The sequence below is a fragment of the Oncorhynchus kisutch genome, linkage group LG13 (assembly GCF_002021735.2).
Source record: "Oncorhynchus kisutch isolate 150728-3 linkage group LG13, Okis_V2, whole genome shotgun sequence".
Lineage (NCBI taxonomy): Eukaryota > Metazoa > Chordata > Actinopteri > Salmoniformes > Salmonidae > Oncorhynchus > Oncorhynchus kisutch.
This window is the reverse complement of record NC_034186.2, coordinates 48,557,482-48,629,570: the sequence shown is the minus strand read 5'-3', so window position 1 is coordinate 48,629,570 and position 72,089 is coordinate 48,557,482. Positions and strand designations below refer to the sequence as shown.

The window sequence follows — 72,089 nt, the reverse complement described above, 5'->3', positions numbered from 1 at the left end:
GCGGAGACCTGACGTTCGCGATCTCCTCCTATCTACAAGCGGGGCCAATAACAATACGCTTTATTGTCATCGGAATTGAACCAACCAATATGAGTGCTTGAACATTAAATACACATTTCTTTAGAGGCAAGTGGAAACATGACCAACCAACCTACCCAGTTGTCTCAGATCTGCTGACTGGTATAATATACAATATACTATCCTAAATATATGCTGACAAAAGCACATATCACTGCATACTAAACAGGTCGCGGAGGGATCTACAATTTTGGGGTGACTGTAAGAATGTCCGTTCTGGTGACTTTTTATACTGACCAAAGATATAAATGCAGCATGCAACAATTTCAATGATTTTACTGAGAATCCTAAATATTTACTATCCTATATTTATGATAGTATATTGTATATTGTCTGTATCTATGGATTTCACATGCCTTGGAATACATATATGCATATATGCATATAGGCTTTGCGAAGTTGCCGGATATTTGCGGAAACAGAAATACTTTGTCGTACACGTCGATCCAGAGCATCCTAAACATTCTCAATGGGTGACATGTCTGGTGAGTTTGCAGGCCATGGCAGAAGTGGGACATTTTCAGCTTCCAGGAATTGTGTACAGATCCATGCGACACCGGATTTTTTTATATTTTTTTTATTTGACCTTTATTTAACTAGGCAAGTCAGTTAAGAACAAATTCTTATTTTCAATGACGGCCTAGGAACAGTGGGTTAACTGCCTGTTCAGGGGCAGAACGAGAGATTTGTACCTTGTCAGCTCGGGGGTTTGAACTTGCAACCTTCCGGTTACTAGTCCAACGCTCTAACCACTAGGCTACCCTGCCGCCCCAATCATGAATCATGAGGTGATGGCGGCAGGAAGAATGGGACAATTCAAAATGCCAACAATAAAATGCAATTGTGTTCATTGCCCATAGCTTATACCTGCCCATACTGTACCATAACCCCACTGACACCATGGAGCGCTCTGTTCACAATGTTGACATCAGCAAACCACTCGCCCACACAACGCCATACACGTGATTTGCGTTTGCGAGGCTGGTTGCCAAATTCTCTAAAACAACATTTATGGTAGAGAAATAAACATTTATTTCTCTGGCAACAGCTCTGGTGGATACTACTGCAGTCAGCATGCCAATTGCATGCTCCCTCAAAACTTGAGACATCTGTGGCATTGTGTTGTGTGACAAAACTGCACATTTTAGAGTGGTCTTTTATTGTCCCCAGCACAAGGTAAGGAATTTGTTATTTTTACCTTTATTTAACTAGGCAAGTCAGTTAAGAACAAATTCTTGTTTTCAATGACGGCCTACCCCGGCCAAACCCGGACTACCCTGGGCCAATTGTGCGCGCGCCCTATGGGACTCCCAATCACCTCAGGTTATGGTACAGCCTGGAATCGAACCAAGTTCTGTAGCGATGCCTCTAGCAGTGAGATGCAGTGCCTTAGACCGAACGATCATGCTATTTAATCAGCTTCTTGTTATGCCACACCTGTCAGGTGGATGGATTATCTTGGCAAAGGAGAAATGCTCACGCATAGGGATGTAAACAAATTTGTGCACAACATTTTAAGAGAAGTAAGCTTTTTGTGAGAATGGAACATATCTGTGATCTGTTATTCCAGCTCATGAAAGGACCAACACGTCACATGTTGTGTTTATATTTTAGTTCAGTGTAAAATGATATCCTACTGCAAAATGTATGAAAATAAATTGTTGCTGAAGTCTAAAATATATTTTCCCCCTCCAGATATGAGTCTAATATAATGTATTGGTCTATATTATCAGGCAGGTGTGCTATTTAGCAATATTTATTATCTAATATTAATAAATTGTTATTTAAATTATTATTTATTATGTAGTCCACCTGATGCAGCATAGTGGCTATAACCCCACTGGGCTAATCATGTGCTAGATCACAATCTCTAAGTTCTAAACATCTTATCGCTAGTTATAGCAACATATTGATGACTTAAATGTCCTCAAAATAGAACGTTCTACTGGCACTCAGCCAATCAAGGATCATGCATTGTGAATAATGTAGGCCTACCTGTTATACCTGACCCGTGTTACATTTAACCCCGGTCTTCCCTATGCATTCAATGCCATTGGCTTTGCCACTGTCATGCCCCTGCTAAAATCTCTAGTTCTAAAATGGTACATTTTTACTTTCTTGGATTTGAGAAATAAGTGTAGCCTAGTAACACTAGAAAGCTCAATGACCCTCCTCTTTTAACAGTGGCCATCGAAACTGCTTTCAAAGGTGTGTTGTAGGCTACAATAACTGGGCATGTGTATTTCTCTCCATGCACGGCACACGCAATTTGATAGTGCCTCAAGAGGAATATTATTTTCTCACAGAATGCAAAAGACTGAGCAATTGAATAGGTAAACTATTGTATTATGTGGTTGTCTGATTTTGCTCTTGCTTAATGTTGGCTGTGGAAAATGAACATGGACAACAATGTTTTAATTAGATAATTCAAATAGGCTAATGAAAGGTGTGTGTGCGTGTGTGCATGCATGGTGTATATGAGGTTTTCAGAAATGCCTAAATGATTAGATAAATAGCAATTAACTTCTTCGTCTCTTCAGATTGTATCATTTACAAAAATGTTTAAATATGTTTGTTTTTTTTAAAGCTTGGCTTATTACGTCTCTGATTATGTGGTTATCCCACTTAAGATGAATATACTAACTATATGTCGGTCTGGATAAGAGCGTCTGCTATATTACTAAAATGTCAAATGTGGTGGGTGGGAGATGGGTGTGTGTGTTCTGCATGCTTTGTTCTCTTGACATGTCGTATCTTGTCCCATTCTACCCTTCTCCAGCTCAGTACAATCCTCTTGGTATTGTTGTGGGAGAATGTTCCTACACAGCTTAAATTGCAGTTGACATTTAAAATGAAAATCTAACCAAGGTGGTAAAATACAGGAAATACTGGAATTGGGTTTATGGTCAGATAGAGGTTAAGGTTCCGACTTGTAGCCAAACATAATCCCAAAATGTTTTCCTACTCAGTTGAATTCTCGACATCTGGATAAGAATTTCCAGTGTCTTTGGTGTCCGTTCCAGGTTCTCTCACATTCATCAGATAAGGTGAAATGAATGGGAAACAAAATAGTGAGGGAGTCAATGATTCCCTTCTTAGCGAGGTTCCTAGGTGTTGGGGAAAGGTCATTACAGTACAGATGTGGGACCTTAATTAGGAAATGTTCTATCCTGTAACAATGGGAAATGTCAATTATTGTGTGGATTATAATTAATGGACATTTTTGTAGGGGTTGATCCATTTTTTGTTAGGGAAAAAACATTTTCTGCAACAAAAGGGTGATCAAATTAAGATCCTACACCTACGCCCACATTTGAGAGTGTTTGTGTTTGTTTTGTGCCATATAGACATAGTGTTGATGAGCAACTAAAAGACAGCGCTAGCATGGCTACAGAGTACCACTGCGGAGTGAAGGCTAGCGCTAAACAGTGGGCCTCAGCCAAAGCAGTGGTCTACGAATGCAACACTACCTTCGGTAAATGAAGTGTTCTCCGTTCTACATTGCGCCAAAGCACAAGGTATGGTGAACTGCAGCACATACTGTACACGCTAATTGTATAGTAGACAAGCAAAAACAAAAATGCACACAAACACACACACACACTACCCATACACAGCCACACCACACACAATGCACAATTGCCTTGAAATAAAGAAGCAATGTTTACATCATAAAATGATCTCATATTTCCTTGCATCCACACCCTCTGCCACTCTCTCTCTGCCGATAGTTTATGATGGTAAGATTACAATGTTATTTAAAGTGCAATGTTCTTAACTCATTATCTACTGTGTCTTTGGGAGTAAACCGATCATCTGACAAGAAAGGGTGGGGCTAGTAAAGAGGGAGACCCTCAAGTGAACTTGTTCATAATTTTGATTTCCAAACTCAGGCCGGGATTCATTCCAACATAGATAACATACACCTGCACAGAGCTCAAGACTTGTAAATGCAATTTCCCAGACATTTATGGGGATTGAGTTGGTTACACTCAGGGGCTCCCGAGTCAAGCAGTGGTCTGAGACACTGCATCTCAGTGCTAGAGGCATCACTACAGACCCTGGTTTGATTCCAGGCTGTACCACAACCGGCTGTGATGGGAGTCCCATAGGGCGGCACACAATTGGCCCAGCGTTGTCTGGGGTAGCCCGTCATTGTAAATAAGAATTTGTTGTTAACTGACTTGCCTAGTTAAATATAAAACAAATACAAATATACACTGCACATGTAGACTCAAGCAGAAATCACCTTTAAAAGTAAATTGCAGCGCACATTAATCTGAGTTTGTTTGAATCCCAGCCTAAATATGATTTCATAAATCTTAACTGTGATGAGCTTTGAGGGCACTGTGGTGTTGAACACTGAGATGTAGTCAATGAATAGCATTCTCACAAATGTGTTCCTTTTGTCCAGGTGGGAAAGGGCAGTGTTGAGTGCAATAGGGATTGCATCATCTGTGGATCTGTTAATGTATTTTTTATATATTTCAAAATCTTGTTTTGAATATTTACAAAAATTAAACCTCCATGGGTTTCTTTCCTCTCCTTCCTCCATGAATTAAACTCAGCATACATGGGTCAGTTAGACCACTCTACCAAGGTACATATCATACTCATCTTTAAGTGAAACCTTAAAGACTGTCTGAAGTAACTTTTATAAAGTTTTCTCACGTTGCAGGCATCTTCTTTTACTCTGCCATGGCTGATAAATTTGGCCAATTTCTTCAACTTCTTTCCTTCTGTGTTTCTAACTAGTTATTCAAAGTTAATCCATACCAAACGCCCTGTCCAAACCAAAAAACATTATCTTTAAATGCCCACACCAGTAGAAATCCACTATTTCAAGCTGAAAGACAATTGCGAAAGTTAGTTATGGGGGTGATCATGGGGCTGGAGATTGGAGGTGTCCGGTGAGCGAAAGGCAGGTTGAGTTTGCCAGGGTTAGAATAGTAAAGAAAATTGAGTATGCCGAAGCAGTGAAGAGAGTGGTAGAAGACGATGGGTACAGGGTAAGGGATCTTGAGAGGATTCCTGTGAGTAGGCAGAGATCAAGAGAGCGTGATGGGAAGAATATGTGCTTCACTAAAGTGGATTTTTAGCATTTATAGCCATGGTTGTTAATTGTACTGCAGAAATGGATCGAAAGTCACAGAAAATAGGGGTTGTGGTGGCAGCGGCAGAGAAGTACATTGGATTGCCCGAATTTACTGCAGAACAGCTGCAGGGAGTGTTGAGTGGTAGTGTAATGTCCTCTCACACCGTTGGTCTGGAATAGGACTAGACAGGGTTAAGTAGTGGAATGGGTGGTGTTTTTACTTTATAGAGGGCTAATAGGGGTTATGGCAATTTCCTTTTCCCTAAGTTTGTATTATTGTATCAAGGAATATAATGTAGGTAGGCCGTGAATTGCCTCACACACCATTACAGTAGGTGGTGATGTATACACCTAAAAGTTGGATGTGATCCGCCAACCAAATCCCAAAGAAGAAAAAGTGTTAGAGGTTGGAAGTTGAGCGGAGATTGGACTCCTATGCAAGTTTCCATGTATTGTCTATTTGGGTGTTTGCTGTGATCGCACTGAACCAGTGTCTGCGGGATGAGTGAGGAAGTGGGTGGCTGCGCTGGCGACAAACTGGGGCTGTGGAGCAGAGTGGTCTTAGAGCAGAAAACTGAGAGAGGCATTGGTACAAAGCAAATCTAGAAAGATACATGATTCTTCCTATGTTCCCCTACCCTTCTCTCTCTGGGCCATTTTGCCTATTGACGTCAGGTTGACGTCAGGTTTCCCTGCCGTCTGTCTCGTTCTCGTTTAACACCGAAGGCGGGGGCCATTAGTGATGTCTCCAAGCAGTCTCAGACCGGGCGCATTCCAGGACAGGGAGATGTTTATTTTATTTTGTGGGGATATGGTTCTTATCAGGCACTAGAAATTCGAGAACCCGTCCTCACCCTTTCCATGTTGTCTTGTCTGTCTTTCCTCCTCCCTATTTGTCCCATAGCAGTAGAGTCCATTTGAGGGGTTGGCAGAGTAGAGCAGGGCCAAGGGTGGGTTCCATCTTGTTTGCAGCACCAGAGCGAGATTGCAGCGCCTTCCCTTAGAATAATTATCTTGTTGCAGTGGCATGTTAGAATAATTCACAGTGTACAGTGGAATTAGATTTGTGGTGCCTTTCACCATATTGTTGCTGTGCCATTTCAGAATAATGCAGTGTGTCACTTTTGCATGTTCAATATTTGTGACTCACCACCTGGACTTGGTTTCATGTAGTAACATTTGAATTTCTGTTTTTTGCACTGGATAAAAGTAGAGACTGAGAGCTACAAAATGGTACATCATATACTGAATTTAAGAAAACAATGGGAAAGTAATTCTGCTTTGAAAGTTGAAACTTGTAAACTCACTTTTGAGAAAACCGTCTTTCAATGTTTTGGTACTACTTTGGAGAGCCCTTCTTTGTGTACACCCATTCAACATTGTTCACACCCTCTTTTAAGCCTTAGCCCCACCCATCTCTTTAAGGGTTGATTTGTGCGTTCTGTACCAACTATTCAATGGGTGCTGAGCATTCAAAAATGGCACACTTAAGTCGAGTGTCTTTTATTAAGAAATATAGCTAGATAGCTAAACAATAGCTAAACAATGAATCCCAACACATGACGTAACGTTAGTTAGCGAACCAGCCATCCAACGTTAGCTAGCTTGCTAACAGTACACTTCAACTTGAAATGAAAATACTTTAACAAAATACTCCATTCTAATTTTGACATGACGTGTAGCTAGATAGCTAAACAATGGACCACAATCAACTCATGCTGTTATTACCCTGCATGAATCTGCAGGTAGCTAACCACCCAGGGTCTAAGGCAATAACTAGTCAAGCAAATCAAATCAAATTTTATTTGTCACATACACATGGTTAGCAGATGTTAATGCGAATGTAGCGAAATGCTTGTGCTTCTAGTTCCGACCATGCAGTAATATCTAACAAGAAATCTAACAATTTCACAACAACTACCTTATACACACAAGTGTAAAGGAATGAATAAGAATATGTACATAAATATATATGAATGAGCGATGGCCGAACGGCATAGGCAAGATGCAGTAGATGGTATAGATTACAGTATACATATGAGATGAGTAATGTAGGGTATGCAAACATATAAAGTGGCATTGTTTAAAGTGGCGAGTGATACATTTATTGCATAAATGTTTAATTATTAAAGTGACTAGAGATGTTGGCAACAACCACTCAATGTTAGTGATGGCTGTTCAACAGTCTGATGGCCTTGAGATAGAAGCTGTTTTTCAGACTCTTGGTCCCCGCCTTGATGGACCTGTACTGACCTCACCTTCTGGATGATAGTGGGGTGAACAGGCAGTGCCTCGGGTGGTTGTTGTCAATGATGATCTTTATGTCCTTCCTGTGACATCGGGTGGTGTTTGTGTCCAGGAGGGCAGGTAGTTTGCCCCCGTTGATGCGTTGTGCAGACCTCACTACCCTCTGGAGAGCCTTGCGGTTGTGGGTGGAGCAGTTGCCGTACCAGGCGGTGATACAGCCCGACAGGATGCTCTCGATTGTGCATCTGTAAAAGTTTGTGAGTGTTTTTGGTGACAAGTCGAATTTCACCAGCCTCCTGAGGTTGAAGAAGCGCTGCTGCACCTTCTTTACCATGCTGTCTGTGTAGGTGGACCATTTCAGTTTGTCCATGATGTGTACGCTGAGGAACTTAAACTTTACACATTCTCCACTACTGTCCCGTCGATGTGGATAGGGGGATGCTCCCTCTGCTGTTTCCTGAAGTCCACGATCATCTCCTTTGTTTTGTTGACATTGTGTGAGGTTATTTTCATGACACACACCCCGAGGGCCCTCACCTCCTCCCTGTAGGCCATCTCGTCGTTGTTGGTAATCAAGCCTGCCACTGTAGTGTCGTCTACCATCCTCTTATCCCTGAGTGATAATAATCATTACATTTTAATGTAAGTATTTAGATTTTAGCTTCTATATCAAAATATTCTATTTAAAGTAAGGGAAATCAACACAAAAAAAACCACTTCAAACATTTCAAACCCTTCATTCTGGATTGTACAACCCACTTAGTATGGCAATACTATAATCATAATAAAGGTTCAACTTTATTAATGGGAGTGAGTATCAAAAATACACAACGGATCTGTAGATTCAGAGGTGAATAAATCCATATTTCTTTCCACACTTGGGTTTCATTGACCTAACTGTCCCTGGGACATCCACCTAGTCAAAATATAATACCCTGTTGTTTCATTAAAAATTCTGCTAAGACCTTCAAAAGGTTGGCGCTGGCTCATCAGCTCAGTGTTCCACTTAATGTAAACAGGTTAAGCGTTTAGAGAACCTTACTCTAAACGTGTTAAAAGAAAACAACCTTCAACCAATACTGACTTACAGCATGTTAATAATATTTCACAGGGAAGAGAAAGAGAACACGCTATAACAGTTTCACACCAAACTTGCTAAGAATGAGATTGTTGCAAGGTTAGCTCAAGCTACAATCTAGTGTCTCGCCTCACGTTTTTTAGGGCATAGCTCTGTCACTAGAAGCCTTGTCTTTCCAAATTATAATTGTGGTGTCAGGACAACAACCTTTCAAGAGGAAAAGGAGGGGCGAACACGCCCCCATTCACATTGACAGGGCTGTAGTGGAGCGGGTCGAGTGTTTCAAGTTTCTTGCTGTCCACATCAACAACAAGCTATTATGGTCAAAACGCATCAAGACAGTCATGGAGAAGGCATGACAATGCCTTTTCCCCCTCAGGAAACTGAAAAGATTTGGTATGGGTCACCAGATCCTCAAAAGGTTCAACAGCTGCACCATCGAGAGCATCCTGACCGGTTGCATGACCGCCTGGTATGGCAATTGCTTGGCATCCTACCATAAGATGTTACATAGGACAGAGCGTATGGCCCTGTACATCACTGGGGCCAAGCTTCCTGCCATCCAGGACCTATATACTAGGCTGTGTCCGAGGAAGACCCCAAATCTTTTCAAAGACTCTAGACACCCAAGTCATAAACTGTTCTCTGTGCTACCGCATGGTAAGCAGTACCAGAGTGCCAAGTCTAGGTCTACAAGTCTCCTTAACAGCTTCTACCCCCAAGCCTCAAGACTGCTGAACAATTAATCAAATGGCCATCCAGACTATTTGCATTGACAGCCCCCTTTGTTTTTACACTGCTGCTACTCACTGTTTATTATCTATGCATAGTAACTTTACCCCTACCTAAATGTACAAATTACTTTGACTAACCTGTACATTTACTCGGTACCCCCTGTATATATTTTTATTTTATTTTATTTTTTACTTTAGTTTATTTAGTAAATATTTTCTTAACTCTATTTTCTTAAAACTGAATTGCTGGTTTAGGGCTTGAAAGTAAGCATTTCAGTAAGGTCTACACCTGTTGTATTTGGTACATGTGACAAATAAAGTTTGATTTGATTTGATCTTGATCAAAATCTTGATCTTGATCTAGTTAGTTAAGAACAAATTATTATTTACAATGACAGCCTAGGAATAGTGGGTTAACTGCCTTGTTCAGGGGCAGAACGACAGATTTTTACCTTGTCAGCTTGGGGATCGATCAAGCAATCTTTCGGTTATTAGTCCAATGCTCTAACCACTAGGCCACACAAATGCAGTGGTTCGCGCTGTCAATTTTGCGCTAATGCTACCATCTATCCACAGTTTTTGGTTTGGGTAGGTTATAATAGTCACAGTGGGAACAACATCCCCTATACACTTCCCGATGAACTCAGGCACCGTGTCCGAGTATACATCAATGTTATTCTTAGAGGCAACCCGGAACATGTCACAGTCTGCATGATCAAACCAATATTGAAGCATAGATTCCGATTGGCCAGACCAGCATGGAATAGACCTTAGCACGGGTACTTCTTCTTAGAGTTTCTGCCGATAGGAAGAGAGGAGCAGAATGGAGTCGTGATCTGATTTGCCAAAGGGAGGGCGGGGGAGGGCCTTGTCGCCATTCAGGAAGAGAGAGAAACAATGTTTGAGTTTTTTGATGTGCGAGCATTACAAGCAATGTGTTGATAGAACTTCGGTAGCGTTTTCCTCAAATTTACTTTGTTAAAGTCCCAAGCTACAATAAATGCAGCTTCTGGATATATGGTTTCCAGTTTTCACAAGTCCACTGTAGTTCCTTGAGGGCCGTTGTGGTATCGGCTTGAGGGGGAATATACATGGCTGTGACTAAAACCGTAGAGAATTCTGTTGGAGGTAATACGGTCGCCATTTGATTGTGAGGTATTCTAGGTCAGGTGAACAAAAGTACTTGAGTTCCTGTACATTATCACAATCACACCATGAGTAAGATAATCATGAAACATACACCACCACCTTTCTTCTTCCAGAAGAGTTCTTCATTCCTGTCTGTATGGACGGGGACAGTATATCCGGAGAGAGCCATGATTCCGTGAAACAGAGTGTGTTACATTCCCTGATGTCTTTCTGGAACTAGATCCTCGCACTGAACTGGTCTACATTATTGTCCAGGGACTGAACGTTAGCAGTAATATACTCAGAAGTGGTGGATGGTGTGCACGCCTCCTGAGTCAGAGAAGTCCACTCTGAATACCTCTTCTCTGCCGGATTCATCTTGGAGCAGCCTCTGGGATAAATTAAATTGCCTTGTTCGGGGTACGAACAAAGGATCCGATAAGGAAAGTCGTATTTCTGGTCGGAATGCTGATGCGTTACCGCCTCTCTGATACCCAAAACTTATTTACGGCTGTATGTAACAAAACCAAAAATGTTCTGGGCTAGTAAATGTAACAAAATAACACACACAAAAACAAAATACTGCTAAATTGTTTAGGCGCTAGAAGCAGAGCTTCCATGTCTGTCGGCGCCATGTTCTGAAATGAAGGGAATTGTCACGCCCTGGCCTTAGTTATCTTTGTTTTCTTTATTATTTTGGTTAGGTCAGGGTGTGACATGGGGGGATTTATGGGTTTTGTCTGGTCTAAGGGTTTTTGTATAGGGCTGTTTCCTTTCTAGGTAGTTTGCAGGTGTATGGTTGCCTAGATTGGTTCTCAATTAGAGGCAGCTTTCTATCATTGTCTCTGATTGGGAACCATATTTAGGCAGCCATATTCTGTGGGTACTTGGTGGGTGTTTGTCTTCTGTCTTTGTGTCTATGCACCAGATAGGACTGTTTTCGGTTTTCACATTTGTTGTTTTGTATTTTGTAAGTGTTCTCGCTCATCGTCTATATTGAACATGTTGACCACTAACAACACTGCATTTTGGTCCTCCTCTCCTTCAACGGAAGAAAACTGTTACAGCAATAATAATTCCTTATTTGTAATTCAACATTGTGTCTTGATTTTGTGTGTGCAGTAGGAAAAGGAAGGGATGGTAGAGAAGGCAAAAATATTAGGATTACATAAAAATTCTAACCCATCTCCCAACCCAATGTGATGGTTTTATGTCTGAACCCAGCAATATAGTCTAATTTGCCCAGCAGTTGGGTAAAGGGCTCACCCAATGCACTGGGTAAGAAGCAAAACCCAAACCCACTGGGTTGAATTAACCCAATGCTGAGTTTGTCCAATATTGATCCAGCGCTGGGTTGTCGAAATTACCCAAATTGGGTTATTTTTAACCCAGCATTTTTTGGGAGTAACAATTTATTTTGGAAAAATAATGTGAATTGCCATATTAAGCAAAACTCAATTTCTACCTTTTTTTTGTTTTCTGATTGTTTCCAGTGCATGCATACATTCAACAAGCTTTGGACGAAGGACTTCCAACTTCCAAAGTTCACTCAAAAAGGCAATGGTTCTGAAATGGGTTGGATTTAGTTATTGTTGTTAATTATTACTATTTTGTTAATGAACTTTTAAACTTCCATTGGTAAATATATTCCTCAGTTATCACTTATCTCATGTAAATAATTATGTAGTTATCCCTTTAAACATCCGAAGGTCAACATCCCAATAGTGTTCACATTTCTCTCATGTAAATGTTGCAGCTACATTAAAATACTTTTTAATTTATTTGGGATATATGCAATCTTTGCTATTTATAATAACCATGCTGATGATTTCAAGTTGTATTGGATTGATTTTTCTCTTAAAGACTTTGAATACATGTTGTTTAGTATATTTACTACTTTTTAGTATGTTTAGTTTTTTCTCTATGAAGTAAGTTCATTTAAAGTTATGTGATTTGGTTTATGTCGATACATCTGAATGTTGTTTAACACACAGTAACCAAAACCTGATATCATTTGCATATTCATACTGCGTTTGAACCAAACAGAATGTTCGCTACAAATTTCCCACAATTGTTGGCCAGAACATCACAAGTTGCCGCATATTTACCACAACAGTTTGCAACAAAACTAATTTGCCTGTGAAAATATGAGCTTTCCGCAAATTTGTGGTAAATTGGCCAAAGACTTACCACAACTGTTAGCCAGCAGCCAGTTTTTTCAGTAAGGGTTCATCACTCCTAACTTATACTGAACAAAAATATACAGTGCCTTGCGAAAGTATTCGGCCCCCTTGAACTTTGCGACCTTTTGCCACATTTCAGGCTTCAAACATAAAGATATAAAACTGTATTTTTTGTGAAGAATCAACAACAAGTGTGACACAATCATGAAGTGGAACGACATTTATTGGTTATTTCAAACGTTTTTAACAAATCAAAAACTGAAAAATTGGGCGTGCAAAATTATTCAGCCCCCTTAAGTTAATACTTTGTAGCGCCACCTTTTGCTGCGATTACAGCTGTAAGTCGCTTGGGGTATGTCTCTATCAGTTTTGCACATCGAGAGACTGACATTTTTTCCCATTCCTCCTTGCAAAACAGCTCGAGCTCAGTGAGGTTGGATGGAGAGCATTTGTGAACAGCAGTTTTCAGTTCTTTCCACAGATTCTCGATTGGATTCAGGTCTGGACTTTGACTTGGCCATTCTAACACCTGGATATGTTTATTTTTGAACCATTCCATTGTAGATTTTGCTTTATGTTTTGGATCATTGTCTTGTTGGAAGACAAATCTCCGTCCCAGTCTCAGGTCTTTTGCAGACTCCATCCATCAGGTTTTCTTCCAGAATGGTCCTGTATTTGGCTCCATCTTCCCATAAATTTTAACCATCTTCCCTGTCCCTGCTGAAGAAAAGCAGGCCCAAACCATGATGCTGCCACCACCATGTTTGACAGTGGGGATGATGTGTTCAGGGTGATGAGCTGTGTTGCGTTTACGCCAAACATAACGTTTTGCATTGTTGCCAAAAAGTTCAATTTTGGTTTCATCTGACCAGAGCACCTTCTTCCACATGTTTGGTGTGTCTCCCAGGTGGCTTGTGGCAAACTTTAAACAACACTTCTTATGGATATCTTTAAGAAATGGCTTTCTTCTTGCCACTCTTCCATAAAGGCCAGATTGGTGCAATATACGACTGATTGTTGTCCTATGGACAGAGTCTCCCACCTCAGCTGTAGATCTCTGCAGTTCATCCAGAGTGATCATGGGCCTCTTGGCTGCATTTCTGATCAGTCTTCTCCTTGTATGAGCTGAAAGTTTAGAGGGACGGCCAGGTCTTGGTAGATTTGCAGTGGTCTGATACTCCTTCCATTTCAATATTATCGCTTGCACAGTGCTCCTTGGGATGTTTAAAGCTTGGGAAATCTTTTTGTATCCATATCCGGCTTGAAACTTCTTCACAACAGTATCTCGGACCTGCCTGGTGTGTTCCTTGTTCTTCATGATGCTCTCTGCGCTTTTAACGGACCTCTGAGACTATCACAGTGCAGGTGCATTTATACGGAGACTTGATTACACACAAGTGGATTGTATTTATCATCATTAGTCATTTAGGTCAACATTGGATCATTCAGAGATCCTCACTGAACTTCTGGAGAGAGTTTGCTGTTTTTGATTTGTTAAAAAAGTTTGAAATATCCAATAAATGTCGTTCCACGTCATGATTGTGTCCCACTTGTTGTTGATTCTTCACAAAAATACAGTTTTATATCTTTATGTTTGAAGCCTGAAATGTGGCAAAAGGTCGCAAAGTTCAAGGGGGCCGAATACTTTCGCAAGGCACTGTAAATGCAACATGTAAAGTGTTTCATGAGCTGAAATAAATGATCGCAGAAAAGTTCCATATGCACAAAATGCTTATTTCTCTCAAATGTTGTGCACAAATTTGTTAACATCCCTTTTAGTGAGCATTTCTCTTTTGCCAAGACAATCCATCCACCTGACAGGTGTGGCATATCAAGATGCTGATTAAACAGCATTATCATTACACAGATGCACATTGCACTGAAATGTGAAAGGCCATTCTAAAATGTGCAGTTTTGTCACACAACTCAATCCTACAGATGTCTCAAGTTATGACGGAGCGTGGATTTGGCATGCTGACTGCAGGAATGTCCACCAGAGCTGTTGCCAGGGAATTGAATGTTAATTTCTCTACCATAAGCCGCCTCCAACATAATTTTAGAGAATTTGGTAGTACCTCCAACCGGCCTCACAACTGCAGTCCAATCAATCAATCAACCATCAGCAGATGTCACAAAGTGCTATAAAGAAATCCAGCCTAAAATCCCAAACAGCAAGCAATACAGATGTAGAAGCAAGGTGGCTAGGAAAATCTCACTAGAAAGGCCGGAACCTAGGAATAAACCTACAGGGGAACCTGGCTCTGAGGGGTGGCCATTCCTCTTCTGGCTGTGCCTGGTGGAGATTAAAAGAGTACATGGCCATTAAAGCCAGATTGTTCTTCAAGATGTTCAAATGTTCATAGATGACCAGCAGGGTCAAATAATAATCACAGTGGTTCTAGGAGGTGACAGGTTAGTACCTCAGGAGTAAATTACTCTTTATTAAAGACTTAAAGGTCGAGACCGAGTCTGCGTCTCTCACATGGATAGGCAGACAATTCCATAAACATGGTGCTCTATAGGTGAAAGTCCTGCCTCCAGCTGTTTGCTTAGAAATTCTAGGCACACCATGGAGGCCTGCGTCTTGTGACCATAGCGTACGTGTAGGTAGGTACGGCAGGACCAAATCGTAGAGATAGCATTACATGGGCTTGCTCCTACCTGTGTAGGTTAGCAGTAAAACCTTAACAGGAAGCCAGTGTAGAGAGGCTAGCACTGGAGTTCTAGTCAAGATTTTAGCAGCCGTTTTAGGCACTAAAATGTAGTGCTTTATCCAGGTAGCCAGAGAGTAGAACATTGCAGTCTATTTTAGAAGTGACAAAAGCATGGATTAGCTTTTCTGCATCATTTTTGGTGTAATGAGTCACTCAGAAAGCGGATGATTGACGAATTTCTGCACAAACTGTCAGAAACTGTCTCGGGAAAGCTCATCTGCGTGCTGGTCGTCTTCACTACGGTCTTGATCTGACTGCGGTTCGGCATCGTAAGTGAATTATGCTCGCTTCGAGGCAAGGAGCACTAAAGCATGCATGAGAGCACCAGCTGTTCCAGACGACGTGGTAGTTTACATACAAGCCATTAACCAACAATGCAGTTTTAAGAACATACCTAAAAAAGAAAGAGATTTAAATAACAAATAATTAAAGAGCAGCAGTAAAATAACAATAGCGGGGCTATATACAGGGGGTACCGGTGTCGCAAATAGTCTGGGTAGCGATTTGATTAGATATTCAGGAGTCTTATGGCCTGGGGGTAGAAACTGTTTAGAAGCCTTTTGGCGCTCGGTACCACTTGCGGTAGCTGAGAGAACAGTCTATGTCTAGGGTGCCTGGAGACTTTGATCATTTTTCAGCGGTGCATGCTTAGGTCCCTCCTGTACTCCCTGTTCACCCACGACTGTGTGACCAAACATGACTCCAACACCATCATTAAGTTTGATGATGACAACAGTGGTAGGCCTGATCACCGACAGCCATGCTTTTTTGTATTGTATTTGGATCCCCATTAGCTGTTGTAAAAGCGGCAGCTACTCTTTCTGGGGTCCACACAAATGAATCTATATGTTTTGTTCATGACAGTTTACAATCTAAGGAAACGCCAAGTAATTTAGTCTCCTCAACATGTACAACAGCCACACCATTCATTGCCAAATTCAGCTGAAGCCAACCATATTGTCGTGGAAATGTCCTCTATTTACCAAATCATGAGAGCAAACCACACACAAGTCAGAGTTAGTTATCACATTGTCCATCTTTAATTATATGAGCTCTATCACAACCCTGTGACTCTCAGATAAATTCAGTGTCTATCAATGAATTCTCTGAGAGTCCCTTACACATTGCAACTGAGATCCTTTATAGCAAAAGACACACATAGCCAGACAGCATTGGCATAATTTATTGTTCAGCTTTGTCTCCTAAACTATGTTCTTTTCTCAAACTCAGAACCATAAACCAATCCTCCATATCAACAGGCATATATCAAATCCATCCTATCTTGACAAGATCACAGAGACACATTTACTGGCACACAGACATTGTGGAGCCAAGAGATACACGCTTGACCTCTCCCCTCTCTCCGGCCCAAGCAACTTAGTCTTGACAGAGACCAGATGACTGCAAACCCCGCCACAGTATTATACAAACACTTTCTGATGAGAAGTAACTTACAAACATATGATGAATATTAAACATCTTACCTATGTTACCAACTAGTTCTGATTTTTCCCCAACAATATACAATATTGTTCAGGACCAGTTTATTACTGGCCACCCATTCCAAAACAGACTGTAACTATTTGTTAAGGGTTTCAGTGACTTCATTAGCTGTGATTGCGGATGCGTATATGGTTGACTCATCAGCATACAGTTGAAGTCGGAAGTTTTACATACACTTAGGTTGGAGTCATTAAAATTTGTTTTTCAACCACTCCACAAATTTCTTGTAAACAAACTATAATTTTGGCAATTAAACACTGGAATGGTAGGATGTGCAGAGGATGAATGTGCAAGTTGAGATACTGGGGTGCAAAGGAGAGAGATAAATAAATAAATAAAAACAGTATGGGGATGAGGTAGATTGGATGGGCTATTTACAGATGAGCTATATACAGGTGCAGTGATATCTGTGAGCTGCTCTGACAGCTGGGGCTTAAAGCTAGTGAGGGAGGTAAGAGTCTCCAGCTTCAGAGATTTTTGCAGTTCGTTCCAGTCATTGGCAGTAGATAACTTCATTTGACTCAACTGGAAGTGTACCTGTGGATGTATTTCAAGGTCTACCTTCAAACTCAGTGCCTCTTTGCTTGACATTATGGGAAAATCAAAATAAATCAGCCAAGACCTCAGAGAAAAATTGGAGACCTCCACAAGTCTGGTTCATCCTTGGGAACAATTTCCAAACGCTTGAAAGTACCACGTTCATCTGTATAAACAATAGTACACAAGTATAAACACCATGGGACCATGCAGCCGTCATACCACTCAGGAAGAAGACGCGTTCTGTCTCCTAGAGATGAACATACTTTGGTGCGAAAAGTGCAAATCAATCCCAGAACAACACCAAAGGACCTTACAAAGATGCTGGAAGAAACAGGTACAAAAGTATCTATATACACAGTAAACCGAGTCCTATATCGACATAACCTAAAAGGCCGTTTAGCAAGGAAGAAGCCACTGCTCCAAACCGCCATAAAAAAAGCCAGATTACGGTTTGCAACTGCACATGGGGACAAAGATCGTATATTTTTTTTTTGTAACAGTATTTTTATTGGAATTTCACAATTTTCACCCATATAACAACAGATACAACAACAGAGACAAAGCACACAGAACAAAAACAAGAAAAAGAGCACCCACTTACACATATCTACGCACATATATATACACATACATACATACATACACATACATACACACACATACATATACCCATGCATATACACACACATACGCATACATACGCGCACGCACACACACACACCCATACATACGTACCCCATTTTCCTCTTCCCGCTCGGTGCTTCTCTCACCATCATTGCGTCTCTCAATATATACATTTTAAACAAACTTACAAACAGAAATTAAACAAAAAAGCTCAGTTTAAACCAAGAGGTTAGGTTCCACACATGGAACGTACAGTGTAGTTCTGAAATACATAGATCCCCGCCATTCTAAGAGAATTCTTGCAGCATAATAGCTGATACCTCAGGTTCTAGGTAATTTAGATAAGGTTCCCATACTTTGTAGAACTGGTCTGTTTTAGAATGCAATGTACATGTCAGATATTCAAGAGGCACCCATTCAAATAGTATCTTATGCCAATCTTTAATAGAAGGAACCTTATCACTAATCCACTGTAAAAGGATGATTTTCCTCGCTGCGAAGGTAAGGATGTTGTAAAGCCTCCTTTTACCCACAGAAGTAACATGCCTACTAGGGAGACCTAACAGTAAAGAATCTGGGTCCAATTCTAGATGAACCGCTAGGATCTTTTCAATTTCGTGCAGAACACCAGACCAGTATCTTTGTACTGTACAGTATCTTTGACTGTGCTCCAGGGTGCAGTACATCTTCCAGGTGTGGAAGGCCGAGGAGGGCGTCATCTCTTTTACACTGCTTCCAGAACGCCATCCCCTTGGAGGCGGAGGCATACACGTGCGAGGCCTGCATGGTGGACGCCATAGGTGAGTGGCCATTTTATTACATTTGGGGTCCATTTCAATAGTCTAAAGTGGCTTTCTCTCCTTATCTCTTAGCCTTCATTTTTACTGATACAGGCCACAAACAAATTAACATGAAGGATGGCTTTCGGGAGTATTATTTAACATGTGTAGTTCTAACTGTCAGTGCAGATGGAGAAAGGGGAGACAAGGAGAAGAAACCGGTTTAGACTACTGAGATGCAGCCTGGTTGTACTTTCGTGTTTTAAGATAGAAGTCTTGTGATAATCACCAAAAGCATGCAGATAATATCCCAAGTACATTGCAATTTAAGTGTTTAATCTCTCATTTATCATTAAAAAAAAATCTAATTTAGAGGTATTTTAATCATCAACTGTTTTTTAAATTATATTCTCTCATTTCATTTCCAATATCAGTGGGTAACATAATCCAACATATGGCTAAAAATCAAGACCCCCTATAACGAAAGGAACTAAAACGAAATAAAGACAGTTTTAACGAAAAAGTCTCATTGCAGGGTTGAAGATGCTGACCAACCAGAAGTGAAAGGAAAGTACAGGGTGATGATCATGTGGCAGGTGAAGAGGAAGTGGAGCTGGCCGAGGGGGAAAGGCAGCTCAGGCCTCCAGGGCAGGACAGTAGTGACCCCCAGAGGTGAGAGTTGGGTACTGCATCTTAAAACATGCAACAGAAAATGACTAATATGTTTGCTTATTGGACAAGGTCAAGACAGCACATCCCCGTTTAATTTAGTTTGGGATTGTTTTATTTTGTTTCGTGACTAGTGAACATGACCATGCAGACAAGAAGGGAGAGACTCATTATAGAATATGTCTATGGAGAGATGGCACTGTCAGCTAATCTGTCGCTTTATGGCAGGGATTTGACAGGCTTTTGTTCCAGTCCAGCTTTAATACACTTGTTTATGCAAAAATGTGTCTAAATTGAAGACTGTGTGAGTTTATTGAAGTGTGTTAGTGCTGGGTTGGAACAATAGTCTGCTAACACTGGGTTTGTCCTCCATTACTGGGCGATGATATGGATGATGATAATCTGTTAGGCCGACACACTCAACATAAATGGTAGTAGTGTCTGATGACAGACTGGGATACAACGACTAATGAAGAACTCTGTACCGATACGCAGATTTTTCGCCACATCAAATCAAGATTTCGCAGGTGCTCACATCTTTAACATTTCGGAAGGCGAGGGGACATTTGGCCCATAGACTTAACCAAAACCGTCTGAGAGTTTCTGTTTATAGTTGTGGAGACTTTGCTAGTCTTTAGTATCTTTTCAAACAGGTCTCCCCCAGAACTTAATTGAGCATCTGGCTCAATACGCAATATTTTCACTGGAAGGCCAAAAAGATCATCAAGGGCATCAACCAACCGAGCCACGGCCTGTTCACCCCGCTATCATCCAGATCTCAAGGTCATCAGAATGTTAAATAGCCATCACCCAGTTACTCAACCCTAGCCCTTAGAGGCTGCTGCCCTATGTACACTAGTCACTTTATTAATGTTTACATACTGTATTTTAGTCATTGCTCATCCTAATATTTATATGTTTCTTAATTCCATTATTTTACTTTTAGATTTGTGTGTATTGTTGTGAATTGTTACATACTACTGCACTGTTGGAGCATGGAACACAAACATTTCTCTACACCCGCAATAACATCTGCTTAATATGTGTATGTAACCAGTAACATTTGATTTGATATTTTCATTGTGGGTGTGCTAGATTTGGATGAAAATAATGATTCTGACAACTAATAATAATTCTTATGATTAAACAGGTTAAATGCTTGAGATTCAGCCTATGACTGCAGTAGATAGAACATAGCGGGCATACCCAATAGGACCATATTCTGCATTGAGTTGTTCTTATCGTTTTAATGGAAAAAATGGCAGTGTAAATGTTTTTTTTTTTATCCTTTGTTCCATCCAGTCATAATTGTTATTATTATTGTTATTATCAGGCATTTGTCTAACTACCCCAAACCAAAATGTCACCAAGCCATCCAGATATGGGTAAATATGTGGAAGAAATTGTATATTTTCTAAAGATGAATGAAAAACACTAATCTTGAATAGATAAGTATTCAAACCCCTGATTCAATACATGTTATAATCACCTTTGGCAGCAGTTACAGCTGTTTGGGTAAGTGTAAGAGCTTTGCACACCTAAATTGGACAATATTTGCCCATTCTTTTTTTATTTTTTTTACTTTTCAAGCTCTGTTAAGTAGGTTGTTGATCATTGCTACACAGCCACTTTCAAGTCGTGCCATAGATTTTTAAGCAGATTTAAGTCAAAATTTCAACTGGGCCACTGAGGAACATTCAATGTTATCTTGGTAAGCAACTCCAGTGTATATTTGGCCTTGAGGTTTAGGTTATTGTCCTGCTGAAATGTGAATTTGTCTCCCAGTGTCTGTTGGAAAGCAGACTGAACCAGGTTTTCCTCTAGGATTTTGCCTATGCTTAGCTCTATTCAGTTTCTTTTTATCCACCCCAAAATATCCATAGTCCTTGCCGATGACGAGCGTATCCATAATGATGCAGCCACTACCATGCTTGAAAATATGAAGAATGATACTCAGTGATGGGTTGGATTTTGACCAAACATAATGCTTTGGAGCAAAAGTTCATTTCTTTGCCACATTTCTTTTGAGTATAACTTATTTGCCTTATTGCAAACATGATGCATATTCTGTACATTTTACTCCGTCATTTAGTTAGTCTTGTGGCAACATCTGGTTTTCAGGGTACAGTATTTTCATCCGAACTTCAGTTTCCCATGTAAAATGGAAGTGGGAACTCAGCTCAAGCGTCTTTCAACACCTGCTACATTAGGTTAAATGCCAGGAGCCTTGTGGATTTGACAGCTTTAACACAGTTCCACCTCCAACAGTTGAAACATCAGCTATGCAGATGTCGGCTAAAGAGGATTTGATTGAATTTGGCCCATAGGATCTCCATTAGAGGTCGACCGATTAATCGGAATGGCCGATTAATTGGGGCCGATTTAAAGTTTTCATTACAATCGGAAATCGGTATTTTTGGACACTGATATGGACGTTTAAAAAAAAAAAATGTACACCTTTATTTAATCTTTATTTAACTAGGCAAGTCAGTTAAGAACACATTCAATGACGTCCTAGGAACAGTGGGTTAACTGCCTCGTTCAGGGGCAGAATGACAGATTTTGCCTTGTCAACTCGGGGATTCAATCTTGCAACCTTACAGTTAACTAGTCCAACGCTCTAACCACCTGATTACATTGCACTCCACGAGGAGACTGCCTGTTACGTGAATGCAGTAAGCCAAGGTAAGTTGCTAGCTGGCATTAAACATATCTTATAAAAAACAATCAATCAATCAATCATAATCAATAGTTAACTACACATGGTTGATGATATTACTAGTTTATCTAGCGTGTCCTGCGTTGCATGTAATCGATGCGGTGCGTATCGTTGCTCCAATGTGTACCTAACCATAAACATCAATGCCTTTCTTAAAATCAATACACAGAAGTATATATTTTTAAACCTGCATATTTAGCTAAAAGAAATCCAGGTTAGCAGGCAATATTAACCAGGCAGAGTCAAGTGTATATGCAACAGTTTGGGCCACCTAATTTGCCAGAATTTTAAGTAATTATGACATAACATTGAAGGTTGTGCAATGTAACAGGAATATTTAGACTAATGGATGCCACCCGTTAGATAAAATACGGAACGGTTCCGTATTTCACTGAAAGAATAAACTTCTTGTTTTCGAGATGATAGTTTCCGGATTCGACCATATTAATGACCTATTTCTGTGTGTTATCATGTTATAAATTAAGTCTATGATTTGATAGAGCAGTCTGACTGAACGATGGTAGGCAGCAGCAGGCTCGTAAGCATTCATTCAAACAGCACAGTCGTGCGTTTTGCCAGCAGCTCTTCGCAAGCACAGCGCTGTTTATTACTTCAAGCCTATCAACTCCCGAGATTAGGCTGGTGTAACCGATGTGAAATGGCTAGCTAGTTAGTGGGGTGCGCGCTAATAGCGTTTCAAACGTCACTTGCTCTGAGACTTGGAGTAGTTATTCCTCTTGCTCTGCATAAATAAATAAAAAGTGTTCTTATCAGGGCGTGTTTTTTTTTACCCTCGCAGGTTTCGTCTCCTTCAGACATGAGCTCGTTGTCAGAGCAGATGTTGAGCACGTTAACCAGCATCTCTGTCACTGTTGCTTCGAGGGTGGCTGTTGTCGTTGTGTTCTTGGTTCAAGCCCAGGTAGGAGCGAGGAGAGGGACGGAAGCTATACTGTTACACTGGCAATACTAAAGTGCCTATAAGAACATCCAATAGTCAAAGGTTATTGAAATACAAATGGTATAGAGAAATAGTCCTATAATTCCAATAATAACTACAACCTAAAACTTCTTACCTGGGAATATTGAAGACTCATGTTAAAAGGAACCACCAGCTTTCATATGTTCTCATGTTCTGAGCAAGGAACTTAAACGTTAGCTTTCTTACATGGCACATATTGCACTTTTACTTTCTTTCCAACACTTTGTTTTTGCATTATTTAAGCCAAATTGAACATGTTTCATTATTTATTTGAGGCCAAATTGATTTTATTGATGTATAATATTAAGTTAAAATAAGTGTTCATTCAGTATTGTTGTAATTGTCATCATTACAAATAAAATAAAAAACATTAAAATCGTCCGATTAATCGGTATCGGCTTTTTTTGGTCCTCCAATATCCGGTATCGGTATCAGGGTTAAAATCATAATCGGTCGACCTCTAATCTCTATGGCAGAAACAGACAGCACACTGGGGCCAACCGTAAGCAATTGAGGGTGATCTATTGTACTATTCACAAGTGGTTGGTTTCACCTTAATTGGGGAGGACGGGCTCGTGGTAATGGCTGGAGCGAAATGACTGGAATGGTATCAAATAAATCAAACACATGGTTTCTATGTGTTTGATGCCATTCCATTCTCTCCAGTCCAGCCATTATTATGAGTCGCCCTCCCTTCAGCAGCCTCCACTGGTACTATTACACATGGAAACATTCAAACTTTTGTCATGTGTTCTATCTTTAGACAAATAAAAGCATAATGGGTCACAAATTCCTCTGTGATTATATCATTCAAGTGTTATTTCATGGAAAATACTGCAATGACCAGAGAAATGTATAATGTATGAGAACACTTTATAACAAATCATAAATGTATAAAATTAACTTCTAGTCAAATTCCAGGCACACTATTAACCATTTGGAATTCGTATGACATGCCTTCCTCTGTTTTCACTGTATATTTTAGTGTATACATTTATTATATAATGCCTACTAAATACCGTAATCACTAAGGGTGGGTTAGGATGCACTTACTGTTTCTCCAAGACAATTCGTGGGGCTATTGCCTTCAGGACATATTCTGTCCTCGATCTGTCAAACTAGACAAACTTATAATTTTACAGTAGGCGCATGTGAGCTAAATATGACAGTCCCCCATATCGTGAAGGAGTAAGGGGCTAAAAAGTGTCTTCAGATTTTCAGTTAAAGTTATGTAAACTATTGAGGAAAATTCACATCTTTAAACCTTGGTAATAACTGTCTATGGTATATTTAGCTATTATTTGTCTCATTGAGATTAAAGATATATATTTAGCAAAAGAGACCTATAATATCTGCATTTCAAAATCCTTATCCTCAGTCAAAGAAAATGTACTCACAGAATCATATGGATGGTTGGATATATACATTTTATTCCCCCTTCTCCCATAGCCACATAAGAAAGCTCCAACAAGCATGATCAAGATTTTATATGATGCTATGTCTACTTACATTCTCCATACAAGCCTGTGGGGGAAATACATAATATATATACACAATAATCAGCAAATCCGGACGATATCCCCTCTGACGTTTGGTTGGCGTGGAAATCGGGGACACAGTAGCATTCATTGTTCAGCGAGCTTTCCCACTTAGTTAAACCCACCGACAGCAATGAATGTTGATTGTGACCTTTGCTGTGGTTAGAGGCTGGAGGATTGGTTTCTGTGTGTGTGTATGTTTAGGAGGGGGGTAGATGCAGAGGGGTGGAGAGGCAGATAGGACCATAGTGTTCATCTTCCTTCTTCCTCTGGTCACATTGAGAGTTGGGCTGGCCACAGGGTACACTCAACGGTCGATGGTTTTTGTCAATTTAACTCAAACTCACCGACAGCGTTGAATGTTCACTGGGGAAAACAGGGCCTGATGGTGAGTCGGGCTGACAGTCGGGCTGACAGTTTGCTGCTTCGAGATGAGGAAAGATGAGGAGAGCAATAGGCAGGGCTGGATTACCGAATGGAGGTCGGGGGCCACCACCCAGATAGCAAAATGTGTAGAATTGCAGAAAATTAGCTATAAAACTTCAAAACTTTCTCTCAGCCTCATGGCAAAATATGAACAATAGCATGAGATGAGCTATAAAAACAGAAAAACTAAAATGTTCTCTTGTGTAGAGAAATGTGTAGAATACTATTGCAAAACAGCTTTTTCTTCAACACATAATATGTGTTGAAATGCAGTTTCTCAAAAGAGACCCGCCTGGAGGTCGGTGCCCCGGGCCCCAAAGGCAGTTAGTCCGGCCATGGCAATGAGCAGCTGGGCCTCTCTATTGCTCCCTCTCCATCCCTCTTTTATTCTCCCTATTTCTCGCTCATCCCTCTTATTCTCTCTCTCCATCCCTCCTTTATTATCTCGCCCACATGTATTCTCCCCCTCTCTCCATACCTCTATTCTCTCCCATCCCTCTTTTATTCTCACTCTTCATCACTCTTTTATTCTCCCGCTCATTCTTGTTTTATTCACTCTCTCTCTTCCCTCTTTTATTCTCTCTGTCCCTCTTTTATTCTCTCTCCGTCCCTCTTTTATTCTCCATCCCTCTTTTAATTCTCTCTCTCATCCCTCTTTTATTCTCTCTCTCTCTCTCTCTCAGAGCTAGAAGGACACCACAAAGACATGGCCATTGTCCCTCATGTCTTAAAGTCACTTTTCAGACGCCTCCATTTACCTGTTGTTATAAGAGGATGGCTATTTAACTTTGAGTGTTTTATTACACTTAAAAGACTGAAACCATCTCATATTGCTCACCCACGTGAAATATATGTAGAGAGACTGAACGCTTGGAAATTAATGCAGACATCTTCTCTGCTTCCTCTTGGTCTCGTCCTCTGGCATAGATGAGAAAGCAATGGAGAGAAAGAAAGGGAGGCATTAAGAATTCAAATATGCACTTTGGTTGGGTTAATAAACCTAAACCTATTAACATGTCAATTTCCAATAAAGCCCCATTTGTTTCACAGACCGTTCAATGTCCTGATTGCCAATTGTATACTGAGTGGCACCCCCTTTCCCTATAATGTATAGTGTACAAAACATTATGAACGCCTTCTCTTTCCATGACATAGACTGACCAGGTGAATCCAGGCCGAAAGCTGTGATCCCTTATTGATGTCACTTGTTAAATCCACTTCAAATCAGAGTAGATGAAGGGGAGGAGACCTGGTTAAAGAAGGATTTTTTAAAGCCTTGATGCAATTGAGACAAGGATTGTGTGTGTGCAATTACGAAGGGTGAATAGGCAAGACAAAAGATTTAAGTACCTTTGAACGGGGTATGGTAAGTAGGTGCCAGGTGCACCAGTTTGTGTCAAGAACTACAATGCTGCTGGGACATCCAGCCAACTTGATACAACTGTGGGAAGCATTGGAGTCAAAATGGGTCAAAATCCCTGTGGAATGCTTTCGACACATTGAGGTGTCCATGCCCCAACGAATTGAGGCTGTTTTGAGGGCAAAGGGAAAGTGGGGGTGGAGGGTATTATAATACAATACAATGTTCTAATATAATATTTTTTGTCCTAATATAATTATTCAAAGCATTTCACACGTTATCATTTTGCTCCTAGTTTAACCTTCAGTTCAGCGGCTTATTTGTCTTAGACACATTTAATGCAAGGTCATGTACTTTTTGTTCAACTGTACGCGGAGCAGGAAAACACATTTGTTTTCACTCTCGGTAGCGGTTGAGGCTTTAGTCATCTTTTAGTCATCTTGAAAGTCCTGACTCATTTGAGTCTTGGTAAACAGCGCACCGTGAGAGCGCTAGGGGTGGTTTCTATCGGCATGTAGTCTATCGGCATGTGTTGCTAGCTACCTCAACTGAGAGACCTTAGCATCAACACAACCTGCTGAGTCATGCTAATTGATAGCATCTGAAGTTTCACTATGATGTGGGGACCTTTCAAAGGCAAGACAGTCATCTGCATTTGTGACCACGCCAAAAATCGATGCATGCACTCTCATGGAATGTGTGTGGTGCTTTTTCAATAATTAAAGTGAGTAATACTAAAATGTGTTCAGTCATTTAATTGAATCTAAATGTAATAATGAAGGATGTTTTTTTCTCACGGGTGGACAAAGTGAACAGGAGACTATCTATATGTTGACCCTTCTTCATTAGCTAAATTCTCTTGTCTATTCCGTACTGCAAAAAAATGTACTAATTCCTAACCAGGCCTTTATTAGCTTGCTCCGGAAACATGACCAAAAGTACAGCCAGTCCTTGCTCGAGGGCCACATCAAACTCCCTGATCCCTGGCCCCTTATTAAGCCATTGGATTGACATTGTGCGAATTGACAGAAGCGGATCAGCAGAGGTAATGGCAGTGTACTCCAAGGTGTTCTACGTCCAGAGGACAAGCATGACTCAGACTGGTTTGGTCAAGAGTCAGAGAGAAAGAGATGGACCCTGAGCTGACGTCCAAGCCCAAATCGGAGTGACGGGGCTGGGCATGACTGCCGACGGGCCGGAGGAGGAAGTGGAAGTCTACAGTATATGGGGCTAGGGGGGAGACAAGCTGGTCACTCAGACAAGCTGGTCTTAATGGTATGAGCAGCTCTGACATTTGACCACTTCATTGTTGTAAGACGATGGTCGGTTGGAGACCACTGTGAACGTGCGACTCAATGTAAAGGCTTTGTGTTAAAGTGATTTCCCCAATAGTCAAAGCATACAGAACAAGGTTGTACATAACCTTCTCTACAAATGTCTCCATTGCTGAAATGGAGACGATTTGATCTATTTTTGGATGAATGAGAAAGAGAAGACATAGCCAAATTACAACCACATGTATTGGGACCCATATCTAAAAACAACAAAATCTAGTGACAAATCGTTTGGCGCAATCAAATTACGTAAAAATAACAATGGAGCTGTCTGCACATTGCTATCATAGCAGTGTGTGAATTTTAGACTATTTTACAACTCAGAGAGCTCCTTTCAGACATGAGGGGGTGCAGCGATGACACAAGGAATATTTTGTGACAACTGGTTAGGGACAGCCAGGCAACACAATACAATACAATACAGGACAGACTGGTTTCCTCGCAGGGCAGCAGGCTACTGGGTCATGTTCATTAGGGAAGCGATTGGACAACAAAAATGTGAGTTTCTAATTGGACAAGTCCAGGTAGTCCCTCTCAGTTTCAGGCTGTTTTCATCCATTTGGTGCCAAATGAACATGACCCTTTTGGTGTTACTGACTGGTTGGGCAGTAGGCACACTTCATACACTGTAGTTATGGGAACTTGTAATCTTTTGGTGTAATTAGTTACATGTAACTACACTAGTAAGGAATTTAACAGAGCATTTGGTAAGTAAATTTTTTATTAGGCTACACTATAATAAAACATTTTCATAGACCTCATCTGCAGTAGTTACATTCTGGCTACCAAAGTAGTTATATGTTGTATCTACATAATGGCATTAGGGTAAAGTAATGTATTGCAGACAGGTTGTCTATCTAAGGAGGAAATTCCTTCCTGTTTTTTTGTTAGATTTACAAGCTGCCAGTAGGTACAGACTGGTTAGCTCAGCCCGTCTGCAGCTCTCTCACACACACTATGTGATCTGTTTACCTCCATCTTAATGCTCACCTGCATCTCACCTTTGGGTGTGTTTGTGTGATCTTCTGGCTTCTTCTGTCTCTTCACAGCTGAATGGTCTCTCGAGTTGTTCTGTGACCTGCTGTCATGCACGCACGGACACACACACAGAAAGAAAAATATAAAATACAAGGTTACTATTTTGACATTTGAAAAAATATTTTTTTTCTGGATCAAAAAAAGGGGCTTAAAGTGGGTGGGCGTGCCTTACCCGTTGGCGCAGCAGAATTTAAGGAAATTATAGAGGACCCCATCTTGGCGGTGTAGAGAAATGTAAAACATTTTAGGCCAATTTCCTGCAATTCTACACATTTCACTATGGGAGTGGAGATATTTCTTTGCTGTTTTAAAGCAAATTTCCTGCAATTCTACACACTTTGCTATGGAGCAGAAAGAAAATATTGCAGTTTTAGAGCTGCAACTCTATTAATTTTGCCATGGCTAATGCAGTATTCTTCTGCTTAAATGTAATAACAAAATAAATATGAATAAAATACTTATTTTTTTATTCTCCCTGACTGTCTAGCTTTTATTTTGGTGATTGTTAGTTCTCAAAGATTATATATATATATTTTTAAATAGGTCCATTATATTTTCTACATATTTTCTATCTGATTTTAGTCATTTAAGTTTAAACTGAAAGCATTTCTGCGGTACACAAAAAATTATTAATAATAAAAAAGTTTTGGACCAGCCCAAGGATTTCAATTGCATAAAAATCCCTGAAAAATACTTGGAGACATTTGAAGAACAATGATAAGAGCACAGGCAAAATATACTACAACAAAGCCACACACACTCCCTCTCGCTGCACTCAAACACACACACACACCCTCCATGTAACAGGCTGGGTTTGATGGGGTTGATTACAGTAATTGTGTGTTTGTGTGTGTGTGTGGGATCCTGTGGCAGGAAGGCCATTATGGAGTGGTGAGGACACACACACACACACACGAGAGGACAGGCTGTGACACCTGTATTGACGCCCAGCCACTGAGCACTGAACAAACCACAGACTCGCTCAAACCAAAGCCCTACTCAGACAAAACCAAAATGGCAGCAGTTTCCCTGCACCAGGCCTCATGTGAATAGCACACAAAGAAAGCAATCCTCCATTTGGGCACTGGGCTTGCTAATCTGCTGCTACTGCTAACTAGAAAGACCGGCAGACCTGTAGCCTAGCAGACTGTATGCATATTTTGGGCTCTCTCAAAACACGGGTGAGCTCACACAAATTAACACACACACACACCGTTAAGCTGGGGGATGGGGGGAGTGGCTCAGGCAGTTAGTCTCACTGTGGTAACTGAGAAGAAGAGGTTCACAAACGCCTATATTATGTATCTCATACCATGTATTTCATAGAGTGCCTTTATGGCTACACATTTACCCATCTACACATTAAAGCCATTGCTCATCCATTGTTCAAAAGGCACTATACTTTCAGTATAATGTGCAACAAGACAGTGGCAAACAAATGTTCCCTTATTCACTCCTAAATTGTCATGACACTGAAGAAGGCTTATGCCGAAACCTTTGTCTATCTACCTACCCCTGAATGAAATATATACTAAAAATACATTTAAAAAATAAACCTTTAATCTCCTTTTTGAGTATGGACCAGCTAAACAATTTTGGAATTCTATTACATTTTGGTCGACACACCTGTTCTGAGCGTAGTGGTCACACAAACTTTCATAGTCCCTTATTCATCCCTACAATAAGGAATTGGCCTGTTCAACTCAAAAGTTAGTAGGGGTTGCCCTTATTCCCTCGTCTATTGCCCCCTATTTAATCCTTTGTTACAGACCTATTCACATAATCGATTCATTCTTTGACAAAAGCCAATATAAAATATGACAAAATGTTTAGTGTTTCACACATAAGTTTGGATAATAGGGCAGTTTTCTGTTCTTTCAAACCACATGATGTTTCTCTACACAACAACTATGCACACTGATCCTTTGGTTATGTGGACTGGGTGGACGTTGGAGCCAGCCATTAGATTGACCACAGATGATAAGAACATGTCAGGCCAGCTAGGCCACATCTCCACTCCTGGTCAGCCCATTGACGTGCATCTCAGTGAGAGAGATCTGTGTTGCGCTCTTTATTTAGGGCATGCAACCGAAAATGGGCAAGTCTAGGTAATTCCTCCTTAATTCAGTCAGTTTTTTTTCTTCATAAGATGTCTAATGAATACAACCATGAGGTAGTACATTTGGGTCCCACCTGACTCTACAGGACAGGCCAAGTGTTTGTGTGTGTGTGTCAGTGGAGGCTGGTAGGAGGAGCTATAGGAGGACGGGCTCATTGTAATAGTTGGAATGGAGTTTGATACCATTCCATTTATTCCTTTACAATGAGCCTATAGCTCCTCCCACCAGCCTCCACTGTGTGTGTGTGTGTGTGTGTGTGTGTGTGTGTGTGTGTGTGTGTGTGTGTGTGTGTGTGTGTGTGTGTGTGTGTGTGTGTGTGTGTGTGTGTGTGTGTGTGTGTGTGTGTGTGTGTGTGTGTGTGTGTGTGTGTGTGTGTGAGAGAGAGAGATGACAGAAAGAGAGAGAGAGAGCAGAGATGGAAAACCTGAAAGAGATACAAAGCCAGATACAGAAACCGAGAGAAAGAGACAGATGGATGGAAACAGAAATCCAGAGACAGACTGAGATAGAAATGGAGAGAGGGAAGAGAGAGGACTGAGAGAGGGAGAGAATGCCAGATAGAGAGAGAAAGAAAGATAGATGGATAGTTAAATAGTGAATAATAACCACAATCACTCCAGTATACCTTACATTGGCTGATGAAAACATCAATAGTCATCCATTAGCCGTGCCGTCCTCTCTCTCTCTCTGCTCTCATTCTGAAGGTCTTAATACTGTGTGTGTGTGTGTGTCTGTCTGTGTTCACACAATGCTCATCTAACCAGCTAACAGGGTCCATACACCAAATTCCAGTGATTTCTGAATTTGCAACAAGACTTATAGGACACATATACAGTTCAAGTTTTCATAGTCAATGTCGAAGCTAAACAAAAAAAGAAACGTCCCTTTTTCAGGATGCTGTCTTTCAAAAAGAATTCGTAAAAATCCAAATAACTTTGCAGATCTTCATTGTAAAGGGTTTAAACACTGTTTCCCATGCTTGTTCAATGAACCATAAACAATTAATGAACATGCACCCGTGGAATGGTCATTAAGACACTAACAACTTACAGACAGTAGGCAATTAAGATCGCAGTTACAAAAACTTAGGACACTAAAGAGGCCTTTCTACTGACTCTGAAAAACACCAAAAGAAAGATGCCCAGGGTCCCTGCTCATTGGGGTGATCGTGCCTTAAGGCATGCTGCAAGGAGGTATGAGGACTGCAGGTGTGGAAAGGGCAATCATTTGCAATGTCCGTACTGAGAGATGACTAAGACAGTGCTACAGGGAAACTGGACGGACAGCTGATCGTCCTCGCAGTGGCAGTCCACGTGTAATAACACCTGCACAGGATCGGTACAGCCGAACATCACACCTGTGGGACTAGTATAGGATGGCAACAAAAACTGCCCGAGTTACACCACAAATGCAAAATCCCTCCATCAGACTGCTCAGACTGTCCGCAATAGGCTGAGGCAGGTCCTCACCAGACATCACCAACAACAACGTCACCTATGTGCACAAACCCACCGTCGCTGGACCAGACAGGACAGGCAAAAAGTGCTCTTCGCTGACGAGTCGTGGTTTTGTCTCACAGAGGGTGATGGTCGGATTTGCGTTTATCGTTGACGGAATGAGCGTTACACCGAGGCCTGTACTCTGGAGGGGGATGTTTGGAGATGGAGGATCCGTCATGGTCTGGGGCGGTGTGTCACAGCATCATCGGACTGAGCTTGTTGTCATTGCAGGCAATCTCAATGCTGTGCGTTACAATGAAGACATCCTCCACCCTCACATGGTACCCTTCCTGCAGGCTCATCCTGACATGACCCTCCAGCATGACAATGCCACCAGCCATACTGTTGGATCGGAGGATGAGGGCTAGGGCCATTCCCCACAGAAATGTCCGGGAACTTACAGGTGCCTTGGTGGAAAAGTGGGGTAGCATCTCACAGCAAGAACTGGCAAATCTGGTGCAATCCATGAGGAGGATATGCCCTGCGGTACCTAATGCTGCTGGTGGCCACACCAGATACTGACTGTTAATTTTGATTTTAACCCCCCCCCCCTCCCGTTTGTTCAGGGACACATTATTCAATTTCTGTTAGTCACATGTCTATGGAACTTGTTCAGTTTATGTCTCAGTTGTTGAATCTTATGTTCATACAAATATTTACGTTACATTTTCAGAAAATAAACGCAGTTGACAGTGAGAGGATGCTGAGTTTATCAGTATCTTTTAGTATTTTCCATTAGCAATGCAATTGTATCATGATTCTAGAAGCTGGTTGAAGGGAGCCTAGGCCGGTGTAGAGTGAAGTTTCTCCCAAACGCTGATCTTGAGTTAGTTTGGCATTTTCCCCACTGATGGTTAAGGTTAGTATTAGGGGAGGGAAAGCTGATCATAGAACTGTACCTATAGGAAACATCCAAGACACCAACAGCATCTCACACACACACTCAGAATGATCAGCATGAGCCTACTACCAGACACTAAGACAGAAACCAACCCTAATTATCCTGCAGCAGACCTATGACAAAAGGTATACTCTCCATAATTGGACAGTACAATTGTAGATATGAATTAACTCTCTCTCTCTCTCTCTCTCTCTCTCTCTCTGTGTTAAAAAAACAAAAACATCAGGGTCTTAGGGTTTCATTAGTCAGACAGAGAAGATGCACAGGCCAGTATGAGGGGAGCAACACAAAGTTCTTACTGCAAAGTACATGCATTCACTAATATACAACAGTAGCCCTTTATACTCGTACCTGTATATGGGTGGAAAATTGCAGATTTGGGCACTGATAAGCGCCTAAAATGGAACACAATGGCTGTACAGTAGCATGTTCTAAATGACATCAGAGCTCAGGCTCTGCGATTCACAGCGCCGTATGGGTTTTGACTGACAGCCATTCTTGAACTTCAGCACCGCACGCCACAAGAAGTTCCCCTCATTCCACCCGATAATTGGGCAACATTTGCAAATTGTTTGTTTTGTGAGAGAGAGAAATTCTGGAAATTAAGAGGACTCTATGTATTTTTGAAAGATGAGACGTTGAGGATTATAATAAATACCAATTTAATGTCATACAAGCAAGCCAAACACCCGTGAGTCCAAAATGTGCACTTCACATTCCCCTATCATAAAACTCATGTCATATTCAGCGACAACATTAATGATCACTATGTTTGATGTACAGTTACAAGAAGATATGGCATCATATCCTGGGTTGAAATAAGCACCTGAAACAAGGAGATAAACTCAATAATACTACTGTGTCACTAACTAACTAGTCACACACACACAGATACAAACAGACGCACACACACACACAACGTTGTTAGAGTTAGACAAAGAGAACCCCCAAAAAATAAACATGATTTACGAACTATTGGGTATGTCTCATTGCAAGGAGTCATATCTGTTATTATTGTACATAATAAATACTGAGATTCCTCTGGCCAGTCGGCCCACAGTAGAACCCAGGGGCCTTTTCAGCCTGTTTAGATAGAAATGTATTGTGTAGAATGGATATGATTGTCTGTCATGTAGAATAGGGAATCGTGTCAGCTCTATTCATAAGGAACTGTGTCAGCTCTATTCATGACATTTCTAGGCTTGCTGAATAGATCCCAGCTGCAGCTGGGAGCACTCAGTCCCTTCCTTCCCTGCCTGCCATAGCGCAAATACCAGCCAGGCCAACCGGTCACCACTGTGGCCCCCAAGATTTTCCCCTGGTTAAATATCCAGATGTACTTTTTAATGCACCCCAGTTACTAAATTTCCCATATGCTGGTTATAATACTAACTGTAGAATGTCTTTCCTCCTTAATGTAGACCATAGAGGGTAAAGAACAGCCTATTGTATAACTATGCCATATCCAAAATAGACGTGGTGGAATAAATTAGCAAAACCTCTTTCAATCGTTTTTTAAAATAAAATGTACAAAACGGAAGGACTAAAAATGTCCATTCCAAAAGTGATGTGCTAAATATGGATTTGATGGTGAAATACAGCACCTTAACTATTTAAATGGATCTACATTCACAGAGAAGGAACAATGATTGACCTCGATTGTTAATACCTCGCTTTGATGTTAAATATTACTGGGATGCGGTTGGCAGTGCTGATGTGGCTGAGAGCGTGAAGAAAAATTAGGCCTTTATTCCGGTGACTGAATCTCTCTCTCTCTTGCTAAAACCAAGTAGGGCATTCTTCATTAGGACAGATATGGCACGACTCGCCAATTTATTCCTTCATTAGCAGATATATGTGCTGCTCACTACAGTAGAAACATGGGGACCACCCACACATTTATGCCCTCTCAAACAACTACGCACAATAAAAGAGCTGCTCTCTGGTGACTAAACGAGGGAATTCACACAAATAAAAACGGGGAGGACATTCAAAGAAGCGCACCTTTTGTACATGTCCACCAGAAGTAAACCGTGTAATATACAGTGCCTTCAGAATGCATTCACACCCTTTGACTTATCCCACATTTTGTTGTGGTACAGGCTAAATTCAAAATGGATGAAACAACTCTATCTCACCCATCTACAAACAATACCCCATAATGACAAAGTGAAAACATGTTTTTAGAAATGTTTGCAAATGTATTGAAAATAGAATAAAGAAATATATATTTTATTCTCTAAGATTTTCCTGAGTTACAGTTCATTTGAGGAAATCAGTCAACTGAAATACATTTATTAGAAATCTATGGATTTCACACGACTGGGATTACATACATTACATTGGTCACAGATACCTTTAAAAAAATGGGCCTCATGATCATCACTGTATTGCTGTGCATTCAAATTGCCATCGATAAAATGCAATTGTATTCGTTGTCCGTAGCGTATGCCTCCCCATACCATAACCCCTCTGCATGGTTTTACCGTAAGGTGTGTATAGAAATGTCTGCAGTAAAGCAACCAGTAGAGACATGGTTTTACCGTAGCGTGTGCAGTAAAACAACCAGTAGAGACATGGTTTTACCGTAGCATGTGTAGTAAAACAACCAGTAGAGACATGTCTGTCTAGTTGTAGACCACCCAGAGCAGTCATCCAAACAATCCCCCCTCCTTCTCACAATTCCTAATTGTCTCCATCCTCTGGTAGGGCCTTTCTACATCCAACACATCTAAACTAAAACTAGCCCCACAGCAATCCTCAAACAAAACATCAGCCATGGGAGAATTTTAGGGCTTTGCAATATATATATTTATGCCTAAAATAGTACAAAGAGTTTTCCTTGGTCGATTCATATGGCAAGGAAAAACTCAAATCCCCAATTATAGTAAGAAATCTGTTCTTATGCATGCTTATTGATGCAGCTTTGCATGCACTAATTATCCATTTAAATTGCACTGTATAAGACTGTCTCCTAAACAACAAGTCTTGTAAACTTTACCCATTGACGACAACGTTAAGACAGAACCTCTGCTGGAGTTCAACTGCTCAGTGTACAGAGGTAGTCAGACTTGAGAAAACACATTGCTAGCGAGTCCTTTTGACTTCAAAGACGCGACTTAAAAAATACCACTATATCAAGCCGTGCCAGACAGAGGAAGACCCGGAAAGGAGAGAAGGAAAGGAACAGAGAGAACCCAAACATTGTAATAACGGAGTGTCAGTGTTATGAATACACTGCTCGATTTCCTTTCAGGGGTTTGTCATTTTAAGATGGTAATTTCAGGGGCAGCCGAGTCAAGGGGTAGGCAGGACCCGTAGCAATGCCTCTCTGCCAAAACCCTTTGATCATCTGCCCACCTCGCTCAGAATGTTTTGTTTCTAAACAAATAGTTTAGATGCTTTGCTAAAGTACAGTGACATTCCGTTGCGCTAAACAGTGCCCGAAAAAGACTCTGGGGGAAACAAAAGATAAAGGGTTCTTCGGCTGTCCCTGTATGATAACCTTTTTTGGTTCAAGGTAGAACCCTTTTGGTTCAAGGTAGAACCCTTCCCCTCAATGAATAACCCCCAAAAGCCCATTAGAAGTTGGAATCAATAACCAATACCTTCAGAGACAGCATAAGAACCCTTTATGGTCCTAAGTAGCACCTTTTTTTCTAAGAGTGAAGAGAAGGAGCAGAAAAGGAAACCAAGGAGAGCATAAGAGAGAAAAGTTCCCCTCCCTCCTCGGCACCAAAATGTTCAAAAACCTCCAACCCTGAGGTATTCATCTGTTTCTGTCAGAGGTTAGTGCCGATGCTATCAAAGGCTGTTTATTTTAGGCAGCATGGCTAATGACCCCTAATCAATTAATTATTAGCATTATGGAGACCTTAACGCCTTCCTTTGATTTACCAGCTGATTACTCAAAACCCCATAACTAAAATCTCACAACTAAATTCAGTCCCAATAATCTCTCATTCCTCCTGAACTGTGTACTTGTTCAATTCTCCCCACAAATGTAAAATTATTGGATTGGTATAGGCATTGGCTGGAAAAAGTTCCATATATCTGTAATTTCCTTTCAAATCCAGGAGAAAGGAGAGATTATAGGGACATTTCAATGAAGAGGTTCAGCCACCATACAATGTCAACTCCAAGCACTGTAGCTCTTTGAAAGCTGAGGAAGTTCATGAGCCAAAGAGAAAATATGGAGTCTATGAAAAATATATAAACGGTCTCACAAAAAGGTGCTAATTGTAAACAAGGTTCAAAAGGAGCATATTTCGTAGTCTATTATACACTGAACAAAAATATGAACGCAACATGTAAAGTGTTTGCCCCATGTTTCATGAGCTGAAACAAACGGTCCCAGATATTTTCAATGCACACAAAAACCTTATTACTCATACATTTGGTGCACAAATTTGTTTACATCTCTGTTAGTGAGCATTTCTCCTTTGCCAAGATAAACCATACACCTTGTGTATGTGGTATATCAAGACACTGATTAAACAGCACAATCATTACACATGTGCACCTCGTGCACAATAAAAGGCCATTCTAAAATGTGCAGCTGTCACACAACAATGCCACAGATGTCTCAAGTTGAGAGTGCGTGCAATTGGCATGCTGACGGCAGAAATGTCCACCAGAGCTGTTGCCAGGGAATTTAATATTACATTTCTCTATCATAAACCGCTTCCAACATTGTTTTAGAGAATTTGGTAGTACGTCCAACCGGCCTCACAACTGCGGACCATGTGTAAACATGCCAGCCCAGGACCTTCACATCAGGCTTCTTCACCTGCGGAATCATCGGAGACCAGCCACCTGGATATCTCATGAAACTGTTTGCACAACCAAAGAATTTCTGCACAAACTGTCAGAAAACGTCTCAGGGAAGCTCATCTGCATGCTCGTCATCCTCACCAGGGTCTTGACCTGACTGCAATTAAGCGTCATAACCAACATCAGTGGGCAAATGCTCACCTTCGATGGCCATGGGCATGCTGGAGAAGTGTGCTCTTCCCAGATGAATCACAGTTTCAACTGTACCAGACAGATGGCAGATAGAGTATATGGTGTTGTGTGGGCGAGTGGGTTTGCTGATGGTGGCAGTGGGGTTATGGTATGGGCAGGCATAAGCTGCAGACAATAAACACAATTGCAATTTATCGATGGCAATTTGAAAGCACAGAGATACCGTGACGAGATCCTGAGGCCCAATGACGTGCCATTCAACCAAGGCAAGTCGCAAGGATCTGTACACAATACCTGGAAGTTGTAAATGTCCCAGTTCTTCCATGGCCTGCATACTCACCAGACACATCACTCATTGAGCACATTCACCGCCCCTACTTTTTAAAAATGGTATCAGTGACCAACCGATGCATTCCCAGTCATGTGAAATCCATAGATTAGGGCCTAATGAATTTATTTAAATGACAGATTTCCTTATATGAACTGTATAAGTCAGTAAAATCTTTGAAATTGTTAGCTGTTGCTAACAATGTTATGTTCAATGTACTGCTCTAAAAAGCAGTTTGTGAATGGAAATGCTCTCTTCTAAATGACATTATTCATTATTGCTTTCATTACACAGGCTAAAGTGGTACCGCCCTCTAAAAAAGCATTTTACAAATGGATATACTTTCAATAATCAGTTGCATTCGGAAAGTATTCAGAACCCTTCACTTTTTCTACATCTTGTTTATGTTACATTAGTCTTATTCTAACATTGATAAAAATTAAAATAAATCCTCAATCTTCACATAATACCCCATAATGATAAAGCAGAAATGGTTTTACATTTATTCAGAAAAATGTAAACAGAAATACCGTATTCAGACCCTTTTCTGTGAGACTGACCTAAAAAAAAAAAACTTGTGATCTGGGTCATTGTCCTGTTGAAAAAATACATTGATAGTCCCACTAAGCGCAAACCAGATGGGATGGCGTATTGCTGAAAGAATGCTGTGGTAGCAATGCTGTTTAAGTGTGCCTTGAATTCTAAATAAATCACAGACAGTGCCACCAGCAAAGCACCCCCACACCACCTCCTCCATGCTTCACGGTGGGAACCACATATATAGAGATCATCTGTTCACCTAATGTGCGTCTCACGAAGACTGTGGACGGATTTCCACCGGTCTAATGCCCATTGCTCATGTTTCTTGGCCCAAGCAAGTTTCTTCTTCTTATTGGTGTCATTTAGTAGTTTCTTTGCAGCAACTCGACCATGAAGGCCTGATTCATGCAGTCTCCTCTGAACAGTTGATGTTGTGATGTGTCTGTTACTTGAACCCTGTGAAGCATTTATTTGGGCTGCAATCTGAGGTGCAGTTAACTCTAATGAACTTATCTGCAGCAAAGATAACTCTGGGTCTTCCTTTCCTGTGGCGGTCCTCATGAGAGCCAATTTCCTCATAGCACTTGATGGTTTTTGCAACTACACTTGAAGAAAAGACTGTTGTTTCTCTTTACTTATTTGAGCTGTTCTTGCACTAATATGGACTTTGTCTTTTACCAAATAGGGCTATATTCTGTATAACCCCCCCACCTTGTCACAACACAACTGATTAGCTCAAACGCATTAAGAATGAAAGAAATTCCACAAATTAACTTTTAAGAAGGCACACATGTTAATTGAAATGCATTGAGAGAATGCCAAGAGTGTGCAAAGCTGTCATCAAGGCAAAGGGTGGCTACTTTGAAGAACGGCAAATATAAAATATATTTTTTTTTGGGTTACTACATGATTCAATACGCCTCACAAGACCTCAACTGGCAGCTTCATTAAATAGTACCTGGGAAAACACCAGTCTCAACGTCAACAGTGAAGATGCTGGCCTTCTAGGCAGAGTTGCAAAGAAAAAGCCAGGTCTCAGACTGGCCAATAAAAATAAAATATTAAGATGGGCAAAAGAACACAGACACTCCACAGAGGCACTCTGCCTAGAGGGCCAGCATCCCGGAGTCGCATCTTCACTGTTGACATTGAGCCAGGTGTTTTGTGGGTACTATTTAATGAAGCTACCAGTAGAGGACTTGTGAGGCGTCTGTTTCTCAAACTAGACACTACTTGTCCTCTTGCTCAGTTGTGCACCGGGGCCTCCCACTCCTCTTTCTATTCCGGTTAGAGCCAGTTTGCGCTGTTCTGTGAAGAGAGTATTACACAGCGCTGTACGAGATCTTCAGTTTCGTGGCAATTTCTCGCATGGAATGGCTTTCATTTCTCAGAACAAGAATAAACTGATGAGTTTCAGATGAAAGTTCTTTGTTTCTGGCCATTTTGAGCTTGTTCATGTGGAAAAGCCTATGTAGGACAAACGAAAAGACACTTAAAACAACACATAGCTAAACACCTCAGCTCAATCAGGTGTAAGAACATTGACTATCCAGTAGCAGCCCACTTTGTTGAAGCTAACCATCCAATCTTCTCCCTCAAATACACAGGCATTGAGCATGTTGATCTACCAAGGAGAGGAGGTAACATTGAGATCCTACTTCTACAAAAGGGAGGCTTACTGGATATCCTATCTAAAAACATTGAACCCTAGTGGTCTGAATATTGACTTTGATCTCAGACCTTTATGAACAAATCTTTCTTTTATGAACAAGTCTTATAAATGTATATATTCTTTCTACAGCTTACTACCGTAAACCTAATATGTTCCCCCTGTTGATGTTGCTTATTATGCATTAGGTATGAAGCAAAGGATTACATGTAACAAAAACGAAATGAAATACGAAACAATTAAACATGTGAAATTGAATTCAACAATAATATATGTTGATGCTAATATTATGCAGAATATTCAATTATGTTTCTATATGATAAAAATAAAGCCTAATATATTTAATATGCCATACACTTCTTTAACAGTTTTACTAATTCATTGTAATGAACTTAATCATTATGACACACCCCTCACCATTGTCATTGGTTGCACTGTTTGATTAATACCAAATCAACTACTGGGAGTTTATATATGGAGTGTGCGACTCTCTATTTTGATAGTTTATTCTTTACTCAGCACAACAGTTTTCAGCTGTGCTAACATAACTGCAAAAGGGTTTTCTAATGATTAGCCTTTTAAAATAATAAACTTGGATTAGCTAACACAACGTGCCATTGGAACACAGGAGTGATGGTTGCTGATAATGGGCCTCTGTACTCCTATTGTAGATATTCCATTAAAAAAATTATATGGAACAAAAATGGAAAAAACAAGGAAATAAGCAACATCAGCTCAGACTCTGTGTGTGAGTGAGTGTGAGTGTGTGTATGTGTGTATGTGTGTATGTATGTGTGTATGTGTGAAAAAACAAGGAAATAAGCAACATCAGCTCAGATTCTGTGTGTGAGTGAGTGAGTGAGTGAGTGAGTGAGTGAGTGAGTGAGTGAGTGAGTGAGTGAGTGAGTGAGTGAGATACACACACAGTTGAAGTCGGAAGTGTACATACACCTGAGCCAACAACATTTAAACTCAGTTTTTCACAATTCCTGACATTTAATCTGAGTAAAAATTCCCTGTTATTTGGTCAGTTAGGATCACCACTTTATTTTAAGAATGTGAAATGTCAGAATAATAGTGTAATAATAATGATTAATTTCAGCTTTTTTTTCTTTCATCACATTCCAAGGGGGTCAGAAGTCTACATACACTCAATTAGTATTTGGTAGCATTGCCTTTAAATAGTTAAATTTTTGATAAATTCTTTGGGTAGCCTTCCACAAGCTTCCCACAATAAATGGGGTGATTTTGGCCCATTCCTGCTGACAGAGATGGTGTAACAGCTGTACGGCTGTAAGGCTTGTAAGGCTTCCTTGCTCGCACCCGCTTTTTCAGATCTGCCCACAAATTTTCTATGGGTTTGATGTCTGGGCTTTGTGATGGCCACTCCAAAACCTTGACTTTGTTGTCCTTAAGGCATTTTGCCTGGAGTCATTGTCCATCTGGAAGATGCAACCAAGCTTTAACTTCCTGACTGATGTCTGAGATGTTGCTTCAATATATCCACATGATTGTCCTTCCTCACGATGCCATCTATTTTGTGAAGTGTGCCAGTTGCTCCAGCAGCAAAGCACCCCCACAACATGATGTTGCCACCCCTGTGCATCACGGTTGGGATGTTGTTCTTCGGCTTGCAAGCCTCCCACTTTTTCCTCCAAACATAACGATGGTCAGCAATCTGCCAATGAAGAAGGCTCCCGAGTGGCGCAGCAGTCTAAGGCACTGCACTCAATGCTAGGCGCGCCACTACAGACCCTGGTTCGATTTCAGGTTGTATCACAACCGGCCGTGATTGGGAGTCCCATAAGGGCAGCGCACAATTGGCCCAGCATCGTCCGAGTTAGGCCGCCATTGTAAATAAGAATTTGTACTTACTTGCCTAGTTAAATAAAGGTTAAATTAAGAAAAAAAATCTGTTTCTGCCCGTCAAACTCAGCAAAAAAGGAAACGTCCTCTCACTGTCAACTGTGTTTATTTTCAGCAAATTTAACCTGTGTAAATATTTGAATGAACATAACAAGATTCAACAACTGAGACATAAACTGAACAAGTTCCACAGACATGTGACTAACAGAAATGGAATAATGTGTCCCTGAACAAAGAGGGGGCCAAAATCAAAAGTAACAGTCAGTATCTGGTGTGGACACCAGCTGCATTAAGTACTGCAGTGCATCTCCTCCTCATGGATTGCACTAGATTTGCCAGTTCTTGCTGTGAGATGTTACCTCACTCTTCCACCAAGGCACCTGCAAGTTCCCGGACATTTCTGTGGGGAATGGCCCTTTTTTATTTATTTTTTTATTTCACCTTTATTTAACCAGGTAGGCTAGTTGAGAACAAGTTCTCATTTGCAACTGCGACCTGGCCAAGATAAAGCATAGCAGTGTGAGCAGACAACAAAGAGTTACACATGGAGTAAACAATTAACAAGTCAATAACACAGTAGAAAACAAAGGGGGAGTCTATATACAATGTGTGCAAAAGGCATGAGGTAGGCAAATAATTACAATTTTGCAGATTAACACTGGAGTGATGAATGATCAGATGGTCATGTACAGGTAGAGATATTGGTGTGCAAAAGAGCAGAAAAGTAAATAAATAAAAACAGTATGGGGATGAGGTAGGTGAAAAAGGGTGGGCTATTTACCAATAGACTATGTACAGCTGCAGTGATCGGTTAGCTGCTCAGATAGCTGATGTTTGAAGTTGGTGAGGGAGATAAAAGTCTCCAACTTCAGCGATCTTTGCAATTCGTTCCAGTCACAGGCAGCAGAGTACTGGAACGAAAGGCGGCCAAATGAGGTGTTGGCTTTAGGGATGATCAGTGAGATACACCTGCTGGAGCGCGTGCTACGGATGGGTGTTGCCATCGTGACCAGTGAGCTGAGATAAGGCGGAGCTTTACCTAGCATGGACTTGTAGATGACCTGGAGCCAGTGGGTCTGGCGACGAATATGTAGCGAGGGCCAGCCGACTAGCGCATACAAGTCGCAGTGGTGGGTGGTATAAGGTGCTTTAGTGACAAAACGGATGGCACTGTGATAGACTGCATCCAGTTTGCTGAGTAGAGTGTTGGAAGCCATTTTGTAGATGACATCGCCGAAGTTGAGGATCGGTAGGATAGTCAGTTTTACTAGGGTAAGCTTGGCGGCGTGAGTGAAGGAGGCTTTGTTGCGGAATAGAAAGCCGACTCTTGATTTGATTTTCGATTGGAGATGTTTGATATGAGTCTGGAAGGAGAGTTTGCAGTCTAGCCAGACACCTAGGTACTTATAGACGTCCACATATTCTAGGTCGGAACCATCCAGGGTGGTGATGCTAGTCGGGCATGCGGGTGCAGGCAGCGACCGGTTGAAAAGCATGCATTTGGTTTTACTAGCGTTTAAGAGCAGTTGGACACGGAAGGAGTGTTGTATGGCATTGAAGCTTGTTTGGAGGTTAGATAGCACAGTGTCCAATGACGGGCCGAAAGTATATAGAATGGTGTCGCCTGCGTAGAGGTGGATCAGGGAGTCGCCCGCAGCAAGAGCAACATCATTGATATACACAGAGAAAAGAGTCGGCCCGAGAATTGAACCCTGTGGCACCCCCATAGAGACTGCCAGAGGACCGGACAGCATGCCCTCTGATTTGACACACTGAACTCTGTCTGCAAAGTAATTGGTGAACCAGGCAAGGCAGTCATCCGAAAAACCGAGGCTACTGAGTCTGCCGATAAGAATATGGTGATTGACAGAGTCGAAAGCCTTGGCAAGGTCGATGAAGACGGCTGCACAGTACTGTCTTTTATCGATGGCGGTTATGATATCGTTTAGTACCTTGAGTGTGGCTGAGGTGCACCCATGACCGGCTCGGAAACCAGATTGCACAGCGGAGAAGGTACGGTGGGATTCGAGATCCAGGCCCTAGCCCTCATCCTCCGATCCAACAGGTCCCAAACGTGCTCAATGGGATTGAGATCCGGGCTCTTCGCTGGCCATGGCAGAACACTGAAATTCCTGTCTTGCAGGAAATCACGCACAGAACGAGCAGTATGGCTGGTGGCATTGTCATGCTGGAGGGTCAAGTTAGGATGAGCCTGCAGGAAGGGTACCACATGAGGGAGGAGGATGTCTTCCCTGTAACGCACAGCTTTTGAGATTACCTGCAATGACAACAAGCTCAGTCCAATGATGCAGTGACACACCGCCCCAGACCATGACGGACCCTCGACCCCCAAATCGATCCACTCCAGAGTACAGGGTTCGGTGTAACGCTCATTCCTTTGACGATAAACGCGAATCCAACCATCACACCTGGTGAGACAAAACCATGACCCGTCAGTGAAGAGCACTTTTTGCCAGTCCTTTCTGGTCCAGCGACGGTGGGTTTGTGCCCATAGGCGACGTTGTTGCCGGTGATGTCTGGTGAGGACCTGCCTTACAACAGGCCTACAAGCCCTCAGTCCAGCCTCTCTCAGCCTATTGCGGACAGTCTGAGCACTGATGGAGGGATTATGCATTCCTGGTGTAACAGTATGGACATTGCAAATTATTGCCCTTGCCACATCTGCAGTCATCATGCCTCCTTGCAGCATGCCTAAGGCACGGTCACGCAGAAGAGCAGGGACCCTGGGCATCTTTCTTTTGGTGTTTTTCAGTGTCAGTAGAAAGGCCTCTTTAGTCTCCTAAGTTTTCATAACTGTGACATTAATTGCCTATGGTCTGTAAGCTGTTAGTATCTTAACAACCGCTCCACAGGTGCATGTTCATTAATTGTTTATGGTTCATTGAACAAGCATGGGAAACAGATTTTAAACCCTTTACAATGAAGATCTGTGAAGTTATTTGGAATTTTACGATTTTTATCTTTGAAAGACAGGGTCCTGAAAAAGGGACGTATCATTTTTTGCTGAGTTCAGCTAAAACGTCCCACCTGATCTCGCATCCTCCCGTCTGCCCTCCATAGCAAAAACATGTTTCAGAAATCTATACAAATGTTTTTTTAAATAAAAAATATCTTAATACTTATATAGATCAGACTCTTTACTATGAGACTCGAAATTGCTTTGAGACAAACAAAAAAAAGCTCAGATGCATTCTGCTTCCATTGATCATCCTTGAGATGTTTCTACAACTTCATTGGAGTCCACCTGTGGTAAATTAAATTGGTTAGACATGATTTAGAAAGGAACACACCTGTCTATATAAAGGTCCCAAAGTTGACAATGTATGGCAGAGCAAAAACCAAGCCATTAGGTCGAAGGAATTGTCCGTAGAGCTCCGAGACAGGATTGCGTCGAGGCACAGATTTGGGGAAGGGTACCAAAACATGTCTGCAGCATTGAAGGTCCCCAGCAACCTTAAATGGAAGAAGTTTTGAACCACCAAGACTCTTCCTAGAGCTGGCTACCCAGCCAAACTGAGCAATCGGGGGAGAAGGGCCTTGGTCAGGGAGGTGACTCGTGGAGATGGGAGAACCTTCCAGACAGAAGCCACTCCTCAGTAAAAGTCACATGACACCTCGCTTTGAGTTTGACAAAAGGCACCTAAAAAGGACTCAGACCATGAGAATCTGGAGGAAACCTGGCACCATCCCTACGGTGAAGCATGGCGTCATGCTGTGGAGATGTTTTTCAGCGGCAAGTACTGGGAGACTCGTCAAGATCGAGGGAAAGATGAACGGAGTAAAGTACATAGAGATCCTTGATGAAAACCTGCTCCAGAGCGCTCAGGACTTCAGACTGGGGCAAAGCTTCACCTTCCAACAGGACAACGACCCTAAGCACACTGCCAAGACAATGCAGGAGTGGCTTCGGGACAAGTCTCTGAATGTCCTTGAGTGGCCCAGACTTAAACCCGATCAGACTTAAACATCTCTAAGGAGACCAGAAAATAGCTGTGCAGCGACACTCCCCATCCAACCTGACAGAGCTTGAGAGGATCTGCAGAGAATAATGGGAGATACTCCCCAAATACATGTCTGCCAAGCTTATAGCGTCGAACGGTGTTTTAAATTGTTTATAAATTTGCACAAAAAAAAAAAAAAACTATTTTTGCTTTGTCATTATGGGTTATTGTGTATGGGAAAAAAACTATTTAATACATTTTAGAATAAGACTGTACTGTAACAAAATGTATAACAAGTGAAGTGGTCTGAATGCTTTCCGAATGCACTGCATATTTCTATTGTTCGAGTGGTCACTCGACTATCTTGTCAATATAATTGATAATATTTTCTGCAGTGGAGAAAGAGTGGAGAGTGCATGCACGCATTTGACATAATCACAGAGCAACAGACATGAAAAATAACAAAGAGCATCGAAAAGGGATTTTGGTGAAATACAATAGCACAATATTATTATATTTGTTGTTTCACCCCTCTTAAAGTTCACCAAAATTCCCTTTCCGTTGCTCTTTGTTATTTTTCATGTCTGCATTGGCTTTTGTGGTTGACAATTGCGCTGTGATGGATTGATTTGGTCTACAGGAATGTAAGACGAACAGAACATGCAATCTCTACCAGTCTCCTCAGTCTGCTGTTTGAATGCTTTCTGTGAACAAGTACTTAGCCAGATAGCTATAATGTTTTTTTATTTTTTATTAAATAGAACACAAATTTCCATGAACATTTCATCAAGCCTTTGCTAATGTTGTTGTGATATTAGCTAGCGAACTAGAGGTAATGACAAGGTATTGTGTAAAAACACAATTTTAGGTTGGCTAAAGGACCTAAATAATGGGAGATACTGTATGGCAGAAAATATTTACACAAGAAGCAATCTAATATCACACAGTCAAAACTCTCCGTCGTTTTTAGTTAAGTTCACCATTCTGCGATTCTCACTGTTAATAAACAGGGTGTTTTACTTTATACTTTACTGTACATCAATAAAGAATAAATAAATCCATAGATATTACCAAGTTATTACCGAGCTGGAATGTAAAGTGCTGTCCTCGTGCTAACGCAGGACAGTTATTGGTAGTTCTGCAGTCCTAAAATGATACAGAAAGAGCTGAAATGCACTGTGCTGTCAGCTTGAGCCCTTAATCAAGGGGGCATCACAGCGAGTCATATTGTAAGAACAGTCAGGTTACATCCTGGCTTTGAAACCAGGCTTTGAGACAGAAGGCAACACCTGAGCTTGTTGAATAAACTTGGTTTTGTTATCAGTTGAAAAATGTTTTGCCCTAATGAATAGGAGGAAAAGCAAAGTGGGGTTGTTTGCTTGGAAACACTCATAGGTTTCCCGATGTAAAAAAAACAACAACAAAAAACAAGGAGCTACTCTCTATTTCCCCTTAAACGTTTTAATCGCCACCTGCCTTTAAAACAAGAGGCCTTTGTTGGACTGGTAGGATGAAAGAGAGGGATATGTGTGTGAGTGAATAAGACAAGGGGAACACTAATGTGAGTGTGGGTAGGGAGGGAGGGACTAGGAAAAAATATTTCCCAGAAGAAGGCTACAGCAACTAAGCTACCACAACAGCTAGCTGGAAGCTAGAGCGTCAACCTTTTCAACTTCCTACCACCTTTTGAGAGAGAGAGAGAGAGAGAGAGAGAGAGAGAGAGAGAGAGAAGAGAGGGAAGAAATTACAGCTTTCCGGCATTCTCTTTATATCTTGGCGTAACCTATAATCTTAGAGCCCCAGTCAGTCTGACCACGCTACAGACTAGCATTTGATTTACTGTAGCTTTTAGCCCAGGAGAGGGAAAGACAGAATGCTCTTAGACTAAGTGGCTCAGACATTGCCTTGGGAATACTAAAACACAGCAACACATTGCAGTATCTGTTTGTTCTCTGTGTGTTTCGTCTTTTTGCCCTGACAATGACCCTTCCACATACGGTGCCTTCAGAAAATATTCACACCCCTTGAATTTGTCCACATTTTGTTGTGTAAAGGTAAGGTTCAACATCCAAGTAAACTTGGTTCATTCTGTGACCAAATACTGGATCAAGACCCCTTATTATTCAGTATAAAACTACCATAGCATGAGAGAAGATAGATAAGATGGCGATACATGATATACAGTACCAGTCAAAAGTTTGGACACACCTACTCATTCAAGGGTTTATCTTTATTTGTACTATTTTATTGTAGAATAAAAGTGAAGACATCGAAACTATGAAATAACACATATGGAATCATGTAGTAACCAGAAAAGTGTTAAATTAAAATATACACGATTGATGTCTTCACTATTATTCTACAGAAAAATTAAAGAAAACCCTTGAATGAGTAGGCGTCCAAAATTTTGACTGGTACTGTATGTGATAACAGATCTTAGGATTCAAATGCATATTTTTTAAATGGGTAAAACTGGACTTAAAAAGGCACAAAAAAGGATGATACGTTGAGCCCAATTGATGGCTGGAGTCAAGAAAAAAGCATTTCACGTGAAACACCTTTTAATTAACACGTGAAGGCCAGATTAACTCTGGACTTTTAACTCTGAATCAGGGATAGAGAGATGAGAGAGGGAAAGAAAGTGAGATGAGAGAGGGAGATAGAGGAGGAGTTGAGGAGTTATTTCTGATGTTGGGCCTGATTGTTGCGGGCATGGGTAGGGCTCAAGCTTAAAATGTGTGCCCGTGAAGGGCTCTATCCTGTTGGTTCCAGACTTGGTGCATCGGTACCGCCTTCCGAGCAATAGCAGAGAAAACAGTCTGACTTGGTTGGCTGGAGTCTGACAATTCTTAGTGACTTGCAGTTGGATGTGGAAGAAGTTGTCATACCAAGTGGTGATGCAGCCGGTCAAGATGCTCTCAATGCTACAGCTGTAGAACTTTGAGGATCTGAGGGCCCATTCCAAAACTTGGTGTGTGTGGACCATGTTAATTCCTTAGTGATGTGGACACCAAGGAACTTGAAGCTCTCGACCCACTCCACTACAAGAGGGCTCAGGAGGACACACACACACACAGTGTGCAGGTGACTCAGGCATCCAGGTGGGAGTTAAATGAGGACACCTCACCCTCCCCCAGCCCTCTAACACGAGGTGTGTTTGACCTCAGGGCTCTTACCTCTATCCCTCTTTCATCTCACGGCAGTCATCCCTCCTTCCTCTGGTTCTGCTCCGGGGTTTATTCCATTCCTTCACACCGCGTCGGGCTGCTTCTCTTCCTCTCCGTTTTCCTCTCTTATCGCACCTCTCTGATAACCTCTGAAATGTAAAAGGACAGAGGCAAAACGATAAAGAAACTGTTCCAGTATATGGAGTCGTCTTCACAAGGAAAAGCCGAGGGCAGGGAACATTCCATTAAAAACTAAATTAGTCGAGAGAGAGAGAGAGAGAGAGAGAGAGAGAGAGAGAGAGAGAGAGAGAGAGAGGGAGAGCCAGGTTGCTGGCTCCACTCATAACATCAGCGATTTGGTTATCTTTCAAAATGTAGATATACAGTAATAGGAAGTCCTGTACAAGAATACCACGGTGGATGAGAGCATATTTTCAATGGCACCTATTTCTACTCCAGAGGCAAGGTGGTGTCTAAAAGCCCAAAAGGCATAGTTTTCAAAAGTGAACAAAGCAGCAAAGCCAGAATACTTAACTGAGCTTGGGCCAAACGGCAACGCATACCTCAGGATAACTTGTGTGAAGAGAGGGGGGGGGGGGGGTTCAGCTAGAGAGGAATCCACAGCTGTTATAATTGTACTCAAGAAATCACTAACAGCTGTGCTCCCATTCAGCCAGCTAGATCCCCTCCCCAGCCTTTTTTCAAACGTACAGCTGCACAGATAAAGGGAAGAGGGTTAAGCAAATACTGCACAACGAAAGAGTAAACAGAGCGGACCTTCCACTCCTCGCGCCTCACTTCGGGAGACACGGGCAAGAGAGCCCTACTGTTTTGTGTGTGTGAGAGAAACGCTCACTGCTTGTAGTCTTTATCTCTCTCAATAGTCCCCTTCTCCATATTTTAATATCTATTCTACCCCCCCCCACTACCCTCCCACTCCCACCCCACCAGTCCAGCCAACCCTCCCCAAAAACCCCAGTGAGACAGTGACAGTGCCTCTTTGTTCGCCCACCTCTCCTCTTGCCCTCGGTCTGTGTTCACGTCAGTTGCGAGGGGAGGCATGCCTCGACAGGCACAGGGAGGGGGAACCAGGGAGGCAGAAGAGGGGCGAGGAGGGGTCTCACAATTTTTTCCCCCATTCCTCCACTTATCTTGAGAGAGGGGGGCAGCGGTAGGGCGTCCGACCTCGATGAACTAACCACTGAGGATCACGAGCCACCCAAACCCCATAGATGGGCCCTATTTCTTCAAAAGACTTTATAGAAGAACATAAAGAAACTCCAACTAAACAATGAGGAGAGAGCGGGAGAACAATAAACAGCAACTCCACAAGTAGACTTAGAGGCTCTGTGACTAAAAAAGAAAAACAACAAAAGTTTCTAGTTTTGGCGTTTACCTTAAAATGTTTTATTTTCACAGAAATAATGTGGCGTGATATTCCGTGAAGTCTTGTAATTTCTCCTTTACGCAAAGAAAATAGTTTGCCCATTGAGGTCTGTCGACAATTTTAGACTGTTAATTTTCTTAGCAACTTTTAAAAGGGTTAGGAAACCGATTCCTAGATAGTATAAATAAAGAAATAGAATTACTGGAACAGTCATTCCCATTCAAGTTGACATTCTGTAATACAATGTCTATGCCGTATGGTGCCTGCATAGCGTAAATAGTGTTGCCACCATAGAAATACCATTTCTAGAACGGATATTTCCATTCAAGTCAAGGTTTTGTTATTCTATTTCTATGCTATATATTGCCTGCAGTACTGTATGTGTCTGGTGGCAATAAGGGAGACGGGACAGCGAAGCACAACTTGTTTTCCCCCACCTCCCATTAAAGAGCCGCCTAGCCTCCCAGGCAGCCGCCAACCAAGCAATCGGATCATTAACCTCAGCTAATCTACAAACATTATGCTTAGAAAAACGCTTTCACAGGCTTAAGCCCTGTGTAACAGCCAAAGCACCTTTCTAATTCACTTGGAGGATATGAGCATGCGAGACTGACTATGTGTGTGTGTGAGATGGAGTGTACACATGCGAGTGTGCGCACACGCATTTGTATACCCCTTGACTTTTTCCACATTTTGTTGTGTTAAAACCTGAATTTAAAATGGATAACATTTAGATTCACTAGCCTACACACAATACACCATAATGTCAAAGTCGAATTATGTTTTTTGAATTTTTTACAAATTAATAAAAAATGAAACTGAAATGTCTTGAGCCAATAAGTAATCAATCCCTTTGTTATGGCAAGCCTAAATAAGATCAGAAGTAAAAATAAGTTGCATGGATAAGTTGCATGGGCTCACTCTGTGTGCAATAACAGTGTTTAATATAATTTTGTGTTGTTCCCCACACATACAATTATCTGTAAGGTTCCTCAGTTGAGCGTTGAATTTCAAACACAGATTCAACCACAAAGACCAGGGAGGTTTTCCAACGCTTCGCAAAGTGCACTTATTGGTAGATGGGAAAAACGTTTGTTTATCAGACTTTGACAGACATTGAATATCCCTTTGAGCATGGTAAATTTATTAATTACACTTTGGATGGTGTATCAATACACCGAGTCACTACAAAGATACCGAGGTCCTTCCTAACTCAGTTGCCGGAGAGGAAGGAAACCGCTCAGGGATTTCACAATGAGGCCAACTTTAAAACAGTTGAATGGATATACAGTAATAAGAGAAACCTGAGGATGGATCAACAACATTGTAGTTAATCCACAATACTAACCTAATTGAGAGTGAAAATAATGAAGCCTATACAGAATAAAAATATTTCAAAACATTCATCCTGTTCGCAAAAAGGCACTGAAGTAATACTGCAAAGAATTGTGGCAAGGCAATACACTTTTTGAACTAAACAGAAAGTGTTATGTTTGGGGCAAATCCAATACATCACATTACTGAGTACTAGTGATGCACCGATATGACATTTTTGGCCGATACCGATATCCAATATTTCCCTTGCCAAATAAAATGATACCGATAACCAATATGAAACATTTTAGCAGCCTATTAATCATTCTAGTACAGTTAAATAGTTAACACACACACATGGATGCAGCGGTCTAAGGATCAGCATCTCAGTGCAAGAGGCGTCACTACAGTCGTGACTGGGAGTCCCATAGGGCGGCGCACAATTGGCCCAGCGTTGTCTGGGATTGGCCGGGGTAAGCCGTCATTGTAAATATGATTTTGTTCATAACTGACTTGCCTAGTTAAATAAAGGTTACACACACACAAACACACACACATACACACACACACTGACCAAAAAGTTACTTCGTTTGGCATTTACGTATGTCCCCGTTACCATTAAAACATAATCAAAACCTATTCCTTTCACTTACTTGCTGTGCTGTTTCGTTGTTCAGTAATTTCATTCTAGACTAGGATTTATATGGAACGCCATTTGGATCTTTGCGTGTCAAATAAGCTTGTTGACCAATCAGGATCTGAATATGACTGCACGTCACATAATCATTTTATTTTATTTCATATGTCAGAACGATTCATCGATACGTATGCTATGATGCTGGTAAAGTTGTTTCACGCACCTACAGTGCTGGTCATAAATAAAGCTAGCCAGCTCATGCATGCAAACAATGGTCTTCCCCAAAAACATAACAAAAAGACAATCTGTTCCAGTAGCTATAGTTGGCTAGCTAACTATATAGCTTGTTGCCATCATCTAAAATAACCCTAATTTATAAGGCAATTCTTATTTGATTAATGGTGGCCTTTGTGAATGTGTGAAACTAATATGAATATATGAAACTAGCCACAATAAGAATTAGCCACAATATTGGACTTTGCGGTTAGCCTTCAAAATTAAAGAATGTAATTGACAGTGATGCTAATGAATACAAACAGTAGAATTATGCCATAATTGAATAGATCATGTTATCAGTCTACTTAGTGACATCCAGAGAACATTAGCGTCTTAGCTCTTATTGCGGGACTCTGAAACAACTGCTCATCAGCCATAAAAATTACACAACAAGTTGGAAATCACAAATTCAACAATGAGTGGTTTGGAAGGAAGTGAGAACAGCACGTACAGGTGATTCCAAAAATGTACTGTATGCTGCTGCAATATGCCAGAGAGATATGTATACTGCAGCTAAGAAAGTAATACTAAGTGTATGTTGTGAAGTAAGCTGATAGCAACCCATGTGCCTCACACAAATAATTTGGTCCCTTTCCCCCTCTTTTGCCTACTGTTCTGACTTGGTGGTGCACACATGTGGCCTATAGCCTGTTTTAGAGAAATGTAATCATCAAATATTGTAAGAGGTTTCATTGTCTGCTTTATATGGCCTCATTATTTATCCTACGGTTCTGACTTGGTGTACAGGGAGAATTCTGTAAGAACGGCTCATGTTCTGAATTTCAAAAGTGCAGAACAAATCATTATATTGACAACGTCTGTCCTAGCTCGCTCATTAATGTCTTAATCGAAATTACGTATTTCCCCTTACCTGCTCATCTTTCCCTTATGCCTTAGTTTGTACATCTCAGTAGAAACCACAGTTGTTTAAACAAGTTAGACATGTCAGCTATGTTTTTTAAAAAGGCAGTAAATGAGGCTGAATGAACTGTTTCGCTGCCAGACATGGCTCCGCTGATAACCAGGTGTAGCAGTGGTAAGGTGTTGAGACTGCTGTTGGGGCAGCTTTATGTGGACCCTAACAGTTTGTGGGCACTGTTTGTCACCATTTGTCACCAAGTTTTACATGCTAAAATCACCACTGGGGCAGGGAAGGGATAGAGAGCAAATTGAGACTGCTCAGTTGGTAACATGTTACTCTTTATAGGCTCACACCACATCTCTGACAGAGACTACTGATCAGGACCCGAGCCAATGTGTACACAGGGGATTCGGAGGCGTCCCCCATAAACGCCTGAGATTCCTCAAACTGTCAATCTCAGAACAGGGAGTCATTGTGTGAAGGGGGAGGAGTATTGGGTTCTCCTGACTCAACTGCCACGTTGTTCCGAGAACAAAGAAGCATCCGGAAGTGATTCATCAAAACAATTACTCATCTGACTGTCATATTTGCTCATCTGTGTATGCAGAAGGTAGTCCCCTTAGGGAGCTTGGCGTAACCAAGCATTATATTGTGAAATGTGAACTTGAAAACATTACTCGTGTTTATCTTTAAAATGACTTAAACTATCTGACTATCTAACTTGAGTAATATCTATTCTAGGCACAAGTTATTTATAACATTGTACTTTTTCTTGTAGAAATAGTTTTATTAGCATTTGGTTGAGATGTGCAGTACCATTCATTCCAGTAGGTAGACTACAGTGTGTTGTTTAAAAAAATTGCTGTCTCATAATGCCGGTCTCATAATTTCATTTCCAGTTAATGTTTTTTTAAAGGATTTTCTCAGCAGCAGGAACAGTGCGCTCCCTTATCTCCTACAACTGATCTCTATACCACAGCTTGAATTTGATTTTATTGTAATTTCAAACAGAATATATGTAATTTCCTGGTATTCCAACTTCCACATGAATCAATGCAACAGCACAGAGGCCAATTCTTCAGTAGTCACCTTTTAGAACTCTTATACATCCAAGTTGAGGACTGCTCATTTCTATGTGCATGTTTAAAACGTTTATAATTTAGTTGGTAACATTGATCAATGTGTTTAATGTTCTTTTTGTTCATAATGTCATGCAATGGAATGTATCTTTCTTTTAAACTTGAGGGTCCCTATTCTTCTACTAAACATGACTTAACATGACAGTATGTCCAGTGAATGAGCCAATCATCACCATCATATTTACAATCGATGTTGCCAGTCAATGTTCAGAGGTGAGAATAAACAACCCAACAAACTTTCTATAGTGTTTGCAACACCAGAGCCCTATACCACGTACTGGGTTTGAGGAGATAGTTAGGTAACTTTGGCCAACTTAACTCAAAAGTGGCTCACCTTTGAGCCAGGTACATTTTTATGGAAATTAATCCTTCAGAACTAACCTGCTCCCACGCAGGCTAATGCAACGTTAACACGATTTATCCTGAATGAAGTGTCTGAGCCGCCGAGTTGAGGACCAATGAATGAAATCAGAATCCCTCACTCTTGCAAAGATTGCATCATCATCCCCTTAATTTGAGGAAGAGGACTGATTAAATATTTTATTCATTAATGTTTATATATATATATATATAAATAAATGCTAAAATACCGATCACATTACACATTTAGCAATAACAGATTGCATTTGAAACTTCATGCACAGTAAAACTTGCATGACTTAATACAATTATTTTATAGATAGAAGTGGGGAAAAAAGGTGTTTGTGCATAGATAAGCACACCAAAGATGGCATATTAACGAAATGTAATAAAATAAAGACGGCACATCAACAAGCCTATTTCACACCATAGCCTGCTGAATTTCCCATTATCTTTTCTTTCATTTTGATTTCGGCACAAATGAAAATGTGGCACTGACTCGCCCATTGATTGATGTTTTAGCATTGTCTCAATGAAGAGTTTGGTGTTCGACTAGCCACAAGCGACATGCACGCGCAGTTACAAGCCTGCTAGAGTTAGCGGCAGGCAGACCAGCAATATCCACCGTCATAGTACAGATGAAGCCTGAGATGGAATGTGAAGTTAACTGAAGCTGGCTAGCTTTAGAAAATCCTGAAAAGATCTAGCTTCAAATTGTAGTATACCCCTCAAATCTCAAAAAGTTAATAGATATGTAAATTCCCTAGCCCGAGATGTCCCGATTGCATGGGCACATTGTGCTGACATGCTACAAACCAATACGGCCTAGACAACCCGGCATGGGTTTCCGGGGGGACAGATGACAAACGCAGCTTAAACGCGGCCAGATGTAATCTCCGAGAACAAATGTATTTGGAAGGGGACTTATTCAGAATGCATTAGAGAGGTGACAGGGGCAAGCACCGAGGGAGTCCGCCCCCACGCGCCCTGTTCCCCCCTCTCAACACTCCCAATCTGCCCACACAACCCTTCAGAGATCCCTCCCTCCCTAGCCAACTCGACACATCCAGGGGCATTTAAGAGGGGGCCACTAACCAAATGAACGGCCTCCTGGGAGCTGTAGTTTAATTGTCCGTCCTCTCCTCTAAATTGAACAAGCAGCCGTACTCACACAAGAGGCCGTGCTGATCTCTTCACCGTAATAGACAGGCACGTTACGTTATACTGCGTCGCCAAGTACCATAAAGCAGCGTGGAATGGCCGAAACGGCTGCATCATCCCATTATACGATTTGCAATTAGACAACTAAGGCAACTAGACAACAATTAGACAACTAGACAGCTAAGGCGAGATGCCGAGACAAACGTTTCTAATCACGAGTCTGGCGAAGTCCCACTGAGAATCCCGACTTCATTACACGTAATGGCTCTTCTCAATGGTTGATAGAAGACGCAACTGTTTTATTACATTGCAACTGTATCACGTGCAAACAGTGAGGGTTTGAGGAAGGGAGGCGTGACGTGAAAAGTATTAGATTTCAGGTGATAAAATGATGTCTAAGCGGTACACTGTGGAATGTCTTCCCCCATGGGTGTGTTGTAGAATGTATTACCCATTTTGGGCTGTAAATCAGCGGGTCACCTGGATACCTCTATTTTGAATTTTCTCATGTCTTCACCAATCCATACTTTTCCCAACTTCCTCTTCTCTTCTCCTCTCCACCTTTCCTTTCTCCTGTAGTGTGGCAGTGTTTTCCTTCACAAACTCTGCAATATCTCTTTTGACAAGGCGTGAAAAGTTGAACATGGGCCTCGTGTCGGTATCGCCCAGCACTACAGGAAATGTGACACAATGTGACAAATTCATCTCTCTTTTCGCTGCAGGAGGTCAATTCATCTGTCAATGACTGTGTCTGAGAGGCCAAACGAAGAACAAATCCATCATTTATTTTCTGTCTTTTAAGCTTGAATTTGAACAACACTCAACTACAGTAACAGCCACACAACTTTAATCTTTGCCACTTAAGGTGGCATTTGGAGAAAAGTAACAGTAAGCAGTAGGGGTTATAGACCGGAGACGTCTGTTGAAATTAGAATTGTTTGAAAGTCGAGTGGCCATGATCAGCATTTACCTGGAAAGCGTTCAGTTAAGAATTAACCAGCATTTAAATCATGTACCTCGGTAGCTGTTGTGCTTTGATAGAGCTTCCCAACAGGACAAATACCACTTTCATATAAAATTGTGCAAATCATTTTCTTTAATCTCAGATCGTGGTGGCATTGTTGCATTTTCTTACCCCCCCTCTCCTAACAGCACAGGGAGCTAATCTTAGACAAACACTCCGCCAACTGAAACATTGTCAAGTTCAAAACAGGGTGATTCTTTTTAGCACGTAAAAGAGGAGAGCGAGGGAACAGGGCCCTCATTTCCCCAGAGGACACAGGGAAAGGGAGGGTGGGATATCGAACCCCATGCATCCTCTCGATGCACACAGTGGGGCTTTTTTCTGTAGGCCTATCACCCTTGATTACCCCACCTTCACCCCCCGATCCTTCCATCTACCCCTCCATCCATCCGCCTGTTCCAAGACTCTTTCAGGTCTGCCACGTCTAAAACAGAGGACAGTGGGGCCCCCGACCCCAACATGTTTTGGGTTGCCCATCTCGCAGATCCAATCTTCTAATACTGCCGGTCGGAAGGATATCCGTCTGATAGTGCTGCCTGAGGCCACGGAGGACCTTTCTGCAAGGCCCCGGTTGCGTTATCTGATTCCAGCAGACGGGGAACAATACTGGCCATGCCAATAACCCACCATCTTTGATTCTTAAAGTACATCCCTCTGCTCTGCGCTCCCTTTATTGATCGCCGGCAGGCATCACTTTGTCTATCCTCGCACTAGGAACACTGGGAATGATCTATTTGTAACATGAGCTCCAAGATGAGGGACGACACATAAGTAAACTGGACACAAATTATTTTTCTCTCTCTGTGGTGAATTTCTTTGATGCATTGGTTCTGTTGAGTTTCAGATAGCCAAAGGGTAAGTAGACCCCTCCTTTAGGAAAGGTTTTGGCGTAATCCACACTTAAGTGGTGCCTTCACAAAGAACAATGGCACATGCCATTGACTGGCAATTTAAATCCCAGCAACGGTGGGTTTGATGGTTCAATATGACCTATGGTAGATCTACACCTCTGCATATTTCTGTGACCGCTAGCGAACGACAACTGATTTCAAAAGTTTATATATCGAAACATTTCACCTTAACGAAGCCAAAAGTCTGATTGATCTACATGATCAACTCCTTCCATGTCAACTCCAGAAATTCCATGAAATAGTGCAGAGGATCTGTCCATCTAGATGTATGTAAATTGAATCATTAACCTTACAGCACAACCACTTGGCGGTGCACTGTAGATGGTTCAGTCCATCAGGGCTTTAGTGTTCTATGATAAAGCACATTAATAGCATCAGGATGCCTTCACTATGGCCCAGGGCTGATTTGCTCTGGCGTTATCAAACAGTGTAATAATTATACATGACAAGCCTTTGATTTTATGCTCGTGATTATTACACCATGTCATACCATCTGAGTTTTGCTTCCCCCTCTCTGCTTTGAATCTTTACCCAGCGACAAAACAATGGCACAAAGGGGAGAAAAGCAATGTGAAAAGGATCCGTGTTCTCACACAGCGTTTCCCCCAGGTTCTCCAGTGTGTGTGAAGAATAAATGGTGTGTGTGAGCTCCGGCGGAGAGGGCTTGCACCTGGAGCAGGGAGGAGCATGCAAGAGGTCAGGGGGCTAGAAAGGACTTGCTCACTCTCCTGAGAAGGCCAGAAAACCCCTGCGGCGGCATTGCACAACATGTGCATTTTTTTCTCACTTGATCCCCCTCTCCTCGTTCTTCTTTTCTCCTTTGGAGAAGTGCAGTAATCCATAGCACACTCAACAACCGGCAGCTCAATTATCCTCCCCTTCGCCCATTTTCTCCCCTCGGATGGAAATTCTAAAACAATTAACCTCTTCATGACCACAGAGTTTTCCCAGGAAATAACACATTGGTAACTGAATGAATCCTACATTTACATTCCTGACTGTGACTTCAGTCCACATACATCTTGCTACAAAAATCCTAAACTGTTGCTCTGTGATTGTCCAATGACATTAGCGGCATGTGCTTTATATTATCGTAGAATTAAGATAATTTATTTCAGTACAGATTTATGAACTATTGATAGACTTAAAAAACATTTAATATAATTCCCAAATAACTATAGGAAAAAATATTAATGTAATGTTTTACGACTTACCCCTAATGCAATTTTGTGTTAAGACGAATGCTAAATGAATAGGTGAGGCAAAAAAATCCAGTGCAACATACATTTATAAAAGAAACAAAAAATCACTACTCATTGCCATTTTGCTAAATTCAACCGAGGTACAGTAATTCAAATAAACTGAACATCTAATATAGCAAGTCAATGTTTTTTCCTCAACAGTGAGCGCAAACAGAACGATAGCTCAATGGCTTACCTACCACACATGGTACATTGCCTACTGGTTGCACCAAAACTATCTAGTCTGTGAGTATAATATGACTATAAGCCATGTAGCATCCCCCCTCTTAAGCCTTCAATAAACGCTTTTCTCTCTCCTTCGTTCTAGAGGGCCTCCTATTCATCTCCAGGTAGAATGCTTCAAAGTGCAGGAGGGAAAAACAGCTTGTGGCTTCCATTCAGTATTTTATGGCCCCCTTCAAAGGATCATTACATCTCAAATGGCACCCTATTCCCTATATAGTGCACTGCTTTTGACCAGGGCCCATAGGAATCTGGTCAAAAGAAGTGCACTATATGGGGGCTAGGGTGTCATTTGGGAAGCATGAAAGCAGAGATCTAGGTGTGTCTTTAAATGTCTTGATACTCAAAGTAGGCTCTGAAAAAACTAACAAGTGGTTTTCATCTAGAGCTGCCTTCACATTTTACATGCATCAGACATGATCATTACTTTGACAATTTGATGAACACATATCAACATAATTCACATATAAATTATACATCAGCTGAATGTTTGAATATGGAACTTGGTTGTATTATGAATAAATCATATAAAGTGTCTATTTGATCAATGTAAGGGGCTTCCGAGTGGCGCAGCAGTCTAAGGCACTGCATCTCAGTGCTCGAGGCGTCACTACAGACCCTGGTTTGACTCCAGGCTGTATCACGACCGACTGTGATTGGGAGTCCCATAGGACGGCGTACAATTGGCCCAGTGTCGTCCGTGTAAGTGTTTGGAGTACAATTGGCCGTCATTGTAAATAAGAATTTGTTCTTAACTGCCTTGCCTAGTTAACAAAAAAAATCTAAAGATTGGTCCTTATAAAATGAGGTATGTGAGGTACAATCTGCAAACAGCTCAATAAAGGCATTCTGAGGCGACCCAAGAAGAAAGACTTGACCATGAGGGAAAAAAATATTTTATATTATAGATAAAGGCTTGTTATTATCAGATTAAACCAGGATGAATTGAATTTGTAAGAAAATTCTGTATTTGAGGCTATCTCCACAAAAGCTGCTTTCACCCAAAGACAATCTTTATTATTGAAGCGTTTTCATTAAATCACTAGTCCTAATGAGACCGAGGTAAGTCAGCTTTTTGCTCATGTCTCGCATTAGAAACCTGCATGCTCTAGCATTGCTCTAGCATTCACTATGGCAGTATGTGGCGAAACGGGTAGAAAATCTTCAAAGGCCTGAACAGTACCACCAATGTAGTGCTGAAACAGGGGCAGGTTCCAATTAAAACAACATGATCAATTCACTGAGGCAACCGCATGAGGCGGAAAGGTAAATAATGCCAGACTTTTGTGCTGTAGAATGAATAAAAGCGAATGTACAGGCTAATAATCCAAGTCAACAAAAAACTTCTGGCTTTCAAAATGAGCCATACTGTGTGTGAATAAGCCCTCGCTCTGTTTGGACGAAAAACACTAGGTGCTATTTAAAAAAAAATTCAGAGCCTTGCTAAAATAGCATGGCAGAAAACACACACACACACTCGACAGGAACAGAGTTGTCTTTCATGTTTCCCTCCTCGTGTGTGTGTGTGTGTGCCAGACTCCATATCTATACATAGCGGCAGTGGAACTGGCCCCATGCAAACATAGCATGCTGGCTCCTTGATTGTGGATGGAGGAGGGAGAGGCAGGCAGGTAGAAGCAGGGGGGAGAATAAAATAAAACAACTGGCTATGCTCCAAACTGACTGGAACTCTGTTGATCATTATGTCTAGCCTTCAGGTGTCTAGGGCGGCAGCCAGCGCCAGTTGGGGGAGGTTTAGATAACAGAGGAGCCAGACAAAGAAAAAAAGAGCATACCACCAGAATCAAACAGGGAGGGAAAAATGGGGGTAATACATTTTTTTTTTATATACTTTCTGTGTTGGGTTGTTTTTTGTTTTTGCTCCCCCCCTACTTTCTTTTTTTTTTCAGAGAATGGGACAGAAAGATTTTATAGGTCCTAATTAAAACCATGGGAAGCCTTTCAAAACGTCAATCAACCGGGCAAGTTATTTTCTGATTGCGCTTAAAATCAAGAAAAACAGCCCTTTTAATGTGACGCAAAATATTATTGTCATAATCGATATAGGGTGAAAAGAATGACATGACCTCATACAGTGTCTGTCAAATTAATTGGAATGTGATCCCTCTCAAGCAAAGGCATGTTTGGGAGTGAGAGACTTTCTTGTAGGCTAGTCTATTGCTGACATCAGTCTTATTTTCTTATAATTGAGACACGTGACATATTAGTCTACTGTGTCAGAACATTTTGCATGGAAATGAAATAAATGAGATGGGAGGATGGATGATCCACCCCCCCATCCATGTTGCAGAGCTTACACCTCAAGTGCTCCAGCCCTCTTGTTGGGTTATAACTGCCCTCACTCAGCCGTGTCTGCACACACTTAGGGTCAGCGAGTTTGCAGTGCCTTTATTTAGGCTGTATGTCATGCCCTGCACATCACATAGGCTATATCCAATCAAAAACAGAATATTGGCTACTTTTGACCAACAGTTGATAACAAATCCAAGGAGAGGTAGACCTACGCCTATATATGCATGAAACTCACAAGTACAAGCCTCAATAATAACATTTGATAAAGGCATTTTAACTCACAGCGTGCAAATACAGGACTTGTGATGCAAGGTCTGGAGATCTGATTTTAAAAATCTATCTGAATTAAGTAACAACAATATTTACGGTTCATTTTAGTATTTTAAGATGATGCACCTACCGTTCACGGATTTTCAACAGTCAGAGAAAGTCCGTTCGAAAATACATGAGAACATATGTGGCCAGGAACCTGAAAATCTTCATTTCACAAATGGTCTTCATTTCTAATAATTTGTTGGCTGTTGTTGACGTCCTAACCCTCCGGTTTCAGATCTTCAGTGATGCCACAATCCCGCAATTGTACACGGTGTGGAAAGGCATGAGAGAAAGCCAACATGTGATCTACGAGGTCTCGCGCCATTGGCTAGGCAAGCATAAATTGATAAGGCTGGTCTTTGTTCCATTGGACTAGCACGAGAACTGAGATGAGAGGCCCCTCCTGCGCGAAGTTGGTCTGTGTGCAAGAATGTGTGTGCATTGTGCAGTGTGTATCTGCTATCTGGTATCCTTGGGACATACATACCCCCATTGACATTTAAATGGTTTAAAGGTAAGAGTTATGTTTAGTGTAAGGGTAGGAGTTAAGGCAAGGGTTTAGGGTAGAGACGTCCCAAGGATTCCCGAACAGCACTTAATGTGTGCAGTGTTCACAATTTCCAGCAGAGGAAAAGTAACACATTGCTAAAATAATGGAATGACAAATAGTAGTCTTTATTCTACTATTAATTTTGAGAAACAATTCATCTCAGAGAAAGACAAAAGCACGATAGATGAAATAGGGCAACACAAATGTACACAGCAAATTGGCCAGTGTTACCTAGTAGAGATTTTTCAGTATAACAATTCTAGTGTTGATTCAGGAGTTAAATTAACTATGTAAAGGCACTTACAGACAGGCCACGATAAGCTGCAAATGTCTCATAGACTTCAGTGGGAGTAGGGTGGCAGGCAGCAAAATGCAAACAGTTTTGCAAGCCCCCAGTTCTGGGTGTTCGCTCCTGTGAGCAGCTTCAGCACCCAAAGCAGCAAAAGATGAAATTAGCTGACAATAACCAGGACCGCTGGTCTCTACACACGGTAAACAGATTTTCTTGCTGTTTGTTGTTTACCGCAGCCCGTGTGTAAGTGCTTTAAGAGTGATATTAACACTCAATGGTGTTAAAGAACCCCACTGTTGGTGTTAACAACCAGTGTTGAGCGTGAGAGTGATTGTCAGTTTTAAAACATTCCCATCAAACCGTGCCCATCATTAAAATATATATATATATTTTTTGGGGGGGGGGTCGTTCAAAACTCTGACGCAGTTGTAAAGTCAACACATGTCAGTGCTGCTGTGAACTGCATCACAAAAGACATACCAAATTATATCATTGATACAATTTCAATGTTTAATTTGGAGTAAAATGTTGGCAAGCAATAAACATTTCAGAACAACTATGGCTGAATTATTATCCTTACACTTTCAAAAATACTAGTCGAATAAGACATGGGAGAGATGACACATTTTGGCAAAGAGATTTATTTATAGACTAATATAAAACAGTAGCGGATTTAGGAACTGGCGACATGGGCATGTAATCCATTACATGTAAGGGATTACAAAAAAAACAGCTAAAATACCAGCTAAAATATTGTAATCAGATTACAGATACTTTTGAAAAAATAAATGATTACTTCAAGGATTACTTTTAAATTCAGGAAGGATGTTCGCGTAAAAATCTTTGACAGTTATTGGTTTTCTCAAGCATTGAAAAAGGCGGAAGTTTAAGGTGGTTCCACCTGAGCAAGTCTGACCACAGCGAGTCTGACCTGAGCGAGTCTGACCACAAGTCAGAGACCAGTATGATGACACACCAAATGTGTGATGGATCGCGGGAAAAGAGCAGGAATAGGCTTTCGTAGTCTACAGTCCAAGCTATGTCTCCAATGGTGCGACTGCTGTTGGAATCCAAAGATCATCCACTTCAATAAACGCTTGTAGGTAAGGATGACAGAAGTGGTGTAGTCTAAAACGATACGGATATCACTTATTATTGACATCTACATAGTGCATTGATGTGAATCATACTACTGCTCTCTCATTTAGCTATTTGCGCCTTACGGATTGTGGTTGTTGTGGATGGCTGTTCACAAATCTAAATGTGTATTTGAACCCAATAATGGTTGAAGACGTTTTTGTCTTTTGAGCTTCTAGTCATGAAATCTATGCAGCCTACTCAATCACTTTTTATAGTTACTGTTTACAGGCCTCCTGGGCCATATACAGCGTTCCTCACTGAGTTCCCTGAATTCCTATCGGACCTTGTAGTCATAGCAGATAATATTCTAATCTTTGGTGACTTTAATATTCACATGGAAAGTCCACAGACCCACTCCAAAAGGCTTTCGGAGCCATCATCGACTCAGTGGGTTTTGTCCAACATGTCTCTGGACCCACTCACTGTCACAGTCATACTCTGGACCTAGTTTTGTCCCATGGAATAAATGTTGTGGATCTTAATGTTTTTCCTCATAATCCTGGACTATCGGTCCACCATTTTATTAAGTTTGCAATTGCAACAAATAATCTGCTCAGACCCCAACCAAGGAACATCAAAAGTCGTTGCTATAAATTCACAGACAACACAAAGATTCCTTGATGTCCTTCCAGATTCCATCTGTCTACCCAAGGACGCCAGAGGACAAAAATAAGTTAACCACCTAACTGAGGAACTCAATTTAACCTTGCGCAATACCCTAGATGCAGTTGCACCCCTAAAAACTAAAAACATTTCTCATAAGAAACTAGCTCCCTGGTACACAGAAAATACCCGAGCTCTGAAGCAAGCTTCCAGAAAATTGGAACAGAAATGGCACCACACCAAACTGGAAGTCTTCCGACTAGCTTGGAAAGACAGTACCGTGCAGTACCGAAGAGCCCTTACTGCTGCTCGATCATCCTATTTTTCTAACTTAATTGAGGAAAATAAGAACAATCCGAAATTCCTTTTTGATACTGTCGCAAAGCTAAATAAAAAGCAGCATTCCCCAAGAGAGGATGACGTTCACTTTAGCAGTGATAAATTCATGAACTTCTTTGAGGAAAAGATTACGATTATTAGAAAGCAAATTACGGACTCCTCTTTAAATCTGCGTATTCCTTCAAAGCTCAGTTGTCCTGAGTCTGCACAACTCTGCCAGGACCTAGGATCAAGAGAGATGCTCAAGTGTTTTAGTACTATATCTCTTGACACAATGATGAAAATAATCATGGCCTCTAAACCTTCAAGCTGCATACTGGACCCTATTCCAACTAAACTACTGAAAGAGCTGCTTCCTGTGCTTGGCCCTCCTATGTTGAACATAATAAACGGCTCTCTATCCACCGGATGTGTACCAAACTCACTAAAAGTGGCAGTAATAAAGCCTCTCTTGAAAAAGCCAAACCTTGACCCAGAAAATATAAAAAACTATCGGCCTATATCGAATCCATTCCTCTCAAATTTTTTAGAAAAGGCTGTTGCGCAGCAACTCACTGCCTCCCTGAAGACAAACAATGTATACGAAATGCTTCAGTCTGGTTTTAGACCCCATCATAGCACTGAGACGGCACTTGTGAAGGTGGTAAATTACATTTTAATGGCATCGGACCGAGGCTCTGCCTCTGTCCTCGTGCTCCTAGACCTTAGTGCTGCTTTTGATACCATCGATCACCACATTCTTTTGGAGAGATTGGAAACCCAAACTGGTCTACACGGACAAGTTCTGGCCTGGTTTAGATCTTATCTGTCGGAAAGATATCAGTTTGTCTCTGTGAATGGTTCCTCTCTAGGTTTATTCCTAGGTTTTGGCCTTTCTAGGGAGTTTTTCCTAGCCACCGTGCTTCTACACCTGCATTGCTTGTTGTTTGGGGTTTTAGGCTGGGTTTCTGTACAGCACTTTGAGATATCAGCTGATGAAGGGCTATATAAATACATTTGATTTGATTTGATTTGAATTGAAGAAGATTAAGTTGCCTATCAATCAATGTTATTGAAACTAGTGGACAGTCAGTGAAAAATGCACTTTTGCATTTGCCTAATACAGATGTAGATCTTACAGTAAAATGCCTTAACAAAGAAAAGTGTTAAGAAAGTATTTACTAAAATAAACTAAAGTAAATAAATAAATAAATAAAGTAAAAAATAAATAAAATAAAAAATAATTAAGGAGGAACAACAAAATAACAGTAGCGGGGCTATATACAGGGGGTACCGGTAGAGAGTCAATGTGCGGGGACACAGGTTAGTCGAGGAAATTGAGGTAATATGTACATGTAGGTAGAGGTAAAGCGACTATGCATGGATACTAAACAGAGAGTAGCAGCAGCGTAAAAATGGGGGTGGGGGGGGACAATGCAAATAGTCTGGGTAGCCATTTAATTAGCTGTTCAGGAGTCTTATGGCTTGGGGGTAGAAGCTATTTTGGACCATGGCTTGGCGCTCCGGTACTGCTTGCCATGTGGTAGCAGAGAGAACAGTCTACGACAAGGGTGGCTGGTGTCTTTGGCAATTTTTGGGGCCTTTCTCTAACACCGCCTGGTATAGAGGTCCTGAAAGGCATGAAGCTTGGCCCTAGTGACGTACTGGGCCGTGCACACTACCCTCTGTCGTGCATTGCGGTCAGAGGCAGAGCAGTTGCCATACCAGGCGGTGATGCAACCAGTGCTCTCGATGGTGCATCTGTAGATATGTTTGAGGATCTGAAGACACATGCCAAGTCTGAGGACCCATGCCAAATCTCTACGGAGGGGGAATAGGTGTTGTTGTGCCCTCTTCATGACTTTCTTGGTGTGTTTTGACCATGATAGTTTGTTAATGATGTGGACACCAAGGAACTTGAAGCTCTCAACCTGCTCCACTAACGCCCTGGGTATGAGAATGGGGGCGTGCTCAGTCCGCCTTTTTCAGTAGTCCACAATCATCTCCTTTGTCTTGATCACGTTGAGGGAGCAGTTGTTATCCTGGCATCACACTGCCAGGTCTCTGACCTCCTCCCTATAGGCTGTCTCATCGTTGTTGGTGATCAGGCCTACCACTGTTGTGTTGTCAGCAAACTTAATGATGGTACTGAAGTCGTGCTTGGCCATGCAGTCATGGGTGAACAGGGAGTACAAGAGGGCACTGAGCTCGCACCCCGTTGAGGATCAGCATGGCAGATGTGTTGTTACCTATACCTCAGGCTGGCCTGTCAGGAAGTCCAGGATCCAGTTGCAGAGGGAGGTGGTCCTTAGCTTAGTGATGAGCTTTGAGGGCACTATGGTGTTGACCGCTGGGTTGTAGTCAATGAATAGCATTCTCATGTCGTTGTTCCTTTTGTCCAGGTAGGAAAGGGCTGTGTGGGGTGCAATAGAGATTGCATCATCTGTGGATCTGTTGGGGCGGTATGCAAATTGGAGTGGGTCTAGTGTTCCTGGGATAATGGTGCTGATGTGACCAGCCTTTCAAAGCACTTCCTAAAGACGTGAGTGCTACGGGTCGGTCGTCATTTTGTCAGGTTACCGTTGTTTGTCGCTCTGTACATTTTGTATTTTTTGTATATATTTAAATTTATTTCAATCTCTTTTTCCATTTTTAAATTAACTATACCTTCCGGCAACCCGCCTCACCCAATGTGATATGGATCGGCTATTTTTAGACCTTATAGCCAGAACCTCCATCAGAAGCTAGCCATCAGAAGCTAAACAGCTAATTAGCTACTAGCTATTTAGTCATTTTTAGCCACTGCTAGCGGCCTTTACCTTTTGCACAGACACCAGCCGCTTTTAGCCTAGATAATACTTGCCAGCCTGCCAGTATTGGACTGTTTCTCCACTACAACACCGGATTCCTGCCGTAAGCCATGGACCATTACTCCTGATCATCACAGCTAGCTAGCTGCCACCGAGTGGCCCAGCCCCGAAGCTAGCTTTGAGCCAGACCCACCTCCCGGCCTGGTCAGTGATCACTCGGCTACACAGCTGATGCCTCCCGGACTCTTCACTAACACGACTAGAATCCACTTCTTCACCGGATTCTTGCCGTAAGCTCTGGACCTTTGCATCGGATCATCGCTGCTGGCTAGCTGCTACCGAGTGGCTATAGTGGCTAACGCCCTTGTCCTGAAGCTAGCACCAGTTAGCTGCGAGTCAGGCTCATCTCCCGGCTAGCAAAACAAAATTACTTTAGCTACAATACCTCTTTTGCCAACTGGCCTGGACCCTTTGTCGACATGGAGCCCTGCCGTTCCATTACGACTCATCTGCATACGTAATTCCATCCATTATGCCCTCAACCGGCCTTTGCCGGACATCGGAGCAGACAGTTCTACTAGCCCCACCCTGCTAACTTTTTATTATTTATTTAACGCTGCGTCTCCCGCTTGCTAGTGTAGTAACGACTACCCAGCGGCTTCCCTGTTTCATCTATTGTTGTTCACTGGACCCTATGATCACTTGGCTACATAGCTGATGCCTGCTGGACTGTTCATTAATCACGGCACTGCATTTTTTGTTTTTTTGTTTAACTGTCGGCCCCAGCCTCGAACTCTTGCCCTGCGTGTAGTTAACTGACCCTCTCTGCCCATTCATTGCCATTATACCTGTTGTTGTTGTCTTACCTGTTGTTGTCTTAGCTAGCTCCCCCAATCAATACCTGTGATTGCTTTATGCCTCGCTTAATGTCTATTTCTAATGTCAATATGCCTTGTATGCTGTTATTTAGGATAGTTATCATTGTTTTAGTTTACTGCAGAGCCCCTAGTCCCACTCAACATGCCTCAGATACCTCTTTTGTCCCACCCAGCATAACTAGTGCTTCCAGAGATGCAACCTCTCTTATCGTCACTCAATGCCTAGGTTTAGCTCCACTGTACCCACACCCTACCATACCCCTCCTATCTGTACATTTTGCCCTGAATCTATCCTACCAGGCCCAGAAATCTGCTCCTTTATTCTTTGTCCCCAATGCACCAGACAAATAGTTTTGATAGCCTTTAGCCGTACCTTCATCCTACTCCTCCTCTGTTTCTCGGGTGATGTGGAGGTTAACCCAGGCCCTGCGTGTCCCCAGGTGCTCTCATTTCTTGACTTCTGTAACCGTAAAGGCCTTGGTTTCATGCAGGTTAACATCAGAAGCCTCCTCCCAAAGTTTGTTTTACTCACTGCTTTAGCACGCTCCGCCAAACCTGATGTCCTTGCTGTGTCTGAATCCTGGCTTAGGAAGGCCACCAAAAATTCTGAGATTTCCATCCCAAACTACAACATGTTCCGTCAAGTAGAATTGTGAAGGGAGAGGAGTTGCAATCTACTGCAGAGATAGCCTGCAAAGTTCTGTCATACTTTCTAGGTCTATGCCCAAACAGTTTGAGCTTCTAATTTTGAAAATGATTCTATTCAGAAATAAGTCTCTCACTGTTTCCGCCTGTTAAATACCCCCCTCAGCTCCCAGCTGTGCCCTGGAAACCATATGTGAATTGATTGTCCCCCAACTTTTTGGAGTTAGAGCTACAGAATGCACATTTCTGTTTGAAAAAGCTAGCCTTTGCTTTCCTGACTGACTGCGTGTATTGGTTCCTGACTTCCATGAAAAGATGCATATCGCGGGGACCATTAGATGCTAGTGCAGTCCACCACAGGATGTTTTTGTGCTGGTCGAGCGCAGTCAGGTCTGGAGTGCAAGCGCTATATCTGTTCTTAGTTCCACCGGTTAAAACTAGCATCACAACTCTGGATGGTTCTGACTTAGAAAATGTGGACAACTACAAATACCTAGGTGTCTGGCTAGACTGTAAACTCTCCTTCCAGACTCATATTAAACATCTCCAATCCAAAATTAAATCTAGAATCGGTTTCCTATTTCACAACAAGGCCTCCTTCACTCACGCCGCCAAACATACCCTCGTAAAACTGACTATCCTACCGATCCTTGACTTCGGCGATGTAATTTCCAAAATAGCCTCCAACACTCTACTCGCAAATGGGATGCAGTCTATCACAGTGCCAAACCTTTTTGTCACCAAAGCCCCATATACCACCCACCACTGCGACCTGTGTGCTCTGGTCGGCTGGCCCTCGCTACATATTTGTCGCCAGACCCACTGGCTCCAGGTCATCTATAAGTCTTTGCTAGGTAAAGCTACGTCTTATCTCAGCTCACTGGTCACGATAACAACACCCACACGTAGCACGCGCTCCAGCAGATATATCTCAATGGTCATCCCCAAAGCCAACACCTCTTTGGCCACCTTTCCTTCCAGTTCTCTGCTGACAGTGACTGGAAACAAATTGCAAAAATCGCTGAAGTTGGAGACTTATATCTCCCTCACTAACTTTAAACATCAGCTATCTGAGCAGCTAACCGATCGCTGCAGCTGTACACAGCCCATCTGTAAATAGCCCATCCAATCTACATACTTCATCCCTATATTGTTTTAATTTACTTTTTTGCTCTTTGGACACCAGTACTTCTACTTGCACATCATCATCTGCACATCTATCACTCCAGTGTTAATTTGCTAAATTGTAATTACTTCGCCACTGTTGCCTATTTATTGCCTTACCTCCTCACGCCATTTGCACATACTGTATATAGACTTTTTTTCTATTGTGTTATTTACTGTAGGTTTGTTTAATCCATGTGTAACTCTGTGTTGTTGTTTGTCTTGCACTGTTTTGCTTTATCTTGGCCAGGTCGCAGTTGTAAATGAGAACTTGTTCTCAACTGGCCTACCTGGTTAAATAAAGGTCAAATAAAAAAATAAAAAACCTTGGTGATCTTGGGCACCGGGACTATGGTCTGCTTGAAACATTTTGGTATTACAGACTCGGTCAGGGACAGGTTGAAAATGTCAGTAAAGACACTTGCCAGTTGGTCAGCTCATGCTTGGAGTAAATGTCCTGGTAATCCGTCTGGCTCTGCGGCCTTGTGAATGTTGACCTGCTTAAAGGTCTTACTCACATCGGCAATGGAGAATGTGATCGCACAGCAGCTGATGCTCTCATGCATGCTTCAGTGTTGCTTGACTCAAAGCGAGCATAGAAGATATTTTGCCTGTCTGGTAGGCTTGTGTCACTGGGCAGCTCGCGGCTGTGCTTCCATTTGTAGTCCCTAATAGTTTGCAAGCCCTGCCAGATCTGACGAGTGTCGGAGCCAGTGTAGTACG

The 72,089-nt window shown here is 41.6% G+C and overlaps 1 long non-coding RNA gene across 1 annotated transcript; it reads right to left on the bottom strand.

Moving 5' to 3' along the window:
- Window positions 1-24,988: 24,988 nt before the first annotated feature.
- Window positions 24,989-63,202, bottom strand: LOC116353087 (uncharacterized). Its single transcript, XR_004202439.1, has 4 exons — window positions 63,052-63,202; window positions 49,793-49,932; window positions 28,730-28,809; window positions 24,989-25,952 (listed from the first exon to the last, which is right to left on the bottom strand). It is a non-coding gene; the product is annotated as an uncharacterized LOC116353087 (long non-coding RNA).
- Between the last annotated feature and the right edge of the window lie 8,887 nt (window positions 63,203-72,089).